Source organism: Megascapheus bottae, chromosome 4 (assembly GCF_031878675.1).
Source record: "Megascapheus bottae isolate mThoBot1 chromosome 4, mThoBot2.hap1, whole genome shotgun sequence".
Lineage (NCBI taxonomy): Eukaryota > Metazoa > Chordata > Mammalia > Rodentia > Geomyidae > Megascapheus > Megascapheus bottae.
In genome coordinates this window covers 75583646-75655734 of record NC_143512.1, presented here as the reverse complement: position 1 = coordinate 75655734, position 72089 = coordinate 75583646, and the positions used below count along the sequence as shown (strand labels likewise).

Sequence of the window (72089 nt, the reverse complement as noted above, 5' to 3'; positions counted from 1 at the left end):
ATACACTTTACTTTAAAGTGACTTATATAAATTCTCTTATTAATTTGAGTAATTTAATCTTAACTGAAGTGCAATCTTTTTTGGTTGTGTCAATATGTGCCTAAATCATCTTCATTGACTTCATTGTCAATGAAATATATAATTTTTATTACATTGTATCAAATAAATATTTTTAATTTATAATTATGCCCCATGTAAATTTGAATTATTATTATTTTTTGGCAGTACAGGGGTTTGACTTCTTTGTCTTGTTCTTGCCAAGCAGACTCTTGAGGCATCTTTCACATTGTCTAGTATTGCCTAATGTTTTCACAATAAATTCATTCAAATATTATTTAGTGTTACATAAATGAAAAGTCTGAAATCTGAAAAATATGAGAGACATTGTACTTCAGGACAATGAAATTGTGTAACTTGCTGAGAACTATTGATTAACTGAAGAGAGAAAATGACATGGTCTGGGTGATAAATCATCATTTCAAGAAAAGATGAAAGAAGAAATTGTTTTGGTAGTATTTAAGAAAACTTTAATTTCTTGCAGCTGGAGGGCATATAAAGTGGAAGTCTTGTCTTGGGATTTAATAATAAAGTAGAAGAATTTCATTTCTGGCATTTTTCTGACGCTGAATTTAAGAGCTTAGAGAACCAGAGGAGATATTTGTATAAATACACTGAGATGCCTGATCTCCTAGGTTTCATTGAGAATTAATCTCACTTCCTGACTTCAGGGTGGTTCTTCCATACTACTTAATAGAGATATTACTGGTCTAAAAAAGCTGTATTGATTTTATTAACTTTATATAAGAATCGTAATAGCCTGGTGCAGTAATCCTAACTACTTGGGAAGCTGAGATCTGAGGATTGCAGTTCAAAGCCAGCCCAGGCACTAAAGACCTTGAGACTCATATCTTTGATTAACCACTAGAAAATGGGAACTAGGGTTGAGGCTCCAGGGGTAGGATGATAACCTTGAGCTGAAGAGCTCGGGGACAGCGCCCAGGTCCAGAGTTCAAACCCCATGGCTCCCTGGCCCCCATACACACACACGTACAAAAGAATCATAATATAGAATTCGTAGACTAAGTTCATCATCTGAAGCAGACATGTATGCATAAAGAGACTTCCTACTGGCAATTAAAGAGCATAATTTTCTAGAAGAAGAATTACTGGTAGATGGAAAACATACTATTTGGCACTTGGATTATAATAGAATGTTTCCTTTTATTCCAATATCCAGTTTTTATGGTAAGTAGAAAAGTACAGCATTCTTTTTCAGGGTTTCTATCTCCTTTCAGCCAGAAGAACAAATCAGTTGCTCACACAATGGGAATCAAGCTGGCAGGCTTTCATTCAGAGTGACCATCATTCGTCCTTCTTTCTGAAACTGGAAAATAATTTCCTTTTCATAGAACCATAAGGTTCCATAAAATAAAATGGTAAAGTGAGGGCTCAAAACTAGTGGTGAGAATTTTCAACATCTTAAACACTTTGTAGATTATCACATAATAGGTGCATTCGTATTGATTCATTTATTTCATTGATGAAGTAAGTATTGGCAATGTTTTTATTCAACTGGTCAGATAGTAAATCTTGTCAGCTTTGTAGGTCATAACTGATGATGCCTTAACTTATAATATTGCAGAAGCAACAGAACACTAGTGCTGATGAATGGGTAGGCTATGCTTGACACAAGGGCTGTAGACATCTGGGAAGTATGAATTTATTTACCAAAAAACACACATAGAGATTATCACACAAATGGTACTATGGAATTCCCAAGAGTAAGTCTGTTTTCTAAATTGAGAATTGTATTATTTGCCAAAGCATGTTGCCAAAATGAGATATTTATGAAATATTAAGCACTCCATTGCAAAAAGCATTCATTGAAGACTATATACATGCATGTATATATGTATATTTTATTATATAATGTTGATACTGTAAATGCCATAATAAATGATACTCAGGGATAATTCCATAGTCATGTATCTTCTAGACAATGAATAAACTTAAGCCTAGGGGATTGTATTTCATAATATCAAATAAGTAAGTCAGGTAATAGATTCCAATACCAATGTGTTCAATATATCATGTCAGTGTTTTCATTTCTGCCAAGATGACCTGAGTTTGCAGTTATCATTTGTGAGGTTATTTGTACCGATGTGAAGAGAGTAAGTGTATAAGTTAGAATAAGTTTAGTTATTCAAATAGATCTGCTTGTTTGGTTATATAATTTTAAATAACTTTTTGCTTGAATTTTTTTTGAAGAATATGTAGTATACTAGTAAATATTTCAAACGAAGTATCAGTTGAAAAGTAGACCTTTGAAAAGTCAATGCTTGGGCAGACTGTCTTACAAGGAGAGATTAGAGTGGATCTGTATAGTTTTCAGTAACAGTTGAAGAGTGAGTAGTTCACTGAGTTGGGAAAAAAAGTTGCCAGAAATTTCTCAGTAATAAGACAAGAGTGGTCCCAAAACATGTTTTATCTGTAGTAGAATAAGTTGGGTAGAGTGCACATGTATAAAAATGCATTAACTAAAACATGATAGATTAAAGTGGGAATTCAAATAGTGTAATTACTTAGACAAGAAGCAAAAGTCAGCCAAATAAAGCACCAAGAAGTAGGTACTCAAAGGGAGTAAAGTGGGATTTAGGGAGAAGGTGTAGATATATGAAGATAAGGAAAATGCAGTCAAGAATCCAATGTATATGTGACAAAATTAAGAAGAGTGAGGAAAGGGGTGGGTTAGGAGGGATGAGAAAGAATTTTAAAAGGGGTGACCTCAGTAAGATGCATTTTATTCCTAAACTGCTTTGTTAAGTGGCAATTCCTTTGTACAACTACTTAAGAGAATAATAAAAAAGGGTAAAAAAAATCAAAGTCAGAATCCCATTCAGGATAAAATAATACTGTGGTTTTGACTCTACAAAAACTGTACTTAGGGTATTCAATTTTAAAATAAGCTTGTTTTTAAAAAACTTATCAATCATGAAAGGATTTTTAATTTCCTTTTTTAGGGTTTTAAAGTTTTCATCAAAAAGGTCCTTTACATTCTTAGTTAAGCTAATTCCTAGGTACTTAATTTTCTTTGAGGCTATTGTGAAAGGAATTGCTTTCCTGATTATTGCCTCGTTCCTCTCATTGTTGGTGTAAAGGAAGGCAGTTAAACCTAGGACTCTCCTAGCAGAGGACTGCAATAGTGCAAAACCAGATACATAAGGCCATATAGGATGAGAGTAAATGAAAGGACTTCCAGGATATGGAAACAAGAGCCATATAAAGTGTGACTGTTGTTCTTTGTGTACTATGTTATTTCTCATCTCTTTTGTTGTCCCTTGCTTATTCTCATAGTGTTACAGTATCTTATCTTGTTATCTGGTATATTGTATATACACTGATTTGTTTATTTGAAATTGGATAGGGAAAGGGGAAAACAAGATGAGGGGTTGGGGTGTGAGGAGGCAAATGGGGACAAAAACATGAGAAGGGGTATCAATGTTTGTGAAGTAATGTACCTTGTATCTGGTGAAAATAACTGTAACCCTTCTATTAATTACAATAAAAATAGTAAAAAAAAAAGAAAGGATTTTTAACTATATTTATGAATATGGTTATATGATGTTATATTCCTTATTCTGTTTATGTGATACATTGCACTTATTGATTTCCATGTTTAGTCATTCTCATATCTATGTGTGAGAAACTGGTTGTACTAGCCAACGTTAGCCATATATCCTTAGTAGTTAATGATAGGACATGAAAATGCAAATGCCAACCTATAGCAGAGTGCTTTAGAAACTTTAGAATATGTGGATATTGGAAAGTGAGAAAATATGTGACGGAAATGTGTATGAAATTACTTTGCCCCTGTAAATAAATTGCAAAAAAATGAAAATTACTTTTGTAAGTTCTCTTCTGTGATAACCGAACTTTTGTACCTGTCCATATTTATTACTTATAAAATATGCTAGCATTTAGGGTTATCATATGGATTTTACTCAAAAGAAAGATTTGTTTCTGTCATAGCAGCCTTTAGTCAGTAAAACAATGGAACATAAATTTCATCTTCTGATAAGTCAAAAAGAAAAGTTGAATAGTTATAATGAATTTGGATAGCTTGAGGAATACATTTTTATTTATTTATTTACTCTTTCTTCCTCCATTTTTGTGCCTCACTTACATTCCCAAAGGCATGTAATCAACAAACAAGACCAAAAGAAATAGTAAAATACCAGCAAAGAACAAATCTCTTGTTTCCATTTCCTTGAGTTCATTTTGTATGCAGTTTTTTGTTTAAGATGACTTGATTCTGATTTTCCCTGCTTCAGAAACTCAGGGAGGAAAAGTGTTTGGACAAGATACTTTGGACATTAGAGTGTAATCAAAAATGTTGGTGTGGGTATGGGTCTGATGAAGCAAAATGTTTCAAGAAGAAATCTGAGAGAAACTGGCCATTCAAGAACAAATGGAGAGGATTTATTTTGGTATTAGGTGTACTTTGCTGTCTGGGAAATGCTGAGTCACATGTTTCATTTTGTATTTGTGTTAAAAGAGATAATGAAGTTTAAGTAATAGAAATGAGTTAAGTTCTAAAATACTGAAAGCATGAAACCGAATTCCCCAAACATTGTTTTGGGGAATTATTACTTGCCAAGGACTACATCAAAGTCAAACATGAATTATTAGACACAGATGTGCATCAAGGAAGAGAAGCAGCTGCTCTTAAATTTTCTTGGCCCAGTCCAGGCTTTGGAAGTATAACATTTCCCTTTTCTGAGAATTATATAAAGAAATCCTGAAAGACAAATAGTCCATATGTGTAATTGTAGGATAAATGACTTTACAAATGTATTTTCTGTCCTTGATAGTGTTTGGGAAGTTCTTGGGACAAATGCTCATATTCGCATGTATTCTTGGTATTCTCATCAGGTCTCTCTCTGTGTTCTTCATAGATCTGACTCTAAATCTGACTCTGACACTTTCCAGTGTGTGGCCTCTGAGGACGACAGTGGTAATAAAAACAAAGTTTATTACAACAATTAAATAAGATGGACAGTCGTCATGAATATCACATAACAGAGGCAAATGGTCTTGAACCTGACATTAAAAAGCTCAGATAAGGTACTCAGAATATTCTTTATATATTAGTGGGATTCTCTTTTCATAGATCAGAGACTTATCCATAAGTATATGTTATTATGAAAGGAAATTTTTTAAAAAATACAACTACATAAAGTCAATTGATTTTAAATGCAGTAAAACGATACTATGAAAACAAGTTTTATGCAGTCATAACACTTTGAGAGAGGATAGGAGGTGGTACTTTAATTACAAGCATGGAAGATGTACCTGAGAAAATCTTTTGAAGCCCAGGAGGAGTGGCAGCAATAAGAGCACTGTGCCAAAAAACAAAACAAAACAAAACAAAACAAAAAACACAATTGTGCTTGAATGAACAGACTGGTTACAGCCTTGGTTGACTTTTTTCCTTGATATATTCTTCCAATCTAATAGAATCACTAAGTCAGTGCAAAAATAGCAAAAAACACAATAACAACAAAAATACCTTTGAATTTTATTTTATTTTTCAGTGGTACTGTGAATTGAACTCAGGGCCTCAGACTTTAGAGATAGAAATTCTACCTCTTGAGCCATATCTCTAGCTCAAATTCTTTTTATTAAATAATGTATTTTTTCTTATAAAGTGATTCTGAGAATTTTAAAACTGTGTATTCTGACTCATACTTCTCTCTTTCTCCCTCTCCTTCACATACACATGTGCACACACAAAATGCTCTCTCTCTCACACACACACACATATACACACAGAGAGAGAGAGAGAGAGAGAGAGAGAGAGAGAGAGAGAGAGAGAGAGAGAGAGAGAGAGAGAGAGAGAGAGAGAGAGAGAGAGACTTGTGGATTAGTTGTTTGGCTCCCAACTAGAACTGTTCTGTTGGAGGTTGTGAAAACCTTAGTTGGCGGGGTGGATGTGGCTGGAAGAAGTAGGAGACTAAGGGTGGTCATTGGAGTGCTCTCTCTCTCTCTCTCTCTCTCTCTCTCTCTCTCTCTCTCTCTCTCTCTCTCTCTCTCTCTCTCTCTCTCTCTCCCTCCCTCCCTCCCTCCCTCCCTCCCTCTCCCCCTCTCTCTCCCACCCCTTTCAATTTCCTGTCCACCATGAGGTAAACTGACTCATCTTTCCCATATTACCGTTGTCATGATATTCTGCCCAAGCAAAGAGGATTAAGCAATTGTAATTGGAGTACACTGAAGCATGAACCAAATATTCCTCTATAAGCAGTTTTTGCTAAGTATTTTGTGACAGTAATGATAAAAAAGACACACACAGTGTGCCTCTTCTCTGTGGGCATTATATTTAATATGGGCATATAAGGGACTTAAAAGTGGGTTAGAAACAACAATAACTACCATGACATCCATATTAGAGTAGTAAAATGCAAAGCATCTAAATCCCAGAAAGTTTGTACAGCAAGATGAAAATCCTTACATACTTGGTAAGAATGAAAAAGTTAGAATGACAATGGAAGATTGACAGTTTCTTACCAAGCTAGATATATCACCATTGTACAGTCTAAAAGTCATTCTGTTTCATTATACACCAGTGTTCATGGAGTTTGTTCACAATTACATATAAACAAGAAAATATTGGAAGAAATGCAAATGTTCCCCAGGAAAAGGAAGGTATTAATGAAATGCAGAAACATTCATACATACAAAAGCAATGATAAGGAGTGAGTCATAACCTAATAAAAAGACATGGGGACCACAAATGCATACTAATAAATGAATGGAGCTCTCTGTGAAAAACCTATTGTGTGTTCTCAATTGTGTATCATTTGGGGAAAAGAGAAACATGCAGAGACAATACAAAATTAATACGTTTTCTGTGTCTGTCTTATTAATATCTTCTAAATCCATCCAAAGTAGTTGCAAACCACTGAGAAATTTCCTACTACCCTTCTTTGATGTCTTAAGAGTAACTAATTGTGAATATATACCACATTATTTTTCTTCATTCGTCTATTGACAGACACTTTGGTTAATTCCCTAGCTTGCCTATGTGAATAAGGTTGCAGGATCTTATTCTTTTTGGAATATAAAAGTTAATTCTACTGCACCATTCTTCAAAGTGGCATTGAGGTATAAGCAGTAAGATTTTTGCACATTAGACAGTACAAGTGTGTGTTTAATTGTATCTTTATTGCCATAAAAAAGTAAAAATGTATCTATTATCTCTAAATGACTTCCTTTTGACCATTAACTTTTTAAAGAATTGAGAACTTTATTTTTCATCTGTAGCTTGATTATTTTTCATAGTTTATTTTTTCTTTTGGTATGTATGTGTTGATGGTGGGAGTAGAACTCGGGATCAAGCATACTAGAAAAGGTGTTTCCTATTGAGATCATTCCCAGCTGCTGTCTCCTTAGTCTTTCAGACTCTTGCTGATCGGAGGCTTCTTCCCTTTTTCTTTCCGTCTTAGTCTCAGGCCACTCTTCCTTCTACTCACTGTAACTCCTCTTCTTCCAGTTTCCACAATGATTGTGGAATTCTGAAGGCAGGGTCTTGCTCTATTTATGCTCCCTGAGGCAATTATCTTTAGTGTTCTTTAAAATGAGTAAGTTAAGCAAATTAGGAATCTGATCATTAGGCAATATATGGAAAAAGGAAATAATGTTACTAAAGCTATGCATTGTTTTTAGTGGAAGCATGAATCACTTTTCTCTAATTCACTATAAATATGTCTTACAATCACGAGATATTTAAGAATATAAGTTGTCTTTTCACACACACACATTCCCTTGCCATATACATTGTTTTCTATTCTCATCAATTTATGTGGAACTCAATATGATATTTCCAAGGTGTCAGTTATCCTATTCACTATTAAGAATGAATAAAATTTTAACTCTTAATATAATGACAGATATTGAAAGATTATTTTTATTTCAGTCTAAATGTCTAGAACAGAATGTGTTCTTTAAAATGGAAATGAATGATTCTATTTCATTTTCAGAAAGATAATTACAAGTGGTGCATTGACTTAGAATAAAGTCATTTGAGAGTCATTTGGTACATAAAACACTTTCTATGTTGATTAGTAGGAGGGAACTAGGAAAACTGTTGTGACAATAAAGTATTTCTGCACTCATTACAGGATAATTACGGGATTTTGAGGTATAATTCTTCAGTCAAATGAAATGAAACCTTCTACAGTAAATTTGAGGAAAAAGTTGTCTGTATGGAAAGAAGACTGAAGAATTGGTAGACTTAAATGTAAGTTTGATTTTGGTAAGGATAGATACTAAGAGAACACAAATATTGGAGGCAGGAATGTGACTTCAAAAAAACTTATAGTTGTTTTGTGGTTTTCTGTTTGTTTTTTGTGGGTCATGGGCGTGAACTCTGGGTCTGGGCATTGTCCCTAAGGCCTTCACTTAAGGCAACCACCCTAGCCCTTGAGCCACAGCCCCACTTCCCATTTTCTAGTGATTAATTGGAGATAAGAGTCGCAGTCTTTAGTACCTGGGCTGGACTTGAACCATGATCCTCAGATCTCAGCCTTCTGAGTAGCTAGGATTACAACTGTATCTCTTTCCTAGAGAAGAACACTTGGTCAAGCCTCATCTGCATTCCCTAGGTTGGGTAGTTCTGCCTGATGCCCTGTGAGGAGGAAGTGACTAATTCTATGAAGGAAAACAGGAATTTATGAATAAAAGAAATGTGAAGTAGATAGCAAGCCAGTAAAACCCAACATTTATTCTACCAAGTGATTAAAGAAGTTCAGGTGTATATTTGGAACCAAGAGACCACTGAAAGGAGGAATCAAACCTAAATTCATGTGATTTCTGCAGGGATTTTATTAGGGATGACTGACAAGCTCCTAATAATTTTCAGATAGGAGATTGATTTTGCACCTTATTTCTATCCTGTTTACATTTTGCGTGTAACATGACATCATGTTAGCTTGCTCCCTCATCATTCTCCAGTTTTTTAAAATTTATTTTTATTTTTTATTTTCTTGCCAGTCCTGGGCCTTGAACTCAGGGCCTGGGCACTGTCTCTGAGCTTTCTCAAGACTAGCACACTCCCACTTGGGCCACAGCATCTCGTCCAGCTTTTTTCTATGTATATGGTACTGAGGAATTGAATCCAAGTCTTTGTGCATGCTAGGCAAACCTTATACCAGTAGGCCAAACTTCCAGACCCACTCTATAGTTTTGAAATGCCTGTACTGCCACAAGAAGAATGCTCCTCAGAGCAGTAAAATATCAAGTGAAATTATTTCTTTTTTAAAGTATTTACTTTTTTATTGTAATTAATAGAAGGGTTTCATTATATTCACCAGATAGAAGGTGCATTACTTCACATACATTGATACCCTTTCTCATGTTTTAGTCCCCATTTGCCTCCCACTACCCTCTCCCCTCATCTTGTTTTCCTTCCTTCCCTATTCTATTTCAAATAACCAAATGAACGTATATACAACATATCAGATAACAAGGTAAGATACTGTAACAATATGAGATAACCAAGGGACAGCAAAAGAGATGAGAAATAACATAGTACATTAATAACAACAATCACACGATATAAAGCTGTTTCCATATCCTGGAGGTCCTTTCATTTAGCCTCATCCTATATGGCCTTATGTATATCTAGGTTTGCATTATTGTAAATCTCTGCTAAGAGAATCCAAGGTTTGTACTAATTATGACAGATGAAAGAAACCATTGAGCCTATGTTCCTTTGAGTCTGGCTTACTTCAAGTGAAATTATTTCTACATTTATGGTGTTTTCTTCCTCTGTCTAGAGTTTATTTATGTGAATGTCTAAGAAACGGTTTCCATGGTAACTGAAAGAATGCTGGGTCAAAGTGTATCACATTCTATACAACACCACCACCAACAACAAACCAACAAAAAAGCCACAAGCTTGACAAACATAGATTAAAACTGGTGAGCAAATTTATTATAGACTTAAAGCATTTCTAATTTGTCACCTTTTGTAGATTTTAGCATCTTGTTGCCTATTAGACTCTTGTATAAGTAGTTACAATTCAGGAGACATTTGTATTTATCATAGATAGCATTTTAAGAAGTTATTTTAGACAGACTGTTCTACTTTTCAAGTACATTTATCATTCATTGCAGTATATTTTGTAGTCATCTGAGCAACAACAGAGAGCAATCACATAATTATCATCAATATGACAATATCAGAAGAAACAAAGCAGAGTTGTTTTGCTCCACTGTGCCAGGATGCTCCCAGGAAAGGCTAAAGCAATTGTAGAGGTGAGAAAAATGACTTATTTTCATAAAATCAGGAAGTCAGCTAATTATGAACATTCATAATGAAATCGTAGAAAAATAATTTCTGGTTTAGTGTTCTGTCCTATTTCATCTTAAACATTTAAGCATCTTGTGTTTGAGTTACATTCAATTGTCACTTTTTCTTTCACTTGGATGTCTTTTTCACTGTCCACATTGACTTGTGTCACATATTCTTATGTTTGGAAATACTCGTTATTAATAAAATTCTAGATGAAACACTGTCAGTGTATTGAAGAAGCAACTTACGGTGCAAAGTGCTTCTGGAACTAATGAAAGACACGCAGAGGTCATTGGTGACAACTTGGCAGGGATGTAATTAGATTAATGCCTGTGGCACCCTACCCATCCCTGCAGTGATTGTATTATTGCTTCTATCAATTGCTTTAGCATTTTTGTGCTGCTCAGGAAGTGGATTTATTCTGTAGTAAGTAATGTAACTGTCATGTTTCATGATCTCCTGTATTTTATTCCTTGAACAATTTCTCTAAAATATTATAATCTGATTTACTCTGTTTCCCCTGCTAGGTAAAGGAGAACGAGAGCTTGTCTGGAATTTCTATTACATTGCTACCTCCCTCCCCTGTTCCATTCTTTGTTATGCCATGAATGGTTGTTGGCATGTCTATCAAAGTTACCGAATCACTTTGTCCTGTTCTCAGCCTTTGCCACTGTGTCAAATGAATAAGTCATGAGCACTGATTTTCTCTGTGGCAGTCATCATTCACATCATCTGCCACTGCCTTTGGAGATTAAAAGATGGAACAATCCTTCAAAGAAATACCTCTACCAACTCTAGGTCTTTCGTGCTCTTTAAAAAATAGGGTATGTCAACACTGTGCTTTGTATTGACAAAGACATGCTCACCTTGCAACACCTTCCCAGGCTTACTTACAATTCTCTCATGGAGTTGTGCTTGATTTCCTTCAGAAAGAACAGCTTTTGAGTTAGTACTTACAAATGGAGCACCTCTTTGCTTGCTCCTTTTGCTTCCCTATCCAAGTGATGGGGAAGATTTTTTATCTCCTGTGACCAAGGAAAGACATATTAGACACACATTTTCTCCAGTCTCTCAGATAACATATTAAATAACCAATGAAATAGGGTGAGTGGGTCCGGTCAGTGTCATTGTTGCCATATGGTGCGAGGTAGAGTCTAGCATCTTGTCTTCATAGTGAGGGAAGGTGAAGCCACCCACCTCCCAGCTAATGGGCGAGCTGATGGGCACGTGGCCAGGGCAGGCACTTGGTTGATAGGTTACTGACTATGTGAGTATAGTGTCTGGGACTAGGAGTTTTCTGCGACCCTGTCCCCTGACCTGCCCCTATTTAGGCCTGGACCAGCTTAGGACCATTGTGCCATGCCACGTGTCTCCATGTTCCTGTCTTGCCTTCTGTCTCCTGGCTCTACTTGGGTCACCATGGCATCCCAGTCCAGCTCTCTACTGGAGTTGAAGTGGATTGTGGATATTGTCGTGTCCTTTTTTTTTTTCCTCTTTGGACTGCAGAGCTTAGTTTCCTAGCAGTGTTCAGTATATTTGCTGGCTGCTGGTCTTTGAGAGAGGACTCCGCCATGTGGCTGCTGGCCTTTTAATAAAGACTCTAGGATTCAGCCTTTCAAAATGTGGCTTTTCTGTTTGTTCACCTTAGAACACTAATATTTAGAGTGCTGATATATTTTGTGGTGTATTCCAAGACATCTTGGAAATTCTGTATTTTCAGTTAAAAAGCAACCAGCTAGAGAGTGGCCTAGACTACTAGTGCATGGATCCAGTTAGATTGGCCTTATCTGAATTCTGCTAGTGGTCATATTAACAATATGATTCAAAATGGTTGAATTACTAAAGGATATCTGGTTAAAGATTTTTCAGAGTTTCTTCAGGAAGCATCAATTGGGGCCTTAAGTCATGCTTACATAGTTGCTGAAAATACCTTAAAAGAAGATAATCTCAACCAAGCAGTGTGTTCCCAGACAAGTCACAGAACTGATCATTCTGTAAGGCCCATTAAGTGAAGTCTAGTGACCTGCACTCCCTTTCTTATCTCTTCTAAGTAGGAGATTCAAACTGAGATCCTGAGTTCAGAAGCATTCAGTCTTTGACCGAAGCTGATAGAAGGCAAGTGTCTCAGAAATGACAGTGAGCCTGCTGGTTTGCGACCAGTTAAGTATGTGTACAAAATGGGGTTACTTTATGCAAGGTTTTATGGAACATGAAGCACCATTGTTTTATTATGAATACAAACAAAGAAACCTTTTGCATATTAGTTTGGAAACATCCGGTATCTGTAGAAAATATCACTCTGGAATTGCAGGGAAAATGAGCAAGTTCAAAAGGTGTGATGTATTATGAGCTAGGAAGGTGTCAGAAGAGTGAGGAACAAGTAAAGATGAAAGACGTATTTTCAGAAAGGTTTTGCTTATAGATAAGGTGGCATACCAAATGAGGACAATAAGATAACTCTAAGACGTCTGATTTGAGCAACTCCTTACATAGGCAAATTTTATAATCTAGGTGGACAAAACTGATTATTATCAGATATATTACAATTATTAGAATTTTGCTGGAAAGTGAAGGATTCTTTTGTACATATGTAACAATTATATATAAAATAGTTTGAGAGTTATGGCAAAAAATTGGTAGGCATATCCTTTTGGTTTTTTTGTAAAGGTTTTTATAGGAAGCAGATTGAAATCTGAGCATGAATGAGAGTGAGGAATTAGAAACTTGTTTTAGATTAGTTTAGAAATTCAATAGATGCTAGAAGAAATATGTAAGATTTTAGAAAAGTATTTTTAGAGCAGGACATGTTAGGGTACATTTGTCTTAGAATATGAATAACCCAGAAAAGGAGATTAGTGATATAGATAAGAAAAGAGATAAGGGAAGTATTAAAGTCCTTGAGCAATGGCACAAGATGAAACCTAGAGCGTGAGAAATATCTGAGTGAACTTGAGAAGGCATTTGTAGTGCCTTGGCTAGGAGGAATGGGGAAAATGAGATAAATTTGATGTGCATAGGAGGGCAGTGATGATAGATATGGTAATTAAAAAATATCCAAGAAGCAACACAGGACTCTTAAAATGCTTGAAAGATTTTTGAAAAAAATAGGATTAGAGTAAAACTGTACAGGTAATTGTATTTTCTTTAGAGATATTTGTATGATACTATGCAGAAAGAATATAATCTAGGATTTTTATTTACTTGTTTGTAAAGGAGGAAATGTATTTAATGGACTTTCCCTTTAGCAATTGTAGTAATTGAGTATGGACTATAACTTGGGCAAGAAGAGAAATGACTGGATAGTGTTTTGTTTTTGTTTTTTTTTTTTTGGCCCCCTTCTCTTTCTGGCCCCGCTCGCTCCGGCCCCGCTCGCTCCGGCCACCACTGGGTTGGGCTCCGCTTGCTTGCTTTTTGCTCTCTGTCGCTTGTTGCAGTCTCGTCTCTGCCACTTCCGGCTTGGTTGTGTATGTGGGATACCGAGGAATCGAACCCGGGTCTTTGTGCATGCTAGTCAAGCACTTTAACCGCTAGGCCAAACTCCCGGGCCCTGGATAGTGTTTTTAATACTGAAAGCAGTAGAATCAATGTAGTAACTGCTTTGTTAGAAAACATTGCTGATACGTAGATTTATGAGCAAGTGGGTCGAAAAGATAAAAATGATAGTACGGAACAAGAAATTTCAAAGACATTTTTGGTGATATACATCTCTAAAATATAAAACATAGAACAGAATTTACAAGTGAGTGTAACTGTGAGTCATTTAGCATTCACATATACAAGAATGAGAAGGATATAGGATGAAGAGTTTCCTACATGGATGCTAGAATCATAAACATACTTTGAGTTAGGATGTTTTGTGAAAAAGAGGTGGTAACGATATGGATACACTACAACTAAGGACTGAGGATAACAAATTTGAAAGCATACATCTCAAAGAAGCCAGGTGTTGATTTTTCCTAAGAAGAAGAGAAAGAAGAAAACCAATTTAGAGAAGACTAAGAGTCAGAATGGTCTCTTCATTTTGTGTGTTTGTGGTGCAAAAGGACATGGAAAACCCCAAAAAAGCAATAATTGCAGTCTTGTAGACCAAAAAAAAAATCAGTTTAGACTTACTATATGAAAGTGGAGAGCAATCTCAAAGCTGGAAATGCAAAGGTGATTGCGAATACAGATAGTATTTGTATGTAGTTTATTTCTCATTAGCACTTAAGGCTGACAACTGGAGGTAAAACTAAATGATTAGCAGCCCACGGGCAAGATAGCTCCTGCTTCACTACCCCAGTTCCTGCAGGAAATGGTGTGAGCAAATATTGACAAGAACAGCAAGGAGGCTGAATGCAAGCTCATCATGGAGAATGTGGTGCTGGGCTGTGACATCAGCAGAGTGGGTGGTGCAGGGCCATGATGTCATCGCTGAGTTAGTGCTCCACGATGATGTTACATGATCTCCTTCATTCTCAATGGCTTCCAGTCCCTGCACAATTTCACGTCATATATATAAAATAAAAAGAGTTTTATGAAAGTTCTTTACTCTTAGACCTTACAGATTTCTATTCCATTCTCTCCTCAATCCACAAGTCTAGCCTTTTGCCACTGCTCGGATAAAAGCTTTTTAAAATTCCTTTTTCTTTTTATTATTGTCTTTAAGTAGTTACACAAAGGAATTGCCATTTAATAACGAAGCTTATGCATACAGTATGTCTTGATCTTTGTCACCCCTTTCAATATTCTCACCAATCCCTCTCCTATCCACCTCTTCCTTCACTCTTCTTAGTTTTGTAGGATACCCATTGGATCCCTTTTCCTCTTCGTTCCTCTACTCTTTTTCTTTGACTACATCCATCCTTTTTTGTTTTGTTTAAGAAAATTTTTACTAATGTGTTAATATTTCAGCAAAGTTAATGTTATCGCAGCAGGTTTAAAAGGCAGACAGACACACTATTACTGGCTATAAAGTAACAAATGCATTTTATACAATTAAATATTATGTGGACAGATGGGATATATTAACTACCAGACTCAGAAACTAAATTTGTAAGACTAAATCCAGTATTAGCACCTACAATATCTCTGAAAGTTGGAACTTTTTAACTCTAATATATTCGTTCTCTAATATATTCCTTAATGGTCTCCCAAATACAGTGGTCTCAAATCTTGAAAAAAAATGGAGTACATAAACTCCAATACTAAGAGGGCACAGACAAAAGAACTAGAAATCTTGACTGAAGACTTGAGAGTCTCACATGGAAATCCCTTAGCTCACTTTACTTGAACCAAATCTAAAGTTTCTGTGCACTGAATACTGCAAATGAGGAGATTATGGATCAGAAAGTTTGTGAGCAGGATTAAAAATTAGCAGTGTACAGTATTATTCCTATCAAATTTTTTTCTCAAAAGTTATATTTATAACTAAACTAGAGTTATAAATTCAGGAACAGAGCAGGGACATTTGTGTGTTTGACAGTTTAGCATCCACTTCATCGTGCTTACTTCTTTGTGTAAATGAACACACCACATCTTCCTAACATCCAAAGGTAATGCAAATCAACCCAAGTCTCCAAGAAAAGAATAAACATTGCATTAAATACTGATTTAATTAGCAATAATTTCTATAATAAAACAAACAACCTTATACCTTTTCTTTTTTCATTGAGTTTCATCTTGAGAAATTGAACAGCAGAAATAAATCTTCAGATTTGAATTACGGCAGAAATGGTAGTTTGCTGAAATCCCGGAGATGCATTGGCAAAACCACAGACATAATACGCCCCTCACCTGGAGAAAAGCTTTGCATCAATCTGAATTTTGGCTAAGATACGACTTCTTTGAAGTTTAAAGCTACCAGGGAAACTGGCTCAAGGAATACAGAGAACTAATGACAATTTCTTACCTGGTAGCAGGTAAGAAATGAACCTTGCATCAGGCCCTCAAATTGCATACGTTATTAAATGACTATGAATTTAAAAAGTACAAAGCTCCATTGTATTTTCTCAGAAGCTAATCAAAAGCTTGCAGAGTCCTACACAATTTGGAGACACAAAGTGGAATGCTGAGTGACTAGAAGTCACTCCAGGTGAGGAATTTTAGAAAGTTAGTCCTTGGCATAAAAGGCACCATGGCTCTGGCAGCAGATACAAAGGAATGTCACTCTGGAGAGGATGTAGGGACTCTGTGATCGGCTCGTGGACAGATGAGGCTCCAGCTGGAGGTGGGATGTTTAATTCTATGGCTTATCTTCCACTGCTCAAACCTCTGTCTTCATAAATGGTAATTCCAATAACTCGAAGTCCCCTCTCAATGGGGTCTGTCAGCAGGAGGCCTCCGGGAGCATAGATCCTCTCATTCTGCTCTTGAATATCCTTGGAGAGTTTCTTCAGAACCTTCTCATAATGGGTTTCCATGCAAAAGAAGATGGTATATGCTGTTAAACAAGCCAAACAGACTTCAAGGTATGACTGGCCCCCAAGCTTCTCTGCTTCTGCATAAAGATTATTTAGAGTTGGAACTGTTTCTTCAAACTGATGCCTTTCAATCTGGTTCTCCAACTCGGCAGGGAACTTGGTCTGGAACTGACAGCATGTACCACTGGTGTAGTCTTGCTGAATGAACACCATTCTGGACACTGGTGCCTGCTGTGGCCTTCTGGGGAGGAGCAGACCCACTGCCCCTCCTCCTCTGCCCTCCAGCTACATCCACCCTTTTTAAATATCTACTTTCTGATGTTTTATCTCATTAAACTTTGATTTTTGTCTTCCTAAGGATTTACAATACACCATGTATGTATTTGTACATTCAGAAGCTAAACCTGCTTCTTGCATACAAAGAGAAGACACTTCCTTTGTCTCTCTGGGACTGACATTCGGATATTTTTTTTCAAGTCTTTCCATTTCTTTACAAATGGTACAGTTATCATTCTTTCTAATGGATGAGTAAAACTACATTGTGTATATTGACCCAATAATCTCAATTCCAATAATACTAATTTGCCTTTGCTTGATTTGACCTTTTATCTTTACCTCAACCTTTCATTAAAAATTATACTCCTCAGCTTTATTTAACTTCATAGCTCTTTGTTTTAAGAGCTAATTCAACAATCTTTTCAAACTCCTGTGACAGAACCTCTCTATATTGCAAGCTGAGTTTAGGAAAGAATCCTCTATTGTATATGCTCCTTACTCATGTTTTTAATATGCCATAAAATCTTATTTTGCATCCCTGATAAAACTTCAAGATTCCTGATTTATATTATATGTCTGATATAATGTCTGTCTTTTGTTTTACCAAACCTAAATCAGTTCTTCTGAAAGTATTCATCATCATAACTAACTACTCATGTTCTAATCAAGAAATATTTTTAGTTTGTAATTTGTTCTAGCAACCATGTGAAATTAGCCCTTTTGGGGTTTTACCTCCAGAATTACATTTCAGTTTCACAATTTAATCCTATCTATACTTCAAGAACATGAGTAAAATCACAGTGTCATTCACAATTTAAAAAAAAACTTTAATGACTGGAATAGTGAATCATAGGTGGGAGTCAATCTTTACATCTTTAAATTTCTCACTTCCTCCAGTAATCAATTCCACTGGTAATACCTGGAGTCCATCTGATTGGATCGGATCACATTCTTGCATAAGGGCTCCACTGTCTTTCTCTAGGAATGAAACCCCAAGTCCCTTTTAATATTCATTAGGTGCCTACCAATATTACTCACTTCTTTATTCTTAGACACCAATTTAACAAATTGTTGGATATTTTTCTAGGCAGGGATCCATAATTTATATTGTTAGGAAAATGTTTTCAAAGTGAATCATCAATATACTGGTTATGTACTCAATATTCTTTTTCTTTTTAAATTAAAGGTGCTAGTGGCTCATGCCTCTAATTCTTGCTAAACACAATGCTGGGACCTGAGAATCTCCGACAAAAGTTAGCCTAGGCGGAAAGTTGATAAGACTTATCTCCACATAAATGCCCACCCCCTCCCCACAAAAAAGTCAAAACTGGATCTGCAGCTCAAGTAGTAGAGAATCAATCTTGAGTGATAGCACCCAGATGCTATCTTCAGAGATAGCTCCCAGGGCCTGAGTTGAACTTAAAATTAAAACAACAAACCTGCTATTATTATTTACATATTTTAATTTTCAATATCAATCTATTTGGTATATAATGTATATTGTTTTATTAATGTTTTCCCATCAACTCTTAATTTATTGAATCTTTAGTAATACTATTGTTAACAGCATTTAAAAATGGACACAAAATTTACTATGTATAACTTTTTCCATTTAAAATGCAATAGAATGGCATTGTTTATTGTTCCCTAGGTGTCGCAAACAATGAGAATAATCATTTTCTTTTTGTTGACTTTATAAACATATATTTAAACAGATGACTTAATAAATGAACAAATCCAATAATTAAAATGTAGGAAAAAATAAGCAAAGTATAAATATACATAAATATATGTTTGTGGAAATGAATGTATAAAAGTCATGGCTATATATTTATAAAAATTTACATATGCATATATATCCTTCTACATATGTAAAAAATAGAATTTAAAAATTTGAGTCCAGTCAAAATAGGTACATTTTCAGAATTATTCAAGCATAGGATTCAAAGATATGGGTCTATTTGTCGGAGACATTCTCCCCTTCCCTGAATTCTTAGCGTAAGAATGTACCTGCATAGTTCCTTGCCCTAAGGTCATTAAGCAACTCATGCCTGCTTGTATTGATATGTAAACATCCTACCACCTGACCTACCCTGAGCAGTACCTCAATCCCCTCTTGCCTCTCCTGAAGAGGCATATAAACCCCTGTGTGAAAAATAAAATTTGCAGCTTGATCAGAATGCTTGTCTTCCTGCCTTCTTCGTGTCTCCTGTCCCTTTCATTCCTCCCTCTAGGTTCTTGGCCCTAGTTGACGTCTTGCCGGACGAGACATCTATTGTCTCAGAAATCCCTGGAATCATGTGGATATTTTTACTCCTTTGATTAACTTTCAATCAATTTTGAAAACCAACAAATTCACCCAACTGTATGGATGCCTGCTGTGTACCAGGTAGATACCAGGTAATGAGAACTCCAAGAAAAAGGACTCCCAGAAATGTTTGCATAGTTTATGTAATACTATACCTAGTCTAATGTCTAGAGTGTTTCACTCTCAACTCAACTAATGAGATGTTGCCTTTTATAGTCATACATACCAGTTTTACTTGCTCATTAATCTGAGGTTATGATTGGTTCTTCTTTCCCCAGTTCTAGTTAATGTCATCTCTAGTTCAGTATATGCTGTGAAACAATCTCACTGATGTGTTATAAAGCTTCTTATACATGAGTGATTGGGGAAGTTAAATTTGCTGTGCCAAAATCCATTCTCAGTACCATAAGAAACTGACTACTAACTTCATTGTATATTTTCCTTCAGATTTCTGAGTTATTTTTTTCAGCATGACAGAATTTCTAATGCTTTTGGATTCCTTTTTTTCTTCTTTCTACCTTGGGTCTAGAGGTTTGTTATGATAAGTTCTCCATTTGTTTGTGTCCAGATAGACTTTCTGATTCTTGCCAGATTTGTCTGTAATGGCCCAGAGCTTTTGGCTCACGATGGGCTCATTCCAAACATAGCACATCCAACTTACTGAGAATTTCTATTTGTGGAATGGTAGATTTAACACTCCCAAATACTATATTGATCCTGTTTGAATGTCAACATGTACTTCTTGCATGTGGTTTATGGAACCATTTTGAATATCAAGTTTAAGGTTGTTCTAGTATCTTCACTATTAATATATTTCCTAATGCAAAGAACTGAGCACTAGTTACCTTGTCGTGTGTGTGTGTGTGTGTGTGTGTGTGTGTGTGTGTGTGTGTGTGCGCGCGCGCGAGTGTGTTTAGGAATGAGGTTTGAATTAAGGAATCTCACATTCTTGCCTGGAATATTTTGCTCAAGGTTACTACTCTACCACTTGACCTATGACTTTCTGATTTTTTGCTGGTTAATTTGAGACAAGTCTTTCAATTTTGTTTGGCTGATCTGTTTTCAAACTGTGATCTTTAGATCTCAGGGTCTTCAGTAACAGAGAGAGGGGGTGTCGAGGTTTGAGAAGTAATGTACATATTACCTGACAAGTGTTAACTGTAACCCCTCTATACATTATCCCGACAATAAAATACAATATCTTTTCTTTTACCCCTGGAGACGGTCTCTGAACTAGGAACATTCAAAAAGTAGAGTAAGCATGAGTAACAATAAAGTTCTCAAAGGTGTGTTTACAGGGTTTGCTAATAGGAAAATAATCAAAATATTTTCTAACAGTGGAATGAAAGTACATCTAATATATTGATCTAGGTTACAGTATTAATAACTTTAATACATTTTATATTTTTAAAAAAGTAGAAATGCTTGAATGAAAAAAGAAGTTATGGGTTTTGTTATAATAAAAAAATTGTGATTTGCATTCCCACCAACAGTGTAGTAGTATTTCCTTTCGGAACATCCCTACCAGCATCTGTTACTGTTAGTTTTCTTGATAATGGCCATTCTAACTGTGGTGAGGTAGAATCTCAATGCTGTTTTTATTTACTTACTTTTTGATGGCCACAGATGCTGAACATTTCTTCATGTGTCTATTGGCTTCTTCTGAGAAATGTTTAAGTTTTTAATCCATTTGTAAATTGAAGTACTTTTTTCTTTGAGGACTTGCTTTGGAGGGTTTAACTTAAAGTTTTAAAAATATCTTAAATATGAGGCCCTTATCTAATTTATTGCTTATAAAGAGCTCTCATTCTGAGACGTTCTATTTATCTTTCTGGCTATGTCCTTTGCCATGCAGAAACTGTTCAATTTGAGGTAGTCCCCCTTATCCATTCCTTAATTGTTATGACTCTGGATCTTTATTTAGGAAGTTTCAACCTATGCCATGAAGGCCTAATGCTGCTCCTGTAATATTTTTATGGTGTCTAGCCTTACATTGCAGTTTTTGATCCATTTGGAATTAATTCTGGTGTAGGGTGATATACAAGGATACAGCTTCAGTTTCCCACTCTGGAAAGCAGTATGGAGGTTCCTCAAAGGAGTAAACATAGAGCTTCCCTATGTCCCAGAAATTCCACTCTTCCAATTGATCTCAAACCAGCCCCAGCCTGCACTATCACAACCACGGTTCATTGCAGCACTGTTTGCCATAGCCAAGGTAGGGAATCATCCCAGATGCCCCTTAGTGGATGATGGATCAAGAAAATGTGGCTTATTTATACAATAGAATTCTATGCTGCCATCAGAAAGAATGATATTGCCCCATTTGTAAGGAATGAAAATACTTGGAAAAAAATATTAAGCAAGGTATGTTAGACCCGAAGATTCCCCTCATTTGCAGTAATTAGATTGTGCCTATAAATCTAGTAAACAGCCCTGGAGATAAAAGACAAAAAATTATACTTGAATATGATAACTCAAACAGGAAATCTAAATATTCACACAGTTAGATCATAGGGGATAGTTTTAGGAAAGGATTGCACAGGCTAAAAGGTGATTTACATTTCATCATAGAAAATGATGTTTATCAAAATGGACTCCAAGAAACGGAAACAAGAGGGTTTTTTTTTTCGCTTTCTGCAATTTTTTTGTTTTGTTCTTTGTTTATCCCCTTTTGTTACTGTTTTTGTGTTCTCTTCATTTTGTTTTGCATATGCATTTATTTGTTTGGGGGAGGGTCAATGGAAGCAAAGAAACAGTGGGACAAAGATTAAACAAGTGTAACCATGATACCCACTAGATACTATATTGAAAATGAACTCTGCAACTTGGTGGGGGCATTCAGGAGGGAAAACCTGGGAGAAGATGAGGTAAGAGGTACTCCAAAAGAAATACACTCATTACTAGACCTATGTGACTGTAACTCCTCTGTACGCTACCTTTCCAATAAAAACACATTCTAATAAATAAATACTGAAAATAGTGAATTGGCTTTAGGAAATATGCAGGTCCTCATGGCTAGAAATCAAATTAGGTTATGAGTGAAGTTGGTTCTGTTTGGTTTTGTTCATCATTACTACTTGTTTGCCAGCACAATGTTTTAACATTAAATTTCTTTCACGTGCTACAGGAGTGTAACTGATCAAGAATAGAAGACAAAATAGAGAATAACAGAAACAGCAACATGGGGTTTCAAGGGGTCTTTTCTCTTAATCTTTCTTACTCCTCAGTGATTCTCTACTGCATTGGGGCACATATTTATTGAGTAATTCAGTAAGAATATGGATGTTCTGCACATAAAAATGTATATACTCTGTACAATTACTGAGTCATTGTGTCTTGTCACCATAAAGCACATCCTTCTTCACATTCTGTCAGATAATTATGGAGCTGGAATTCAGACTGCTGCATTTCTTCTGCTCTGCTCTCTTCCTGTTTCTGTTTGTCAGAGGGATGAAAATCTGGAAGACTGGAGAAAGATGAAAAACTTTTTTTCTTCCTGCCTACCTCAAGTGGCTGTTCTGACTGTTTGTAGTTCATGTTGCCTTTGAGGGGAGCAGCTGAAGACAAGCAGTAACTTTCCCAGCTCTTGTAGTATCTGCCCCATCCTTCCTTCTATCTGGGGACATCAGGTCAGCCTCTCTGGAGGGCCCTTAGTTCCTAAAGGAACTCTTTCTTTAAGTTTCTAAGATCTTAATATTGTTTCTTTTTTTACATTTTGTTTTCTTGTCAGGGTGATGCACAGAGGGGTTACAGTTACCCTCATCAGGTACTGAGTACATTACTTCTTGAACATCGTTCCCCCTTCTTTTGTTTTCCTCCCACTTCCTCTCTTTCATTTTTTTCCCCACTGTGTTTCATTTGCTGACCACCAGAGTTATGGTAGTTTTCAACAGCTGTGAGTTCTCTGGTGAGTTTTTTAGCATCTCATTTTATTCTTTCATCTTAATTAACAGTATTTTGTATTCCTCCTCTACTACTGAGTAGGTGGTGTGGATTTAGTGAATTGTAGCTGATAAATTCTCTCATGGAAACAAAAATTTGTCTTTAATTTTAAGGAGGTTAACCAATCCCATACTAGGAAGTAATAAGAACTGAGTCTCCAAACCCACATAAATTTCAAAATTTGGCAATTCTTAGAGAAATGACACATGCAGAAAATGATCAATAAAATATTAATATAAGTTGTGAAATGTAATTATGAAGAAGTGAAGCAATCACCATCCATTCTGTACTTATTTTGAAACTAAAATGCCTTGGAACTCGTGATTATTTGTAGGCAAATGGAAGAGATAAAGCAGAATTTCTGGGTTAGAGTGGGGGTGTAGTCTTGGCATATGGTCCGTAGGAATTGAGTACAGATTCTGGCCAGCTGAAGACAACAGGAAACAGATGAGTGAAAAATACAATATCATTGCACAAAGAAATTTTACGTAGATGCAAGTAATGTAGACCCAGACTAGATTATTTCTTTTTAAAAGAACTGAATTTCCCAACAGAATCTCACTCATGATATGCCACAGCAAGTCTTGTCACAGCAGTGCAGTGGCTTAAATTCAGAACCCAGAATGGGTCTCTTAGAGGACTCTGGAGAGATTCTTTCATATTTGTAACTACCAGTAGGGTAACAGTGCTATGTTATCAGCACATTGTTTTGACAATAAAGAAATTCCTATTGATGACAGCTCAGTCCCTCCCCCACTTTCCTCTGATTTGCCAATGGGATTAAAACGCAGATACAGGATCCCAAGAAGAAGGAACAAACAATGTGCTCACAAAAGATCGAATCTGTCCTTTATTCTGTATGCTCAATTTTGTATTGAAAACATTAGATAAGACTAAGATTTGATAAAGTTTAGCCCCATCAAATGTAAAGAGTGAAGTTGGTACTAGCACAAAGGGTGCTGCATTCCGGACATTCCATTTCTATTCCTTCTATTTATTGTAATCTTCCCTTGTATCAGGAAGTAAGGGCACCTTTGAATCTTAACTCTCTTCATTGCAACTTATATGTAATATCAACGCAGACGATTCAGAATTCCACGGGATAAGGAAGAACTAATTGATGAAATGAAACCTATGTGACATTTTAATACGCATCTACTATATAGTGTGAGTATTTCCTTGAGTTCTAATCTACTTAACTATCTGCTCAGTTCATTTGCTTATTTATTATCTGGGTGGTTGTTTCTTTGGAAGGTGAGTTTTCTAAGCTCCCTATGCTTTGTGATTATGAAACCTTCGTCAAATGTACACCTGGCCAAGTGATTTTTATACTGATTCTATGATCTGTTGTTTCAGTTTAGTAGTGATTTCTTTTCTGTAAAGAAGCCTTTCAGTTTGACAAAAATCCCATTAGATAATCCTTGCTAATTTGATGAGCCTATTGGGTAATCCACGGTAATTTGCTGAACTATTGGAATCCTCTTAAGGAAGTTACCTCCTATGTCAATATGTTCTAGTATTTTACCTATTCCTTTCTGTCATAGAGGCAGTGAACCTGATAATGGTACACTCTATGCACATATGGTCATTTCCAAATGATAGATACCCTTGTGTAACTGATGGATGTTACGACAGTTTCAGAGGGTAGGGCAAAATGAAAGAGCTAATCTGGAAAATTTCATTCACTAACTCAAGGTTATTGACAATGGATTGACTGGAAGAAGATTCAGACTTATGCATTACTCCTGTGAGATGTGCTTTTTTCTCCTTTTGTGTCTAGCAGGTGCAATCAAACAGAATGGAAAAACAATTTTTAGGGTGGAAATGTATTTAATTTATACATTACTGCACAGAAACACTAACTGTCTTCTTTGATGGAAAGGGAAAAGGTATTAAATAAGCCTCTGTATATGAGAGATTGACTGAATTCATTTTACTACTTTTTCTCACCAACAAGGAAACAAGGTGACAGTATGACTTCCCTTCTACTTTATACCGCTTGTGGTCATTTCATTCCATTCTCTTCATCCAGCAGCCAAGATCTATAGACAGAAGAAAGTCAGGGCAGCTGTTAGACACTTGAGACTAATAAAATTTAAATAGCTATAAACTTTTAAGATCAGCTTTTCTATCATGTGATTTAGATTCCAAGGTTCAATAGCTCTGCTTGGCTACTGGTACTGGTAAGATAACACAATTACAGACCAATCATCTGAAAATGTTCCATCCATCTGAAGAGACTTGGGGGCATCAACTCATTTTCTGTTCTATGACAGTACTTTTCTGGCAGGATTTCTCTAAGAACCTAGAGTAACAAATATAGTGCCTATCACAAATGCTTCTCTTTCAGTGTCCACAGCAGTACTGCTATAGGAGGAACAGGAGGCTCATTAAAATTCTCTGTGCCATACTCAAACCTTTGGGATGGCAGATAAGGTGTTTTCCAGGGCTTAGAAACAGAAGCTTTGGCTCTTTGACAGATATTTGCCTTACAAAGTAGTAGTGCCACCAAGTGTTGGGCAAAATTGGTTCTGATTTTTATGAAAATCGGAACTAGAAAATCAGCAGCATTAATCACAATGGCTACTATGCCTGTGTAAGTTACATAATAAAGTCATATATGTGTGTGCGCGTGTATACACACATGATTTATTTATTAGGGATTTCAGAACATAGCAAGAATGGATGTACTTACAAATACACCAAACATGACTTTAGTATCACTAAAAGAAAGGCACAACATGCCCACTTGATTAATTTTCCCCCTTTACTTTGCCTCTGCATTTTCTGATATTCTGCAATGTATGCACATCCCTGAGCTGAGTATAACAGTCTCCTCAGAAATAAGAAACTCTTTAGACAGTGAAATACCTATATCTACATTTTCCTCACTCTTCCTCTAATCCCCGCACCTTAAGTTCCCTCCCCCCCAATACCTGATCACAGTCTGAGTCTATGGAGATTTTCACCCAAATTATAACGTACATTTATAACAGGAAAAACCTCAAAGAGAAAAATGGTGGTTTTCATTTTCTCTGCGGTCTTTATCACAGACTGAAAGAGGGAAGGTCCATTGCTTCCTCCTCTTATTTATAACTGCAGCGAAAGCCTATTTTACTTGCCCTCTGTTTCCATGGTTACCAGCTTTCCCCTTTCAACAGGTCGACACAGGCTTTTGGTTTACATAAGGTAATTCATCTCAGCTTTGTACAAATAAGAGTAACAACAAAAAAGAGCTCTTCTCTTCCTTGTATAGAAAAAAAAGTCTTTTAGTCCTCTGGTATGTAAGTTTAAACTTATGTTCAAATCCTATATTTGCATTTATTTTATAGTGATTAAAGTCAGAAAAGTAAATAATAAACATTTGTAAAAAAAAGCAATTTCTACAGTTTATGACACTGTCTTCTGCATGATTGTGATGAGGGCTACTTGTATGATGATACACACGGGGGAACCAACCACATAACATGGCAGTAGACGCCAACAAGATGGAGTCTGCTGAACTTTTTCTTAGGCTAGCCTTGAACTGAGACACTCTTGCTCTGCATAGCTAGGATTAGGGTTGTGAGATGGTGACATGTTATGTGCTTTTTAAACTGAAATTAGTAATACTTTCAAGTAGAGCCCATAGTAATTTAGATAATGTTGGAAAACAAAATGGCTTATTTCAAATGTGGGCTCTATTAGCTTTTGGTTGTGAGGTCTGGAACCAATGTCTCAGTTATTATAAACTTCAGTTACAATAGATCAATATTCTTAGCATATAAAGCATAAGGTTTGAGGGAGAATGAAAGAAAAGCCATAAGTATAAGATCAAGAGCACAGTATTACTGTATTCATTGTGAAATTAATGTATTCATGTAGTTATACAAATTCTAGTACACTTAAAATTATTGATTCATTCTACACTCAGAAGTCAGGTATGGTTTTATTTTCTAGATAAGTTTTGATGTAAATAAACCATAATCAAAATATATTTGGGTCTAAATTTCTAAGCAATTGTTCCCAAAACATAAATTTCTCTATTATTTTATTAAATCAATACATAATTTCTAGCTGATCTTTCAGTTCTTTTTTTTTTTTTTTTGCCAGTCCTGGGCTTGAGCTCAGGGCCTGAGCACTGTCCTTGGACTTTCTCAAGGCTAGAGCTCTACCACTTGAGCCTCAGCACCACTTCCGGCTTTTTTCTATGTATGTGGTACCGAGGAATTGAACCTGGGTCTTCATGCATGCTAGGCAAACACTTTAACCACTAGGCCAAACTCCAGGCCCTCTTTCAGTTCTTTTATTGATTATATATAAGTATTCACATACAGAGAACATACGTATGTATACATATGTATATTTACCATCTTGAAATCATATTGTGTGAAAATAAAATAAGACGTTTCTTAATTGATAATGTACAGCCAAGATCTATCTACATTTGAAGATCTTTGGGAAATTAGGTCTAAAGTGTTGAGTGGAGGCTTGATTTTAATTGTGATTTAAAAAAACAACTAAATACATAACTAGATGACTGGCTAAAATAGTTTTCAATTTCAATGTGAATTGTAGGTAAAACCTGAAGTGTCATTTGTATATGTTATTCTAAATCACATTTGCTAAGAAATGCATTAATAAAGCTGTTAAACAGTTTATTATATACATGTATGAAAATGCTACAATGGGACATCATCTTCTGATTGATTTTAACTTCCTAATAAGACATTGTTTAATGAAAAATTAAGTATCTACACCATCCAATGATAACCCCCCCAAACTAGCAAACGATTTTTAAAATTGACATGCACTAAATTATACTTAGGACTTTCATCGTAACTTTTCCATTTCTGATTATAATGTAGTTTATGAATATAGTTAGCTTTGATCATCTTCACCCCTTGTTTTACTCTTTCATTTGTTCTTGTCTCCTTTCTATCTTTTCCCTTCCAGTCCTACATGTCTAGGTTTCTTCCTTGTCACATTCATAATTTTGTATGTTGAGTAATTTATCACATATTTCTGGCAAAAATTTTCTCTCACTGTTCAAGCTATTTGGTAAGTTGTTTCTTTTGCAAAGTAGAAGCTATTGAATTAGATGCAATCCTATTTATCAGTTGTTCTTATTTCAGGAGCTTTTGAAATCATTGTCAGAAAGCCTTTACATATGGATGTATTTCAAAATGCTTCCCTTATAATATTGTATAAGTGTTTCAGAATATTAGATTCTACAGTAAGGTCTTCGATGCCTCTTGAATGTATTTGTTACAGGGTGAAGAGTAGGAACTCAGTTTCTCTCTTCTGTGTGTGTGGATATCCATTTTCTACTGTGCTTCATCTTCCAATGTGTGTGTTTGACATCTTTGTCAAGAAACCAATAATAGTGCTTGTTTGTGCATTAGATATTAAACTCAAAAGGATTCTATCTCAACTCAGAAGGATCTTTCTCAGAATTAGTGTGTAGAATAAACAGCTTTGGTTCTTACCATATCTCTAAAACCAATGGACAGAGCCATAAAAGAGCTGCTATTTGGGAAACAGTAGGTATTCAGAATGTTTGTAAATTTATATTCTTTTGTTTCCCAAGATTGCTAGTACGAAGGAATAATGCTTAGTTTAACTTAAGTTCTATAGACCTTACATCAAGAGAATCTATTGACAATTGTTGCATACAACTGTGAAACTTGCGGGCCAAAGGCTTACAAATGGCAAACCCCACTAGTCACAATTTGTGACCAATTATTTACACTGTAAATTTAAAGTGGTTTTAAGTGCTGGTGCAAATTAATTCCATGATAATCAAGAAAATACATTCTCTAGAATTAAGTTATTTAATATTAAAATTTTTTCATTCAGATTGCTTTTGAGAAAAACGAAACACATAATCATCTTAATAGGAGATTTAAATAATACAATCTACCAGATAATTTTTTGAGCAAAATATCTCCCAATTAGCATAAAGCCTCCAACATGATGAATGGTAAGTCTACTGATGGAAGAAGACAGAAGGAAACACCTATTAAATTAGCAAACAAGTCCAGAGGGCCCAGTACCAGAAATATTATTTAATTCTGTTCGAACAACATTAGCCAATAAATTCTCAATGGGAATGATAACTGAATAGAAAGGCAAGAATGACAATGTCCTCAAAAATACAAACAAAGAACAACAGAAACTCCAAGTGTCCTCATTTCTAAGTTGAATAATTATCTGTATCTAAAATTCAAGAAAATCAATTGAGCAACTATTGCTTGTCCACATAAATTACCTTATAGTGGTTGACTATAAAGTAAACATTCTGATAAACAACTTCCTTTTAGGTTATTATGCTGTCAGATAATAAATTAGGACAATAAAAATGTATGTTACCTTGAAAAAACTAGAAGATATGAATAGGAAATCAACATATATACAATATTAATCATTTTTAGTAACAGATTTGAACCAAAGTCTCACAAACATGCTTTCTCCACTGCTCCCCTCTGAAAAGCTAGAAATACAGGTGTGAGGTACAAGCTTCTGGCTATAGCTTGAAATTATATTTGACTGAATAGTAATTCCTTCTCAAAAACCATATGTTGAGTCCATTCTTGATTTTTTTGTTGCATGCCTAAGAACCTATATTATAATTCATTTGAAAGACACATCTGTGTCTTGTTTTCATCTTAAGGAAAAGCAATTTATTACTTCCTCAACTTTTTGAAGAAACATTTTCAAGGTCCTTGGAATGTGGTTCTTGAGCTATTCTTGAATATAATTAAGACATGATTGCCTTTGTTCCTCATTTGTTTCTTTTGTTTATTTTATCACATTGTCTAAGATATGCAGCTTAACTTTCTGGAAAATTCAGTGTTTCATTAATGGTTCATGTATTTGCTTTGTAGGTTGAAAGTTTTAGATGAACTGAAGTCTAACTATCATATCCTGAGATTGGTAGTAAAAATAATTTCCTCTAATGTAACATTGTGCATGCAGTATTTCCTAGATACTTCCAACTATATATAAAGAGCGCTCATCGGCAGTGAGTAAAATATTCCACTCATCACCTGCAATTTTCATGAAGATTTTTAGCTAGAGGCAAGGCAATGTCTTGTAATAAAGAAGCCAGATTCTGCCTCAGCAGCCACTGTCACAAAGAAAATCTTAGCCTGGGCTACAGAGGACCTTCTAAGTGCATCATATTTACAAACCGTAAATATGAAGTAACCTAAAAGGAGAGAATGGTTAAAAATTAATTCGGGTAGGCGTAGGAGAAGCATTTTGAAATCCTGTTTTTGTTTTGATACCAGTGTAAATAAAGTAGCCTAGCACTGAGTCTTATGTATTTTAGGAACACAAACCCTTTAAATACCTATATTTAAATTATAAGGTTTAACTTGTTTGAAAATAAATATAAAGAAATATTTATCCTCTTGTTAAAAGAAAAAAGTAGTCAATTGTGAATACTAAATTTTAGATGTCACAAAGCAATCTTTTTTTAACTATTAAACTGTGTATTTATTTTGGTGAGCAGGCATTATATAAATTCTGAAAACCTGCTATTTGTTACAGTCTTATCTTTCTTACAATCTTATGCCTCTGCAGTTGCTTTAGCCTAATTTAAAATCTGTGTTCATTAGTTTTGCCAACATTATACAGTCAGTACCAAACCCCTGGGGTCTTACTTATTCTTCCTCCTGCCCCATTCCTATTAGGTTATTTTCTTCAAAAATGAATTCATTGGTGGCCAGGGTTTTATCCCCCCTTAATTATTGACCTTGAACTGTGGGATGCATTAGAGAAAGAGAGATAGGCTTGTGTGTCTCAGATGTTGCCCAACTGTCATTTTCTTTGGGATACATTAATGAGCACTACAGTTTAGACACCTGGGTTATAGTTCCTGTCTGCAGCCAGTGAGTTGAGCGACAGTGACTCTAGACCACATGAGACCTCGGTGCCTTCATCCTTCACGTTAAAGATTTGTACTAAATTATCGCTAAGATCCATACATTTTTAATGGTTTTAATGATCATCCTCATTCATTTTTCAGCTCCTCCTCTTTTGTCTGCTTTGTGGGTATGGACACCTCCGTTTCTATCGAAATAGTAAACAGGATAACCAATCAAAGTTAAATTTCTATTATTTTCTATTCAGGGAGCTGTAGTAAATAGCGATGAATATGGATAATGCAGAAATTAATAATGAAATAGCTTTTTTATTATCTGTGGATTCCATTTATCAGAACAAATATTTTTACTGGGGATGCCAGAGCTTGACTGTAAAATTAATCTATAATAGGAGATAAGTATTGGCTCTGTGTTATCATTAATTCCTTAACATAAAACCTAAGGTAGCTCTCTGAGAATTTAGAACCTTATTTGAATTTAATTAGAATATAGAGTTTTGTTTTTTTAAATGTAGACAGTGTCCAGCCTTACAGCATGTGTTATATCCTGTGATTGCTTTAGTGTATGCCATGTTGTGTAGTTCCCTCATGTCGGTTGCCAGCCGTCATTGTCAGAATAACAGGGATTCGCTAACAAATGGCTGTCCCCTTAATGAATAGAGGAATGTACCTTGAGCACACTGAGGACTAAAGAAATGTTTATTGGATAGATGGCTGGATGAATAGCTAATGAAAATCACTTCCATAAATAACTAATGCACTAATGGATTAATATACAATTAGTTATTTGTACATGATAATTGTCAGATATTAGAAGCCAAGCCACATTTATTTTAATTAATAGCATTACTGTGTTTTATATTTATTGTTCGTAATATCCATATAAAACTTGGAAATAAAATACTTGGATTGCTGTCAGTATCAATAAGGTAAGGCATTGGGGCCTTAAATCATTAGATGATCCTCGAGATAGCATTGGACTTTACATATGGTGCACAAGTAAACAAGTTCAAAGGAGAAGCTACAGTTAAATTTGTGCAAGCAGAGCTATAGTTAAATTTATGTAGCTGTGTGTAATTCAATTGTAGATATGTCTAGCTGAAATTTCTTAACAGGGTAAATGTTGAAGTATTTTCAACACACACACAATTCTTAACTAGGTAAGTTTGAGTGTGGAGATTATTCAGAGTAATTAGATGGGTCAAATCATAAAGTTGTAAACCTTAAATATTCATGATTATTTCTAATTACATCATAATAATGGTGTAAAACAATAGAACAGACTCAACACATGACTACATAAAAATGAGTAAAGTGATCTTAAGTGATCTAAGCCAGGGATAGGGTAATTCTTAATAGGGTACTGGCTAGTCTAGAAAGGAGTTGAAGGATTCATTGGTTTCCAAGATGAGGTGAAGAGCAGCGCTTAGTTCCAAGGCCTTGGTCAGCACTATTTGACACCAGGCCTTGCATTTCTTCTGTCCCAATGCTTATAGATCAGGGCAGAAGAGTTCAGAGCATCTGTGGTGCACCACATTCTGTTGGAGGTCGAAATACCATCTTTCAGGCAATGTAGGGTAGGAGGAAAGGAATAGGAAGAAAAGACAGGCTGTGGCTAAAGAAGGAAGATTTTTCCCATTAGAAACAAAAGCAGGATCTATTTTAACCCTGATTTTTTTCACAGCCTGCATTCACAGTGACATTTATTAAAATATATTATGTTAATATAAAAATGGCTTCAGTGATAAGTAGGCACAATTGTATGAAATTTTAAGGTGTTCATATTCTCTAAGATTTCAGTAAATCATTACATAAAGTAATAAAAGAGAAAATTACCTTAATTTTATTTTTTCAGTGAGAAATGCCCAAACTCATCTTTCGATTAGTCATGTAGCTATTACAATATTAAGAATTCCCAAGGTTGTAATTTATAATTTTAATTATGTTGATAAAGTTGTAGAAATGCATTAAATACATCACACTTAGAGGAGATTAAAAATATTTGTGTCCATCTATGTCTCCATAACAAATGAATAAAATGAAACATTATTTTGCCAAATAATTTCCTTGACATATTTGACTACATCATTCTGTGAACATCTAATGCATAATAAATGGAGATGAAAAGTTTATATATTTCATAGTAGTCCGAAAACCCAAATTGATTTATTAGTTATTTAGGCACCTGTCATCAGAATCCTCAGATCTTGATTTCACTCTGACCCTTCTGAACTTTCACAACTTGAAGGCTCAGAAGTTTCTATTCTCATCCAATTTTATTTGCTTTCATATGCATTCATTAGTACTGCATTGCCTGCCTCTAGATCACTGTGCTTTAGTTGCTCTTATTCAGCCTCACATGAACTTTAAACCTGCCTCACATCCAGTTCACAATCCTTCAGTTGCATATCTCCTGGTAGTGGCTGTAGTGCTGGCATTGTGCCTTACTGTCTGGCTCAACCTGGGAGCCCAGGCCTTGTGTCTCTTCCTGGCAGTGCTCCAGGGGAGAGGTGGCAGGGAGGAGCTCAGAGGTCACTACATGTCCAGAACTTAGATCAACCTCCATCCACCTGAAGCATTGACAGGCTGAGTAATTGGGGGGGGTGAGGAGGGAAAATTATTTCATGAAGGAAAGTCGGCATGATAGCCAAATCTCACACAACCACAGATGGGCTAGGCCCTCTGCTGCTGCGATTTGCTTACATTCTTTTAATAACATGAGCTGTGATTGATAACTCAGGTACATTTCTCTAAAGCTCTACATTAATAATATAACAGTAATCAGAACAAAGTAATTATCTATCTATCCTTACAAATAGGCTTATACATATAGTTATAGATATTGATAGGTATGATGTACATAGATATCTGCATAGATAGATTATACTTATACGTATGGTCTATGAATCTAGTCTGAATTTTACACTCTTAAACATTCTCAAAACAATGACCAAATATTTTTCAACTCACAAATACATTTATCCATCAGCCTTGGTTAGAAATGTTTCACTAGCTACTAGATCATGCTTTTGAATTGGACTGAGTGATGCCTTCTTCGTGAAGTGCTATATAAATATGAAGACCAGAATGGAGATTATCAGAGGTTTGGGAAAGAAGGAGGAAATCGAGGAACTGAAACTATTAGTTAGTGGGAACTATGGTACATTTCTGTAGGCACTCCTTCTATAGAGAGTTTTGGGGTTCTGTGGCACCCAGATTCATAACTGTCACATTACGTGGGCTTTAAAATAGCTGGATGGAAGAATGTTACATGTTCTCATCACAAAACATAGTGAACGTTTATGTGATGCTATGCCTCTCGCTTTACCTTGATCATTACCCCAAGTGCGTATGTACCAGACCATCACATTTGGCAAGTATTGAATAAGTATGCACCAATTATTTCTAGTCAGTCAAAAATAAAATACAATCACCTTTTCTTATGATACCAGAAATAATGCTGTGGACTATGCAAGCGCACGCACATTCCCCAGCAGCTTGGCTTCTGCCAGCTTGGCAGAGCAGGACAGCTTGGCCGGGGGCGGCCTTACATTTCAAGTCAAAGCTGTTCAAGTAGTGAGGAGGATAAATGGAAAAAACAGATTTGGAAAGTATAGGCTCAACGAAGAGCATTATTTCTCCACAAAGAGAATAAAATCAACCAATGCTTTTCGGCTTGGAAAGAACATTAAAAATGAGCTATTTCAATGGTTTCATCTTACAAATGAAAAAAAAAATGTTGACGAGCTTAATTGACCTTTTCAAGATCACATGGAAGATAGTCTAACTTGCTGGGTTCTAACATTTGAGTTTTCCCTTTTATAAATCAGTAGAGCTCCGACTGAGTTTAAATATAAAACCTAACTCTGTTGGGAAATGAGATTTATTTAAATGACACTGAAAAGATAAAGGTTTGACTAGTTAATAAGAAAAGCATATTTCAATGTCTGGATTTTTACTAGGAAGGGAATATTTTAATTTTAATGTCACCATCTTTCCTTATTTTAATTTTGTTTATCCTCGTATCCACAAAGCATAATGCCTGCTAATAATGGAACCATTTTAATATCATGTACATTTTGCCTTCATGGTCTATGGGAGCTTTTGGAGCAAAACTGAGAGGAATCTTCTAGTTGGGGAAAGTTTTGGGCTCCTTCTGAACATCACAGTTACTGTAATATGTACACCAGTACTATGGCAAATATTGCACTATAGTGCTCTATCTTATTAATCCTAGATGGTTTCTAGACAGCTTCTGATTGAGAATTCCTCTTGATACAGGAAACTACCTACCAGAACTAGGCGGCAATGGGATCTAATCCCAGCTCTCAGGTCCCCAAGGCCTCCCCAGCTTCAGAGTTAGCTCCAGGATCAGCTGAGATTTTAATTGCTACTGCACTGCAAATCATCTCCCTCTTAGCGATTCTTTCCGACTTCTCCACAGGCCCATCTCTGGAGAGGCCTCTTCCACGAAGTCTCTGAATTTCGTCTTCTTCTCGGTGTCTGATTCTAGATAAGCTCATCCCAGATAGCTGATGCTGGAAATGGTGGTAAGAAGCAGATCGGGCACCACTCAATCAGCAATATTAAATCCCTTCACTAATGGTTCATGGTTCCTGGATGTTAAAAGGTTGCACATGTTGAAGAGTTAAAGCTCTCTGTCTCTGTCTCTCTCTGTGTGTCTCTGTCTCTGTCTCTCTCTGTGTGTCTGGGTCTGTCTGTCTGTCTGTCTGTCTGTCTCTCTCTCTCTCTCTCTCTCTCTCTCTCTCTCTCTCTCTCTCTCTCTCTCTCTCTCTCTCTCTCTCTCTCTCTCTCTCTCTCCCTCCCTCCCTCCCTCCCTCCCTCCCTCCCTCCCTCCCTCCCTCCCTCTCTCTCCCTCCAGTAGAGAGCTGGTGGGAGGTGATGGTGAACTGGGAGAAATGCTGGTATAGTCATTCTCTACTCCTGGAGGGCTGTGAGGAAAAGCTAATCAATGGCACACTGTGTGGAAGGGACTGCTGTTGGTAGGCAGCTACTTACTGAGGCTCAGGAGCAGGTGTCTGAGACCGTCTCCACACCTTGTAATGTAGCCTGCCTCTGAAGGACGCATTTGGATAAGCAAACATGTGCAAGTGAATCCATGACCTAACATTTAGCAGAAAGGATGGACTCTTAATTGACTTTGTTCCTCTAACCCAGGGAGTAACACTTCATTTCTCCTGGTAGCCTTAACAGTTTTGGCCTTTATGGCCTTATTTAACATTAAATATTGCTGTGTGGCATAGTGGTGGTGGTGTTTATTTTTATTTTGCTACTGAGCACATTCACTTCTCATTCAGATTATATTGGCATATTTCATGTATTTTTTAAATTAAAAATTTCTAAAACAAATTTTAACACTATTTTCCTATTTTTTTCTTGCAATCAAATGTTGTGATCTATATATTATTTTTTTTTAATTTTGCATTTTGCCAGTCCTAGGGCTTGAACTCAGGGCCTGGATACTGACCTTGAGTTTTCTCAGATCTAGTGTTCTACCACTTGAGCCACAGCACCACTTCCAGCTTTTTCTGTGTATGTGGTACCAAGGGATTGAACCTAGTGCATGCTAGGCAAGCACTCTACTACTCATGGATATTCTGCATTTCCTTTACAAGCAAGCATTAGTTGTGGTCCTCAGTTGTGTGCAGGGCCCAGAACTTAAGGAATAACATTTAACAAGTAAAAAGGAGTGTGTTCATGGAAACACCATTGTTCTGAAACACATCCAAATTACTGTCAGGACTCCAGAGATGACTTCCAAGCACTGTGACAGAATTTCAGTTAAGGTTATTAAAAGAATACCTATGATGATTTATTGGTTAATTGGTTGCCATATATTACTGAGGAACTGTACATATCTACCAGGAGATTTCCTCCTCTTCAATACGATGCAATTCCTAGCTTTCTAGTCACTATAACTTGGTTTTTAATTAAACCAAAGTGCTTGCTAACTTGATTATTCTTCTTAATATTCTTCCTCAATAAAATATATGTCTGTCACCACCTTTTAATATATACTTCCATGAACAGCTGTTTAGTAAGTACTTTTGGAGATGTATATACTATTTTAAGTATAAAATTTGAATGAGCCTCATTTTACGCTTAGATGATTAATTAAAAATATCCTCCCAGTTTAGATGTTTGAATTTCCTACCTTGTAGATCATCTTTGGACTGAGCTCTGACAAGAGCAAATACTATATTTAATCATTGTAACTTCTTTCTTAGGGAAATTTATGCTACTTTAACAAATTTTCCTTTCCTTCAGGCCAAAATAGACTGTTACTAATTATAATATAAAATCTGTTTAATCCACATTAGAAATGTGGGTTATCAGAAAAATGCCAACTAAAATTCATCTAAGTTTTATTTTTCACCTATACTTGTAACAAATAAGTGTGCCAGTCTCTAAAATTTATTCGCTGAGGGAAAGGTACTAATTTTTCCATGTCATTTTAAAATGGTGAAAGGAAGTATATTGGTAAGCTATTTTAGCATATCAATTTTCTGGTAGCCAGATTTCTGTTGATGTGATGTATAGAATCAAACATTTCCATACTCATTCCTCTAGTGTTTTATTTTCATCAGAAGCTTCTCTGTCAAATTGTAATGAAAAGATAATTTCCAGGGTTCCCAAGACCTTGTTACATGTAGATGGCTTTCCTTCTCTTTCACTTAAATTTGTTGGGTTCTAAGAACAAATGCAAATTGTGCCCATTTAGTTGACTTACTCTGGTCAGATGAAAGCCTTAGATGAAATTCAAGTTCTTCATGTGCTGAGTTTTAGTTTATCTGAGGAAGATTCACACAGGTCTAGACGTTGGAGAGAGGGAATGGCCTACTGGCCATGCACAAACAAGCACTCTGTTTTTAAAATTATAAATTATTAGCATAATATTTGTACTAATTAATCAACCGTCTGTGATCTCAGTTTACATGACTGCCTTGTGCATTAAATCTGTCTATTAATCCAAGTTGTTCTGCTCACTCCTGTCCTTGTCTCTGAATCATTTCCAGTGCCCTATTTGACACCTGCTGGGCTGCTGATGGAGGAGCATCTTGTTTTTCAGGACTGCCATGTGTTTGTGTGGAGGAAGTAGAATAGGTCAACTTCCTTGACACAAAACCTACTGGGCTTAATGAGATTTAGTTAGGGTTTGAATTCCCACTCCTCCTGCAAGACTATGTTTTCCAGACTACTGGAAATCTTAATTTGGAGAATTTTTCTCCAATCTTGTTTAATTGTTATTGTGCAGTAGCAATTTGTGTGTTTGTGTGTGTGTGTGTGTGTGTGTGTTTCTTACTTGGTACACCAAAAGTATTTCTGTTATTGAAATATGAAATGCTTATTTAACAGTTTTCTATCCATCTGTTTAATCCATGTTACTGTTATGGATTTCAATGAATTTCTGATATTAATAATATTTGTAACTCTAAACTTTAGTATTAATATCATTATCTAATATTTATTACTTGCAGACTGATTTTTCAACATATAATTTGTGTAGGATATGCCAATCAAATTCATTAAAAATTTATAATTCTAACAATTATCCAGTATCAAGAAATATAACATCCATATCATAGCATTAACAAAGCAGACAATAGTACATATAAGTTTGTAATTAAGAAACAGAAATGGGCTTATAACTTTTCCTCACTAGCTTAATCTTCTACAAGTATGTGTGTATGTGTATGTGTCCATAAGAGGGATTTGACAGGTGGGTGATAAAAGTTGATTCATGGTGGTGATAAAGAAATAGAAGTCAGTACTCACTTGGGCTCAGGTGTCATCCTTTGCCTCGATGGCAAACTCAGACTCATAATTTCTCTGCATTCATAATCCATTAGAAAAAATATTATCATATTATCAAGTCCATCTGCCTATTGCTGGTTTTCATTAAGTGCATTTGTATGTGTGTTTATATATGTGTGGTTTGTGTGTGTTATGTGTCTTTGTAGAAACAGAATAATCTTATAAAATACCGATACTATAATCAGTAGAAAACTTGGGCTCTCCTAGCAGAGATTTACAATAGAGCAAAACCTAGATATATAAGGCCATAAAGTATGACGCTAAATGAAAGGACCTCCAGGATATAGAAACAAAAGCCATATAATGAGTGATTGTTGTCCTTAATGTACTATGTTATTTCTCATCTCTTTTGCTGTTCCTTGGTTATCTCATATGGTTACAGTGTTTTACCTTGTTATCTGATATACTTTATATATGCTTATTTGGTTATTTGAAATAGGATAGGGAAGGAGGGAAAGCAAGATGAGGGGTGGGGGTGAGGGGAGGGAAATGGGGACCAAGACATGAGAAAGGGTATCAATGAATGTGAAGTAATACACTTTCTATCTGGTGAATATAATGTAATCCTTCTATTAATTACAAAAAAACATATGAAAAAACACCCAAAAAAACAACAAAAACCCAAACAACTATATATTGAACATTCATTGATTTTTACTGATTTGACAAAAATCTGCATTATTAAAAGACAGGTAACAAAAATGTCGATAATATAACATTATTTTTATATTATAATGTATTAAAGGTAAATCCTGTGCCATAGTATGATAAATAAAATTTTCAGCTTGCTTTGGTTTGCTCATAAAGCTTAATTATTTCTTCTGTATAGTTCTTTGTTTGTAAATATGTAAAGCATATTTGTCATACTGTCATATTGATACAACCAAATGGTTCACAAATAAATAATTATAGTATTCAAGGTCCTCGGTTTTTCAGTATTAGGTTTAATTTAATCACTCTGAATTTAACTGCTTGGATTACAAAAAGTTGGTGGAGTATGATGTCATTGGACTACCAAAAAAATAACCTCATGCAAGATTAATACGAGTCTAACATTAAATTCTTCCTTGAAATGATTTCAACTTCATATTTAAGTCCATATGCACATTACTCATCTGAAGATCTTATTGCACTGTATGAAAGCAAAGACAGTGAAATAATTTTGATACATTTTAAAATATGAACAACTTCATGTGAACCTACTTGTCTTTCTCATTTTGCATCTATCACAATCTCTCTGATAGCTGAAGACTTGCTCAAATTCAAATGTAAAGTATTGCCTTGCATTCTCTGACCTTTTCATTTTGTATTTATATATATATTGCTCCCTGCATTAGTTTCATTCTCTGACTCCCTTTCTAGATCAGCTTATTTAAATAAGGGACTCAAACATTCTGCTAAGCTTATTTTTAACCTATTGAAATTCATACCTTTCAACTTGGAGGCACCTTTTCATATCGGTAGAACAAAAATTGGCTTTGAAAATAAACAAGCACAGGTTCCAATTCTGACTTCACTCATATCAGCTATACAACCTTCAATCAGTCATTCCTTTTGATTTATATATTTTCAAAACAGAAATTGATAAACAAAACAGAGTAAAATATGTTACTTCTAGTTATATCTTAGCTAAATATTTCTGCTAAAAAACCATCCTTTCTCACCGACCCAAAATTAATATAGGAATTTGGTTAACTCCCTTATGAGCTCTTTCTACATATTCACTGTTGGTTAGAGAAATGAACACCAAGCATCTATGGGACCAGTAGTTTGATCTTGGCTGGAATTGAATTCATATTTAATTATTTTTATCTCAACTTCAGATCACACTACAGTAAATCAATTCATGACCATATCCCCGTGAAGTAGCTGAATGTTCTCTCTAAATTGTCAACCAAGTTAGCTGCCTTTGGTAGTAATATTTCCGTGTGTGTGTGTGTGTGTGTGTGTGTGTGTGTGTGTGTGTGTGTTATCATAGCATCCCTCTGGCTGATGACATAGCATCTCTTTTTCACCACATTTTCCAGATCTAGTAAAAGCCAAAATGTTCAACCTGCATATGAGATGATAACTTTCTCATGGGGACAACTGAGCTTGGCCTGTTGATCTTCTCTTCAGCCTTGTCAATGATTGCTGGGATGTTCATTTCTGTCCCATCATCTCCTTTGGTCACAGTCAATGAGTCCTGTAAGTGAATCACCACTGGATTTCCCAATTGGTTGTTCATTGTTCTTAAAATGCATCCTTGGGACTGCAGTCACCTGGCAGATTTCCTTACCTCATGTAGAATAAACACTCCATTATTCCCATTTCTCTCGATAACTGAAATTTGTCTGCCATCTGTTATTATAACTCAAATAATCCAGTTTAGTGTGGCTCACCACTTTTCCCAGTAGTCTTTGATCTATCCTAACAACATATATACTTCTAATCTTGTGGTCCTTGTAAGACTTTCTATCCTGCATCCCAGCAGTGTTTCTGATGAGGTAAGTTGTCCATAGCTTCCTTTACTTCCCAGCGTCCTCAGGATGGAGTTTTACAGACACTCCCCAGTCCTCCGAAACCAGACATTGCATAGATTGTGAGTTGCTTCTTTGCTTAGTTTTTTCCTCTTCTGGTAGATCCCATGTTTTCAGAGCTTGGATAGGTTGCAGACACAGGACAGGGTGAGAGTAGATTCTAAGGAGTCTCTTGTTCGTTCCAGGCCCAAATCCTCTGATTTATCTTCAGAAAGGTGATGGCTCACTAACCCCTAAGGACATAAATTTATGTGCTGCTGTCCTGACACCAATGACTCTTATCTGACATATTCCTAACTATAGCCCAGTGATCCTGCCTAATTGGAGAATTGTTCCTAGGGTTTACACTTAATTGGACCTATGAAGTCGGATAGGAAAGGAATAAAATAAGATGAGGGATGAGGGTGGGTAGAGGGAAATGGGGACCAAGACATGAGAAAGGGTATCAATGTATGTGAAGCAATGCACCTTCTATCTGGTGAAAATAATGTAACCCTTCTATTAATTACAATAAAAATATATGGGAAAAAAGAATTAAGTTTGTCTTTATTCTTTTTCTACAAGATTTAGATGATGAAAGCCTTATATACTTAAAAGGGAGTTATTTTATCCTCCATTTATGAATTTATTTATTTACTAAATCTTAATGAACCACTCAAATAATGACATTTATTTCCACTTGTCATTCTTTGACAGGACTAAGGTTTGAATTTGGGGTCATTTTCTTCTGAAGCAGGTCCTTGGCTGCTGGAAGCCATGATCTCAGCTCTTTCTTCCTTGCTTCCTGTCTCTCTCTCTCTCTCTCTCTCTCTCTCTCTCTCTCTCTCTCTCTCTCTCTCTCTCTCTCTCTCTCTCTTTCTTTCATTTTAAGATAGTTTAGCAATTTTGCCCAGGGCTTGTCTCAGGTTTCAATCTTCGCGCTTATTCAGCCATGTAGCTAGAAATATAAATGCATAACATGCCTAACATATTTGTTGTGATGCATGTCTCGCCATTTTTGTCAGTACTGACACTTGAACTCAAAGCTCATTTTGCTTCCCAAAGCCTGATGCTATACCACCTAAGTCATGCTTGCAGTTATTCACTTTGGTGGTTAATTGAAGATTAAGTCTCAGAGACTTTTCTGCTTGGGCTGGCTTTGATCTGTGTTATACCAGGTGTCTATCTCATGAGCAGTTATGGGTATAAGTGTGAGCAGTAGGTGGGCAGCTAGATTTTTGTTCAACTGGCCTTGAGTTACAAATCTCCCATCTCTTCTCTCACTCTCAAGAGTTAGAATTACAGGCTGGTCCCAATTCATTATTATATAATAATTCTTTTTCCATAATATTTCTCATTACACTCAATATATTTGATTGTACTGCTAGTCAAATTCACTAATGAAAGTTTAACAACTGCAGTTCAGGCTCTGAGACATCCATGCTCCATATACCACTAGAAATAAAGCCTTCTGCAAGGAATGTGGATCCAGTTACAACATGTTTTCTAAAATCTGCTTTGCTGGATACTATACGCTGTAAACCAAGGCAAGTCCATTGAGACCTGGATAAAGATGTACCAAACAAGGTAGAATTTGTGAAATCTACACACATTTTTGGCCAGTCCTGGGCTTGAGCTCAGGGCCTGAGCACTGTCCTTGGACTTTCTCAAGGCTCTACCACTTGAGCCTCAGCACCACTTCCAGGTTTTTTCTATGTATGTGGTACCGAAGAATAGAACCTGGGTCTTCATGCATGCTATGAAAACACTCTACCACTAGGCCAAACTCTCAGCCCCCACATATATATTTTTTGAAGAAGGGGAGAAAGGTGGTATAGAGGAAGAGAAATTGTGCTTTAGTGGCATCATAATAAAACACAAGATCATTCTGTGAGTTATGAATCTTCCTTCCCCACTAGTCATCAAATGTGGCTTGTATGACGTTGGAAGTGTGCCTGAACTTGGCCATTCCTTGTTTCATTCAGGAAATCCAGGTAGGAAAGTGACATTGTAGAAAGTCTGTAAGAGCATTCCCAGGATCAGAGACACAAGTTCTTCTCTTGCAGAGAGTTTGAATCTATGTGGCACAGCCTATAGTCCAGAACACACTGCAGAAGGAACAATGTAAAAGGAGAATGGCACCAGGTTGTACCTGGATTGAACAAGCACCAGCATAGAATAATAGATGCTGATTGCAGTCCTGTTCGCATTGTTGGCTAGACAGAGAGACAATGGAGAATTATAAATATTTTTCTTCTTTTTCAAAGTTATAGCATCCCTGTCAATAACCATTTTGTTGATCTCACATAGAATCGATGCTTTAGAATGAATTTAAAATATTACATGCACCTTTGTATGGATAATATATGTCATACACAATATATTATACAGCAGGTAAGACATGTAATGTCTTACTATATATAATGTAGCATAAATACTACATTATACTACATTACATCTAGTATTTATAATACTTATTTTAGAAACAGTTTTACTCCTCATATTTGGTAAATCAGGTAACCAAAAAATTGACTATCAAATCTCATTATTGCTTTATGTCATTCTCTAGTGAAAACAAATAGTTAAAAGTGACTGTAAGAAGCCAGGCACTGGTGACTTATGGTTGTAATCCTAGCTACTCAGGAAGCAAAGATCTGAGGACTGTGGTTCAAAGCCAGCCTGAATATGGAAGTCCGAGACTTTTATTTCCAGTTAATTATCAGAAGCACCAGAAGTGGTGCTTTGGCTCAAGTTGCAGAACGTACTAGCCCGGAGCTGAGGAGCTCAGGGACAGTGCCCAAACCCAGAGTTCAAGCCCCAGGACCATCAACAACAAAATGTTAGAAATGATCAGCAAAATAAGAGAAATGATTATACATAGTTCCTTCCCACTCCTGTATATCTGCAGTTTTGTAGGTTAGAGGAAGCCTTTCTCATTCTCCATAGGTATTGATTTCCTATGAATCAAATAATATAAAACATCTTGGTAGAATAAAAAAGGTATTTTAGCTACTAAATGTCCTGTATTGTATTGTATTGCTTTGAATTATAGAGGATTGAGAGAAAAACTAGGGATTTAATGCTCCATCATACTCAAATTCTGACCTTGACAAAGAGCACGCAGGTGGGATCCAGTGAATACAATGGGTTTTGTGTTCCATCAAAATTCAGTGAAAAAATATGTCTTTGCTTTCTAGTCTAGCATGAAATTCTATAAAAGAGATACAAGAAGTCAAGCAGAACTGGAACCTAGTACTCCATAACAGTAAGCAATGCAAAGCACAATTTTTGTTTGGGGATCAAAGGCAGAAGGAGACACGCGTGACTGCTATTTGTGGATGAGTAATTGCTGAGGACATTGAAGGGTTATTGAAGATCACAATGTGAGCATGACCAGAAAATGCTAAGCAAGGATGTATCTACCGTGGCCCGGTATATGTCATCTATGCCAACTAGTTCTTGTCAAAAATATGAAAAGCTTTCTGCATCTTGTTGTCTTTATTCATGGCTTATATTACAGAAATATCAATTGTTAAGGTTTGCAATGGTGATGGGCCCAATATTCTATGACGAGAGGATGTATTGTGTATCTTTTCAATGCACTCTGCTATTTGTTTCATCCCAGTACATTGGCAGCTGTGGCAGAGACAAAGATGAGAAAGGGATGGAGTAGGGGAATAGTAACCATTTGAAACAGGAGCAGAGAAATCGCCTTCAATGGAATTTCCTGTTGAACTTTGTAACGGTTCATTGTTTCTGCTTGTGTATTTTTTATGCGAAACCAGAGCCAAATAAACCAATCCATGACCAGCTTTGTCTGCCAAATGTATTGAACATTTATACTCTTCACCTCACAGGCTTGTCATTTCAGTTTCTCCTTGCAGATGGTACATCCATTTCCCTGAGACACAGCTCCGGCAGAGTAACTTTCCACATTTCCCCTTAAGTCAAAGTTCACTCTCAAAATACACATCGCCACTGCTTCAGGCTCCCAGCCAGTTGCCCACCCATCAGCTTGCCATCACTGTGCATTTCAGGCCACCTTCACAAAGCCATGTGCTTAGTTATCAGCTACGGTTGTAATACTGAGTGTAATAGAGATAAAAGTATAGTGTTGAGGGATCAGCTTCTATTTTTTTGAGCAATAGCTCTGGGCCAAAAACCTTAAATATCTTTAAGACAGTAAATAGGAAATGAGAGATAACAGGCATTCATCTTCAATAGTTTGCCTTAAAATGTCATGTCAAAAAAGAGGATTTAGTGCAGTTAAATGTGTTTAGTTAGGATACATCTATGAAGAAATGAAACCATTTGATTTCAGTCACAAACAATGAGATATATATCCCCACTGGCGACTTTAAATGCTTATAAAAAGCATTCAGGTCTTGGTGGTATTTTATTTTATTTTTGTCAATTTTGGGGCTTGAACTCAGAGCCCGGGCATTGTGCTTGGGACTTTTCACTGAAATTTTAAAAGTCAAATTTTATATCTGCATTAAGGTATCAAAGTATTATTTTATGTCTAAATTTCATAATCAAATAATTATATTCTTAGCTTGGCAATGGCGTGCCATCCTGGAGTTAATTTCTTGAGAGTATCATGATAATAATAAATATTTTAAAGCTATTTCATTATAAGATGTCTTAAAATCAGAAACATAGGTTAGGGGAGATTCTGGAAGTGACACAAAACAAGAAAAAGCATATGTAACAGAGAATTTGAGAATGAGGCATGGCGGTTTGTGCTTGTAGTCTCTATAGTTGGGAAAATCAGGATAGAGGATTATGAGTTTCAGGCAGCCTGAGTTATATGAGAGACTTTCTCACAAATCCCAAAGGATAACAGATAGCAAACAGAAAAACATAAAAGGGAAAACCTAGGCAAAAGAATATAGTTCATGTCAGTTTAGAGCATCCTTAGTCAATCTAAAAACATATAGTAGATGACTTTCGGGTTATCCAGCCACTTGCATTTTCTCTAGATAAGATGACTTGTGAGGGCAATGAGTCCAGAAGCGTTTCAAACTTTTACCAGAAAATAGTTCAAGTAACATCTATGGACATCATCAAGTGAGGAAAGGCTTACAAACAAATACTGCTGGTGCGTGTCCTTAGCACTGGTTTAGTTCCACCAGTTGAAACAAAGAGTGCTGAATTTCAATGATCCTAGTGGAAAGCATTGGTCCCGTTGTTAAATGACCTTTCTATGTCCTAGACAATCTCTGAGGACTCGTCAATACATTCTTATTTACACGGGGAGGATATGATCACCCTGTTTTATACCATAGTAATAAAATCATTTTTAGGGTTGGTAATGTGGTTTAGAAGTAGAGTGCTTGCCTAGAAGACATGAAGCCCAAGGCTCAATTCCTCAGTACCACATAAACAGAAAAAGCCAGAAGAATAGAGTCATTTTTAATTTTGTTTAAGCTAATGTTCAGCGGCAATCACATTCTCCTTATTTTGTTTTATTCATCCACTATCTCAAACTACCATGTGTATTTCCCTATTTATACATTTCTATTAAATTTATTAAAGATAAATTTTAAATGTAGTAAAATAGATTTAAATAACGTTTGATATACAACTGTGCATGTAAACCAATAGGACTTGTCAACTGTTGGTGACAGACACGAAGATTCTAAGGGGACAACACCGAATATCTGAGTATGACAGTTTGAGGTAGAATATCTCTGTAGAGCTCAGGCTAGCCTGGAACTCATGGTTCTTCTGCCTCTTAAAGTGCTGAGATTGAAGGTATGAACCACCACATCAAACAATAATTCCTATCTTCATCTATCTTCATATGAACACATCTAGTAAAATGGCATCATCTTCATCATCTATGAATTTCCAATTTCAAAATCCATATATCTAACTCCATTCATTAGATTACTTTCTCACTGTATATAAATACTGAGAAAAGTTTATATTCTAACACAATGCTTTTCCTTCTTCTCTCTCACCCTCCTTCCTTTCCTCCCTCCCTCCCTTCCTCCCTCCCTCCCTCCCTGCCTCTCTCCCTTCTTTCCTTCTTTTCTCTCTTCCCTCTTCCTTTTCCCTCTCTTTCTTTCAGTTTTTTAATGTACCAACACTGGAGGTTGAACTCATGGAGCCTGTTCTCTCTCTTGGTGTCATCTTCTCTCAAGGATAGTCCTTAATCACTTGAGCCATGCATCCAGTTCCAAATTTTGTTGACCAATTGGACACACTGGTCTCAAGAGTTTGTCAGGACTGGTTCCAAACTGAGATCTGCGGTTTCAGCCCCCTGAGAAGCTTGAATTATAGACATGAGCTCTTAGGAATTGTTCAAACAATATTTTTCTTCCACTAATGTCAATTGTGTGTCAATTGTGTGTGTATTTGTGTGAGCTCAGTATCCTTGCTAAAACTTACTTTATAAGAAAAAGTCTGATATCTGTGGCATTAACATTTAGTTTTGTCATGCAGCTCATTTAAATGGCACTGCTTCTCAATATACAGAAAAAAACTGGCTCAAGATTCGGCCATGGAGGAGGTTGGATGATTCGACGTCATTGGAACACCATCAGGTAGACTACTGTGTACACTTATAAGGAATGACCAATGTTTCCCATTATTGTTTCCATGAGCCCCCCCCCCCGAAAAACAAATGTTTGTCCCAGGCAAACAATCATGGTTTTAATAAATTGAAGGTTACTATTACTGTTTGGCTAATTTAAGTTTCTAATATATATATATATATACACACACATATATCCCTTCAAAATATTGATCATGGAGAGAATGGAGTGAACAATTTTGTCTAATAAAGAGAAATAGGCTTAATGCTGCCCACATAGAATTTTTGCAAATGCGTATTTCTGAATCTCTAAGTGATTAAAATCTTCAGAAAGGGAACTAGATTTCACAAACAGAATTTAAAGTTGCAGCAATGACAAAAGTCCAGTAGCAGGTTTCGGTTTCCTTTTCCAAAAGATGGATGCTTTGTGGTAGGAATTGTGCAGAAGAAGGGCAGAGCTATTGTGAGGACTTCTAGGAGCAGCTACTGTGGCACCTTGCACAGCCATGCAAAATAATTAACTTAGCTGCAAGACTGCACGAGAGCAGCCGGATTTTGTGAATTCAGGAGAAGAGATCAATACATGCATAATTTAATGGACCTGCGATGAAACTTCATCTATGCCTCAAGTGAACATGTGTGCTTTTAGTTAGATGATGGATAGCCATTTCATGGCAGACATGTATGTTTCTTCAAGAAGCATAAATATGAGGAGAGTATTATGAGTGTGTGATACTGAAAGGTTCTCCTCAAAGTGACTCATTCAGGGAAAGCTAATGTGAATATATACTGTACCCTGTTCCTCTTTGGCCACAGCATGATATGAAAGTCTATGGAATTAGTTTTGTTTTCCGTTCAGTGATGGACTTCTACATTCTGGAAATAAGGATGGCTTTAGTATTGTCATTTGCCTCTTCTATTTCTTTAAAGAATGACATTGGGATATTGATGGGTATTGCGTTGAATTTGTACATAGCCCTTGGCAAGATTGTCATTTTCACGATGTTGATTCTTCCAGTCCAGGAGCATGGAAGGTTCTTCCATTTCCTCAGTTCTGCTTTAATTTCCTTTTTCAGGGTTTTAAAGTTTTCATCAAAAAGGTCCTTTACATTCTTAGTTAAGGTAATTCCTAGGTACTTTATTTTCTTTGAGGCTATTGCGAAAGGAGTTGCTTTCCTGATTGTTGCCTCCTTCCTCTCACTGTTGGCATAGATGAAGGCAGTTGATTTTTGAGGGTTAATTTTATAGCCTGCTACCCTTCCAAAGTTTTGAATCCGTTCAAGGAGCTTGGGAGTAGAGTCTATAGGGTTCTTTAAATACAGGATCATGTCATCTGCAAAGAGGGATAGTTTTACTTCCTCTTTCCCTACTTGGATCCCCTTTATGCTTGCTTCTTGCCTTATTGCACTGGCTAGGAATTGTAATGCCATGTTAAAGAGTAGTGGACAGAGTGGGCATCCTTGTCTCGTTCCTGATTTTAGAGGGAATGGCTTTAGCTTTTGCCATTAAGTGTAATACTAGCAGTGGGTTTGTCATACACAGCCCTTATTATATTGAGGAATGTTCCATGGATTCCTAGTTTCTCCAGAGCTTTTAACATAAAGGGGTGTTGGATGTTGTCAAATGCCTTTTCCACATCTATTGAGACAATCATGTGATTTTTGTCCTTGCTCCTGTTGATGTGTTGAATTATATTAATTGATTTGCATATGTTGAACCAGCTTTGCCTCCCTGTGATGAATCCTATCTGATCATTAAGATTCTTTGACTGTGTCTATCAACTATTTTCAAAAACAATTCTTTTAGGCTTTTTAATTCTCTCAGATTTGTGCATATATGCATGTGCATACATACTTGTATGGACCTATTATGAATTATGTATGAGTATTACATACTTATGTATATACATAAATATATGAATATATATTACATAAACTGTGAAAAATCACAAATAACTTGCCACTTTGCTAAAGTAGTTTAATAATTCTAGGAGTTTGGGAGTGGAGTTTGTTGGGTCACTCAGATAGAGGATCATGTCATCTGTGAATAGGGATAGTTTAATTTCTTCTTTCCCTATGTGGATTCCTTTTATGTCCTTTTCTTGCCTTATTGCTCTGGCTAACGGTTCCAGCACTATATTGGCGAAAACTGTGAAATTGCTACATGATAAAGTAGGAGAGACACTGGAACTCATAGGAACAGGCAAAAGATTCCTGAACAGAATCCCAGGGTCACAACAGATTGGAGAGAGACTCGATAAATGGGACTACCTAAAAATAAATGTTTCTATACAGATAAAAGCATAGTCGCAAAAGTAGAGAGACAGCCAACCAATTGGGAAAAGATATTTACCAATAATACATCTGACAAATGCTTAATATCCAATATCTACAGGGAACTCAAGAAAGTAATCCCCCCCAAACCCAACAAACCATTCACTAAATGGGCAAGAGAACTAAAGAGAAGAAGAGAGATTAAAATAGCAGAAAAGCATATGAGAAAATGTTCATCATCTATGGTCATAAAGGAAATGCAAATAAAAACAACCGTAAGATACCATCTTACCCCAACAAGAATGGCCAAGATTTTGAACTCAGACAATGACAGTTGCTGGCAGGGTTGTGGAGAAAAAGGAACCCTACTACACTGCTGGTGGGAATGTAGACTAGTTCAGCCACTCCGGAAAGCAGTGTGGAGGTTTCTTAAAGAACTAAAAATTGACCTTCCCTACGATCCTGCCAAACCAATTCTGGGCATCTACCCTGAACATCATAACCCAAGATATGATAAGGGTACCTGCCCAGCTATGTTCACCTCTGCACTATTTACAATAGCCAGGCGATGGAAACAATCCAGATGCCCTACTGCAGATGAATGGATACAGAAAATGTGATTATATATATATATATGTATATATATATATAGTGGAATTCTACATAGCCAACAAGCAAGATAAAATAATGGTATTCGCAGGGAAGTGGATGAATCTAGAGTGAATCATGTTGAGTGAGACAAGACCTAAGGAACAAAAGGTGCATGGTATCCTTAATATGTGGCTATTGGATCCAAAGAGTACAAGAGCGAGGACTCAATAACTGCATACCCAAAGCTATGGACATAGTAATGGAAATATAAACATAACTATATAGACACAAAAACCTATGACTCTATAGACATAATGTTTTATTTCATAAACTAATATGTTTCTATGGCATACAAACCTTTAGCCTAATTTTGATTAAGTTCTAAAAACTAAGTGCCAGTGATTGTATATAGATTCCCTTCTTGAACACTTGTATGTTAAACTTGTCATTTGAAATATGATGTAAAAATCAATGTTAATAAATTCTTTAATAAAAAATTAACTAAAAAGAAATAGGCAAATTTACAACTATAATAGGAGATTTTAGTATATCAAAAATCAAAAATATTTTTAATTGTGGCAAATAAAATCAAGAAATATTAAATTAGTACTATATCTGGAAATGGAACACTTTTACCACTGGAGGTTGGTAATTAATGCACCTGCTTTCTTGTCAGCAATGATTGAGTATTCTTGGATTCCTTCTTTATTCAATGTACTTCTCATAAAAAAACTAGAGCTTAAAATTCATGTTCTTTTAATATTGATCTTTCTGTGATTAGAAATTCTTCATGATGTGAGAAATTGTTAGCTTTAAAGCTTTAAAAGTTTTTGATAATTTGAATGGTCAATTTTCTTTGTCCAATTTATTTTCATAAGCTGAGTATTAAACCAATGGTAGTTATTGGAATTCACTCAACAGAAAAGAATCTTTACCAGCAGCATTGAAATGTATTTGGAAATCTTCCCAGATTGGTGTCTATCACATAAGACTCTTTTTTTATGTGTTCCTCATAGTACTATTGGTACAACTTCAAAACCAAGTTAGCATACATCCTTTGCTGTGTTGCAAAAGACAATCAATCTATGTGTAGCTTATTTGATCCCATCGTTATATGCTTGGAAATTCAGTGACATACTGCTGTCCATTTCTGTCATTTAACGATGAATCTTCTTGCAATTCACATGTTGAAGCCATGATGGTTTCTGAGTTAGTCTTCACTGAAGCTGATACTTTGTGTCAGATATCACTTATCTCCTGGAAACACAAGCATTAATTTAAAACTCTAAGTCAAAAGTCTGAATGGAATTCATTTTTGCAGCAGAAAAGACCAATTTACCATAAATAAGTTCTCTTGAGTTTGACTTATCTTTGCAATTTATAATATAGCTGGAGGTTTAGGGTTCTTCATATTTCTATCTTTGGTGGTATAATTAGGTTGTGTGCCTGGGTGACGATGGTTGCTTTGCATATTGTAAAAGTTTTTTTTTGTTTTTGTTTTTGTTTGTTTGTTTGTTTGTTTGTTTTTGCCAGTCCTGGGCTTGAGCTCAGGGCCTGAGCACTGTCCTTGGACTTTCTCAAGGCTAGAACTCTATCACTTGAGCCTCAGCACCACTTCCGGCTTTTTCCATATATGTGGTACCAAGGAATCGAACCGGGGTTTTCGTGCACGATACGCAAGCACTTTAACCACTAGGCCAAACTCCCAGCCCCCAAGTAAAAGTTTTTTTTTTTAACAGAAATTACAAGAATCATTTATTTTCACAGGATAAGTTTTGTTCCTCACAACGTGTAGTAAGCCAGACTACAAAGCCCCAAAAGTAAGTAAGCCCCCCCCAAAAATATAAGCTTCATAGTTTTTCTTATTTGAAATAAGTAGAATATGTCTATAAATCTACAAATTAATCCAATGGATAGTAAAAGACAAATAATTACACTTGGACGTGATTAATTCAACAGTTCTCTAAGTATTGCACAGAAGGGACCTAGGACCATGTTCTTAGCAGAGAATCACAATGGCTCAGTAGCTATGTGCAGATGACCATATAAAATGATGATTATAGAAATAAACGCCAAGAAATAGAAACAAGAGGGTTTTTAAAATAGTCCTATGTGCAGTTATTTCTTTTTTCTTTACAGTTTCCCCTTTGGTTTATTCCCTGTTGTCAGTGTTTTTTATTTCTGTACCTTTTGTCTTGCATGTAAGTTTATCTAATTCAGGGAGGGGAAAGAGAATCACAGAAATGGTGAGACAGAGGATGAACCAATACAACAATGATACTCACTAGATACTATATTGAAAATGGCCTTTACAACTTGAAAGAGGCAGTGGGTGGGGAGAAAATATGGAAGGGGGTAACAGTGTTCAAAAAAGATATGTACTCATCACCTGACTCATATAGCTGTAACCCCTCTGTACATTACCTTTACAATAAAATTTAAATTAAAAGAAATTCCAATAGTAACATACCTAGTTTGTAGTATTTTTTGTGATTGATCTGACTTGAATCTGAGACTGTTCTGCCTACCAACTATTTTATTTTGTATAATCACAGTAATAATTTGGCTCTCAGTTTTATATCTGTTAAAGAGCAAACTTAGCTTATGCTATATTCTCAGCCTTAGAATATATTAATTTAAATGGCTAAAGTTTTTAATTTTAAGTTAAATTTCTTTTTTTGAGTGTGATACTAATTAAATTTGATTTGGAAAAATATAATTGAAGATACAAAAGCACTCAGAGAAAAATTATTTCATCATTGCAACTTTGAAAATCAAATTAAGAATATAAACTTACATTATAAAAAATGGAAAAATACACAATGTAAAAACAAAGCTGATACAATGAAATGTTGCGAGATAGCAGAAAGTGAAAACTTATCCTCATAATGTAAAGATGAATATATAAAATATAAATTTTATTTGGGGCCAATATGGTACCTTTTTCATCTTTGCCACTTTTTGTTACTATTATCTTCAATAAATATTTGCTGTTGTGCATAAATTGATCAGCTTCTCATAAATATTAGAAAACATAATTTTTTTAAACACATACTGTAGTTATGGACAAGGCCGTTAAACTTTTTTTTTTTTTCGAGTCCTGGGTTTGAGCTCAGGGCCTGAGCACTGTTCTTGGACTTTCTCAAGGCTAGAGCTCTACCACTGGAGCCTCAGCACCATTTCTGGCTTTTTTCTATGCATGTGGTGCCGAGGAATCGAACCCGGGTCTTCATTCATGCTAGGCAAGCACTTTAACAACTAGGCAAAACTCCCCGCCCCAAGGCCCTTAAACTTCGAAACCTCTGACCTTATGAGCTGAAAAGGACTGAAGATTCCCTGACCAAGTCTGAGGAGACAGGGTCACCTCAGAAAATCTGAACAGTAACTCCCCAGCTCACTCATCTATGGCTTGTACATATTTAGTTTTCCAGACATCATGGAAGATGAAAAATACACATTTGTGAGTATTTCTAATATACCTAGGAGAAATGCACTAACAGGGTTAGGGTCCAGTAGTCCTACCTTTGCAACATGTAGCTGTAAATGACTTTAACGACTTTAATTTTGTGAGGGATCATTGCCAGAGAAAAAACAAAAACCAAGTTTTTCCATGTGAAAAGTTTCAGGAAAAGGTCCTAGGGAACTGACTTGGCTAACATATTTACTTGAAGACAAATCGCTTTGTAGAAGAATGAGTCACGCATGAAGACAAACAACTCCTTTTAAGTCTATAAATAAAATGACAAATAGGGGAATGAACAGTGCTCTAAAAGTTCAGAGAGCACATTTTCCAAAGGAATAAAGGGAGTCTGGGTAGAATAAATGAAACTAGCTAAAATATATAGACGGGAAATAAATGGTGAGAAGTCCTAACACATAGGAGAGGATTAAAAAAAATTGCTAATATGGGCCAGGAGTTTGGCCTAGTGGTAGATTGCTTGCCTAGCATGCATGAAGACTTGGGTTTCATTTCTTGGTACCACATACATAGGAAAAAGCCAAAAGTGGTGCTGAGGCTCAAGTGGTAAAGCTCTAGCCTTGAGAAGGTACAAGGAAAATGCTCAGGCCCTGAGCTCAAGACCAGGACTGGCGAAAAAATTGCTAATATATGAATTTCATAATTTTTCCTCCATAAAAAGATTAAAATACATTATTCAGAAGAATTGTGCATATCCTGTTGGCTTTGGTTTTCCTAAATATGTTTTTTTGATTCTCTTGGTATTAATTCCACTATGCATTAAGTTTTGATGTGTTTGTTGAACTGATTTCATCAGAAGTTAGTTTTCTCAATGGGTTTTCTTTTGCATTTCTACATGTACCCTAGAGCCTTGATTAGATATCTTGGACTGAATATTGAATATAGATAATGATTATTGAGTGTCCTTCGTTGTAATTTGAACTGAAGTGAGGAGAACTGCAGCACTCTTTTTCCAACCTCTTGAATGTCAGCATAGAAATATTTGTATTATAATAACATAACCATTACAGGAGATCTGAGGGTGATAGTGGCTCTCCAAAAGCATATTATAATCAGATTTAGTCAATTTTGCCAGACTTTACATTTTATGTTATCCTGGAAGGAAAAATCTTCCATCAAGAATACATACACTCATTGTATGGATAGCCTTCTTCCTCAGTGTATTCTACAATCCCCACTGCATCAGTGACTGGGTGGGGGGAGCTTATCCTGTAGTTGTGGAAAGTTTATTCTCCAAATGATATACAAAGTCAAGAGACATAAACATGACACATACAGTTAAAAAGATCCATCCTCAAGACATAAAAGTAAATGCATTTCACCAGTTTTTCAGATTCTTCCAAAAGAGTAATGACTGAAATTATAGAAAAGCAAGAGAAATACAAATTTCAGCTATCTATTCAGTGATAGAATGAGTGAATCAAAAGTCTGGATAACCATTTCATCACATTTAAATATCTTTACATCAAAATATTTCATTATCAGTATAACACTATTTTTTTTCTTTTTTTCTTTCTTTTTTCCTATTTATTTATTTATTTTCATATATTTTTAATTGTAATTAATAGAAGGGTAACATGATATTTGCCAGATAGATGGTGCACTAATTCCCATACATTGATACCCTTTTACATGTCTTGGACCCCATTTCCCTCCCTCCCACTCCTACCCTTCATCTTGTTTTCCCCCATTCCCTATCCTATTTCAAATAACCAAATACAAATATATCCGATATATCAGGTAACAAAGTGAGATACTGTAACAATATGAGATAACCAAGGGACAGCAAAAGAGATGATAGATAACATAGTACCTTAAGGACAATAATCACCCATTATATGGCTTTTGTTTCTAGAGGTCCTTTCATTTAGCATCATACTATATGGCCTTATGTATCTAGGTTTTGCTCTATTGCAAATCTCTGCTAGGAGAGCCCAAGGTTTCTACTGATTATGACAAATGAGGGAAACCATTGAGCCTATGTTCCTTTGAGTTAGGCTTACTTCACTTAATATTATTTTTTCTAAGTCTTTCCATTTCCTTGCAAATGGGGCAATGTCGTTCTTAATGACAGCAGCATAGAATTCCATTGTGTACAAATACCCTATCTTGTTGATCCACTCATCAACTGAGGGACATCTAGGTTGGTTCCATATCTTTGCTATGGTAAACAGTGCTGCAGTGAACATCGTTGTGCTAGTGGATTTAGTATGTCCTTGTTTCTAGACCATTGGGTAAATGCCTAGTAGTGGAATTGCTGGGTCATAGGGGAGTTCTATGTTTAGTGTTCTGAGGAACTGCCATACTGCTTTCCATAGTGGTTGAACAAGTTTGCATTCCCACCAGCAGTGTAGTAGTGATCCCTCATGGCCACATCCCCTCCAAAATCTGTTGTTACTAGTTTTCTTGATCCTGGCCATTCTAACTGGAGTGAGGTGGAATCTTAGCTTTGTTTTGATTTGCATTTCTTCTATGACCAGAGATGTTGAGCATTTCTTCATGTGTCTATAGGTCTTTTTTGTTTCTTCTTCAGAGAAGACTCTCTTTAAGTCTTTGGCCCATCTTTTAATGGGATGGTTACTTTGGAGATTAGTTTTGGAGTGATTCAATTTTTTGAGCTGTTGATATAATTTAGATATGAGGCCTTTGTTTGCTGTATGGTTGGTGAAGATCTTCTCCCACTCTGTAGGCTTCCTAATTAATTTACTAGCTATGTCCTTTGCCATACAAAAGCTCTGCAGTTTAATGCAGTCCCACTTATCCAGCCTTTCTCTGCTTTGTTGTGATTCTTGGTCCTTAGTAAGAAATTTTGACCTGTGCCAAGGAGGCCTAGTGTATCTCCTATTCCTTCTTGTAAAGTTTTCAGTGTGTCGGCTTTTGTTTGGCCTAGTGGTGGAGTGCTTGCCTAGCATGCATGAAGACCTGGGTTCGATTCCTTAGCACCACATACATAGAAAAAAGCCGGAAGTGGTGCTGAGGCTCAAGTGGTAGAACGCTAGCCTTGAGAAAGTTCAAGGACAGGGCTCAGGCCCTGAGCTCAAGCCCAGGACTGGCAAAATAATAAATAAATAAATAAAATAAAAAACAAAGCCTCTTTTTTTCAATATTCAGCTACCAAGCCAGGGATCTATCTCCCTTATACACGAGGTGATTTCTTTTATCCCCATGGTGACAACCGGAATTATATCTGCCTTCATGAAAATGTGTAGAAATTGTTCAGTCTTTTATGTTGAAGAATTTACTCCAGTAAGCCTGGTGTGTTGGCTCACACCTGTAATCCTAGCTAATCAGGAGGGTGAGATCTGAGGATTGCGGTTCAAAATCAGCCCGGGCACTAAAAGTCCGTGAGACTCTTATCTCCAATTAAGCTCTAGAAAACTGGAAGTGGTGCTGTGGTTCCAGGGGTAAGGAGGTAGCCTTGAGCTGAAGAGCCCCGCCCAGAGTCCAAGCCCCAAGAGTGACCAAAAAAAAAAAATTTGCTCCAGCAAAGCTTTTTTCCAATGTTTGAAATATAAATAATTTAGAAACAAATAATATGTAAGTTCTTTTGTAATTCCATTTTACAAAAGTATAATTTGTATTAATAAAGCAGTTATATACATTTCCTTTCTTTCAAAATTGCCTGCATAGTCTTTGTTTATTTTGAAATTGGGTTGTTTGTTTTTGTATAATTAAACTATATATACATATACACACAGAGATACACATTCATGTGCAAGATTATATTCCAGTTATTACTGAAATTAAAATATTGAACAAGACTTTATCACTTAAATTTTATTATGAGATTTTGGTCCACATATTTTGAACCTGCAGATAGATATTTTTCTTCTTCATAGTTTTATCTGGACATCTAAAAATTAGAACATTGAATCTTGAGTTTCTTAAATTTTTAGTGCAGGTTTCACATGTTCTTGCCTGTTGCCAAATTTCTCTGTATAGTCATAGGATAATCTTTTCTCTTTGTGTGTGTGTGTGTGTGTGTGTGTGTGTGTGTGTGTGTGTGTGTGTGTGCCCGCCCTGGCCCTGAGGCTTGAACTAGAGTAAAGGTCTGGATACTATCCCTTAGCTTTTGCTCAAGACCAGTATTATACCACTTGAGTCACAGCTCTACCTGTGACATTTTTTCATAAATATACCATTTCTTCAGTATCCTTGTCCTACATAATGTTATTCCAAAATAGTAATGAGAATTCTCACACAAACCAACAGAGAAAAATGAATAGACAGATTAAAGATGTGGGAATCCATTTTCTCCCCCTGTAACTACCAAACTTAAGAACCTAAACATCTAAAGTCATATGAAAAATTTGGTTAAGATCACTTACGCATATTGAAAAGTCATGTGCCACTCTGTGAATTTAATTACAGGATATTATTGTATATTTATGGAAACTTCTTGAGAGAACTTATATTCTCTTCAATGAATATATGCTCATAAACAAGTTTCTTTTACAAGAAGCAAAAAATAATGAAAATAAACTGATGTCTTATAGTAGAAAAATAACTCTGATGAGTATCAAATTTATGTCATAATGCATCATTATTGTATTTTTATGAACATCTTAATCTATGCAAAGCTTTTGAAGAGATCAAACTCTGAAGAGAAAACACATTCACATCATATTCTGTATGGTCTGAATTAGACTTGAAAATGTATCTTCAGGGGCAGGGAGTTTGGCTTAATGGTAGAGTGCTTGCCTAGCAAGCAGAAACACCTGGGTTTGATTCCTCGATACTATATACACAGAAAAAAGCTCAGATGGTAGAGCTCTAGCCTTGAGAAAGTCCAAGGACAATGCTCAGGCCCTGAGCTCAAACCCAGGACTGCCAAAAAAAAAAAAGAGAGAAAGAAAATGTATCTTCAGTACAAATTACTCTGGGCTGCTACCAAGGCACCAATGCATTGATACAGAAGTCAGAATAGTGCTGGCTTTCTGTATGTTCAAGACTCCATTGTATTTTGTGGACTTAGCCATTCTCAATACTCCAGTGCTCCTTGTTAGATAAACTTGACATTTATTTGCAAACTCCCTCTAAAAATCCAACCATCTCTAAACAAAGAAGATCTAGTTCCTCTTTAAAAAGTAATCTCACTTACCACAACATGTATCATTATAGAATACTGGTGGCATTTTTATCATGTCATTTGCTATTTATTTGGTATGACATCATGATGAGTAGATGATTTCAGCATCTACCTGGTGGCATCTATCACCACACTTGGCAGACATTCAATGTAAATTCTTATACTTTTTAGTATAAGAAACAGATGATCTAACTTTGCTCTCTGTGTATTAGAACCACCTCTCATTTATTGTTGGCCTAATTAAATCTTTGGATGTGAGTAATATTTATCAGTCCTAGTTAGTTTAACGAGGGAGAGTTGGGAGAGAGAAAACAATTTTTCTTCTCGGAGGAGAAAGGTAGTCAATAAATTAGTCAATTTGGGTCATGATAAATGCAGTACAAGCTAGCTGTTCATTTATGTCTTAGGAAGCAAATGATTTTAATGTCACCATTGAAATGAGTCTGATGGTGTCTATGAAGATGAATCTCTTTCTGCACTTTATACAATGTTGTGGGTTAAGTAGATTATCAGAAGTGTCCTAGCTAGGAGCTGGGAAGTTATAACATTGATTTAACAATTGATTTCTTGGAAAATAAAGCTCTCATTCCTAACATTAGAAAACTATCACATTTCATTCCTCCTAATCCCCTTACCTCTTCCTTTAACCACGATTTTTTTTTATTTTTTAATTTGGGAGAAAATCATCTGGACATAAGATGAAGACAAAATCTTATTGTCTATTATATTAATAAATTTATTCTTTGAAGACGATTAATATGTGAGTAAATAAAAATGAGCTTATATAGAAAATAAAGAACTGGAAAAGTTATGACTCACCATTTTATAATATGTTGGTGATCCTATGAATTAGACATGATTCTACAGATATTTTAAAGAAAACAATGGATTTGGTAATAACTAGTATAACATATAAGAGTGGACCCAGAATTAAATGCCTGTTAAATCACAATTGTAACTCTTAAATGCTGAGGGCAACTGGGTAGGTACATTTACTTTATAGGTATGACATTCAGGGTAGATGGTTTTAAAAACCCATTAATGGCAGTAGTAAAATCGCCCTTGGGATACCTTGTATCAGGAATTTATAACTTCTTTTTTTCCCACTAGAATGTAGACTTTTTTTCAAGTGTCATACTTATTTCTGAGTCAACTTTTATTGTAGTGATGTTTCTAATATTGCCATTTTTGGCTGTGAGCACTTCTAAACCTTATAGCTTCTTCTTCACTGTATTCTAAAAGTAGTATAAAAACATTTTTTTTAAATCAATGTTTTGAGCCAGGCATGGTGGCTCATGGCTGTAATCCTAGCTACTTAGGAGGCTGAGATCTGAGGACTGTGGTTCAAAGTCAGCCAGGACACTAAAAAGTCCATGAGACTCTTATTTCCAGTTAATCACCAAAAAAAAAAAAATGGAACTGGAGCTGTGACTCAAGAGGTTGGATGGTAGCCTTGAGCTGCAGAGCTCAGGGACAATGTCCAGGCCCAGATTTCAAGCCCCATGACTGGTAAAAATATAATCAGTGTTTTGTTTTAATGATCATAACGTACAGCTACACTTTTGCTGAAGAATGCCATGTAGCTTGCTGAGCAATAACTGTGCCAAGTAATTTGTTTATTTTATATCACTTACACTCACAGAAGAAAATGAACAATTTTGGTTTCTAACTTAAACTCCATTGTATGATTAATATCTAACTTCTTGTACCAGATTCCTGACTTTCTGTTCACTCAATCCTCCTTCCTCATCCAATTATTTCTATTAATTATCACGTGGAGATACAGGAAATTGTGTGTTTGAAGACATATCTCTGTTATGAATAATAACATTACAATCTGATGTAACACTGGATAGTGGGTATGCAGACAGGTAGAGTTGATAATAGAACACAAGTGGCCTGGTACATTGTTCTATAGTTTCTACAAGTGTGTCTGTGTGTGTGTATGTACTTGGAAAAAGGGATGATAATGGGAAAGCTAAATCATATTAAATGAAATTTGGAAGGAGGCTGTGGAAGATAATAAAAAAAAGTCCCTTCTTTCTTCATCTCATCATCTCAATTCTCTTCTTTCTCTAGTCTTTTGTTCTTCCATGTTCCAAACAACACTATTTCTTGTTCTCATCAGAAGTGATTAAGTTTATTGGAAAATATTGTCATTATTCAAACCATATTCTTCTTTTGTTTAATCAGTTGTCCTTATGTTTTCCAAGCAAATTGACAGAGACATTTGGTTGTATCCTTTGTAACTTTTATAACCAGTATTTATTGGTTTTTTTTTTTTTGCAAGCCCTGGGCTCAGGGCCTGAGCACTGTCCTTGGATTTTCTCAAGGCCAGAGCTCTACCACTTGAGCCTCAGCACCACTTCCGGCTTTTTTCTATGTATGTGGTACTGAGGAATCGAACCCGGGTCATAATGCATGCTAGGCAAGCACTTTAACCACTAGGCCACACTCCCAGCCTTGTTTTTAAATGGCATTCTTCTCAGGCCATTTGCTTGACAAGGAAATTTGTGCTAATTTGTAAGGACTTTGAGCTTTTGGCACCAGTTCCTGAAGATCTCAAGAATGTAAACAACAGAGCATTTGAAACTATTCTTTTTTGCATGTATATGCAAAGTCCCAATTCTCTTCTGGACCTCTCTAGAGATAGACACGTTTTGTCTACAATTGTAAAGTAGCCACACACCATTCATTCATCAAACTGCTTCTCAACATTAGTTCATTCATTACTCAAAGATATTATTAGATATTTTATCATAGGTTATGCAAATAACCATTTTAACATTGAAATTTGTTGTATAGGGGACATAATTCTAAGAACCTATACAGAGCATAGCATCTAAAACTCCTGAAGACTGGGGAAAAGACAAGAAAATGATAGTGATTTTAATAGCTATCTCCTAGGATAAAGGGGTGCTACAGCTGAAAATTAGGATTATTCCCAGGAAATTCCACTCTTGGGGTAAGTCCTGATGCTAGAAAAAAAGAATTATTTCCAGAGAAATTTACATACATTTATTTCTTGGATTTTGTTTTTTATGTAAATTTTAAAACTAGTAGCAGCAAGACAAATAGATTGAGAATTTCTCACTGCCCAGTTTTGAACAAAAATATAAGCAAATTTCCCTTTTGATTGTTCATATAGTATGTCATTTTCTCTTGGTCCATAGTACTTAGACAAAAGTCAAGCATGATGGATGAGGACTCCAGTAGCTGGAAGAACTTTAGCCATACTCATCCTAAAAAATATTAACATAAACTGACAGCATTCGAACCTAGAGCTGCCTGTAGAAGTACAAGTGGCAGAGGAAGCTGGAACTGTCAAATGGTCACTTATTTTGTTTGGACTGGATTGATAACACTGTAACTTGACAATGGATGGTCCTTTAAAAACTCCAGTAATATTATTTATAGAGTAAATATTACCACCTACATCTCCTCAGTGTTCCATGGTCTATCCAGCCTGTCCCTCCACCATGGAGGCCCTCATGACTGGCAGGCTCAGTTTCACCTACAACAGGGCTCAGGGAATGTGCTAAGTAACAGGCCCATGCTTCTAAGCAGTTAGTAGGGAGAATGAGAGATCTCTTCCCACAGGATAAAAGTTTACAATTGAAAGCATTAAAAAAAAAAACTTCCATCCAGTAGAATGAAATCATTTTTATCCACTTATAGTAGTGATGAAAAATTTACACTCTATTAATAACATGAAGAAAAGATTGTATGTGAAACATTCCTCAGTCTAAAAATTGAAGGAGGAAGGAAGAGGGAGATCTGCAAATGTAACTGGAGATGGTCTCGACCTAGAATCCTTTCATTTTTGTAGAATAGACATGCTTCTTTATTCCTAGGGAAATCTGGAAGTTTCTTTCAAATGTCCAACTCTGCATTTCCCCTATCTCTCCAACAGAAAATATTTCTAACATGGATATGCAAACTTATTTTAACATCCCTTCATCATTCTATTTGTTCATCCTTGGGCTTAGAGGAGCTAAAATATGAATATTTCATACCAATTGATTTGGCAGATTTTATATATTGAACAGCTTCCTTGGCTGATCACTTGACATGTATAATTTTGGGCATTATAGCAATTATAGGATCTTTTCCCGCTTTTAATCTCATTACCATATACATTTCCTATGTGTCGCCAAATAAAAAAGAAAGAAATAGAAAATGGAAAATGGAAATGGAAGAGGCGCACTAACATATTCCAAGTAGGGAGACTTTAATTCAGTTTTCACAGCTTCAACTATATTGGCAGAAACTGAGTGACTACACTGTTCAGGGTGCACTGTTCAGAATAAATGCTTGGAATTTAAAATGCAGTTTGATAGGAGCTCACGCAGATAGAGAACGTAACCTATTTTCCCCTCTAATTGGGGAAGATATGATGGTCTCCCTAATATAAACGTGCTCAGTGAGAATCCCCCAGAGAATACAACTGCCATGCCATCGGAATGTATTTGTGAACTAGAGGCATGCTGTTCTTGAAAGCCATTGAGATGCAGCGACGAATTACACACAACTGCTAGCACATTCCGTAAGGCCAAAGGGGCAAAATGAAATTATTACCGAAGATAATTACTTTGTGAGGAGAGTCTACAAGCAAGACTGTTTGTGATGTGTCAGTGATGAGCCAAGAATTTTTTTCCATATATTTTTATTGTAATTAACAGAAGGGTTATATTATATTCACCAGATAGAGGGTGCATTACTTCACATACATTGATACCCTTTCTCATGTCTTGGTCCACATTTCCTTCCCCCACCCAGCCCCTCATCTTGTTTTCCCCACTTCCCTATCCGATTTCAAATAATCAAATATGCATATATCCAATATATCAGATAACAAGGTGAAATACTGAAACAATATGAGATAACCAAGGGACAGCAAAAGGACGAGATACCATAGTACATTAAGGACAGCAATCACTCGTTTTTTAAAAAAAGATGCTGCGTTTTGCTCTCAACGTAAAACCAAGAAGACCCCTTCTCGCCTTGCGCAGTGGATGTAAAAATGAAGCTTGTAAAGGTCACCAGTCAGTTACAACCTGAGAAATTCCTCTGTCAGCAGGGAGTGAAGTACGACAATTGTGCTAATCTTGGGGCTCAGTGTAGCATCGTTTGGGCATCCTGACCTTATAATGTTTCCTCAGGAAGTTCCTCTTATTCTGAGGACCAAGAAGCCCGTAAATGAGAAGATAGTACTATTAGCAATATCTTACAAATTGTAAGTGCTAAAAAATGATATCCTAGTTGCCAATATGGCAGAAAAGGAAGAGACCACACAGGCAATGCTGAAAATCAGGCTTAGTTGTAGACGCAATTTATCCTCTCAGAGAATTCTAGTACAAAATGTGCGCAAGATCAAAAGAAGTTAGTAGAGAGAGAATATGAAAAATACACTTTATAAATCTTGGTTAATAAGAATATTTAGATTCCTGCCAAAAGGACTTCTAGTAAATGAGTGGTTTCTGTTCACTTGTGGAAGAAGGCAATGTTCATAGCTTAGAGAAGTCCAACGTCTCAACATATAAATAGGAAAAATAATACTTTTTTGTGTGCCCAGCCTGGGGCTTGAACTCAGGCCTAGAATGCTGTCTTTGAGCCTTTTTTTTTTTCTCAAGGCTAGTGCTCCACCGAAAACAAAACAATCTGAAATAAATACATAGGCGAAGATAAAAAATTAACTCATCCCTTCTGTATTGTAAAATTCTATAATTTACCACTAATTGCAAAATGAAAGTTTTGTCCCATGCATGAGAATTTGTATGCGTGTAATGTTAGAAGACAAAGTCTCATTTCTAAAGTTTATTTTGAAGGACAGGCGATAACATGATACAATGTTTGTACTTACACTTTCTTTGGAGCCTTGTAATTTTGACTGATAATTGAATGCTCTTATAACTTTGCTTTTACCAGTAAAGGACTGGTTTTAAATATGCGTTTAATTCATTTTTGACTTATGTTACAATCTCCCAGTGTAATTACCTCCATGTAATAGAATTTGCCAGGTAAAGTGAAGATAATTGTTGTAACTCCAAATCATTAAGAAAATATGTTTTTTCATATTGTTAATTTGATTATTTTCTCATTAGAGGAAACTGAGCATGAATTTCAGAGATGGGCTTTGGAATTCAGGTTCTGGAAAGCTAATAAGTCTGTCTTTCTTAACTGCCAAAGTGTAAGTATAGTCAGTGAGAGCTATTAGAAAACTGTATGGGTAGCAATCATGGAAAGTAAATGAAGAAGATATCTTCAATAGGAAGAAAAAACAGAATGATAAAATATGATACATATATGGACATAGACAAGGCAAACATCAGTACTAGACACAGCAGGAATATGAGTGGAGCTTTTCATAGGCTAGAGAGAGAAGTTTTCATAGGACAGAAGAGATCAGAACAGCACTGACTGGTGACTGGTTTCAAAGCATCCATGTCCTCCCCAAGGCAAGTTTGTAACTTAACTTAGTGTCATAGCAGATAAGGAAACCCAGCCCATTGCCTAAATGTAAACAGTTACTAATCATCCAAGTCTTTTCTTTTCATTTCTCTTCTAGTATTGAAATGATTTAGTGCTTTTTACTGATACCTGGATTTTTACTGATGCTCTACCACGTGAACAATGCCTCCACTTCTAGCTTTTGGCTTTTTCATTGGAGATAACAGTAAAAATTAGTTTAAAAAACATATCAATTGAAGAACAGATATACAGAATATACAAATGATTTCCTGGATGCCAATAACAATGAAACAAAAGTAAATAGTGTAAGCAAACTTGCAAAGAACTCACACATAAAAACCTATGACATAAAGGTACAGAAGTTACAATGGATACAGAATATTAATTCTAGAAAAAAAGATAAAAATGAGAAAAAGCAGCAAAGAAAATTTCTAATTTGTACTTCCAGATGGGAAGTGTTTACATGTCATCTGAGAGGACTGACCTCTCCCAGACAGATGTTCAGTGTCTAGAGAATTTGGGTGGAATTTTCTAGATTTGCCAGAGGAAAGCCTTTTGTTGGTTATGCTGGGACTCAGAGTGGAACTGGAGCAGATGCTGTTGCATTTTCCTCCCCAATTCCTGTTCTCTCACACTCTGGATGTTCTTGAGGGCCTGTCCACGCCAGTGGCCATGGCTTTCCCTGCTCTGTAGCACCCACTGCGCTGTGGTCCCCAAGCACACTGTCCATCAACATCACTTACTCTATCTCCCTGCCACTGACTGCTCCTTCCTTTGCCCACTCTCACTGTGGCCCTGTAGGAGTCCCTCTACCTCTGTTAGGGTTATCCAGATGTTCTTTTTTTTTCTGGAAAATGAGAAAAAATCCAGCTGTGGCACATGAACATTTAAATTTAATAATGCTTAATTATGATGCAGGAACATTTGTTCTAAAGAACTGAAGTCAAAGAATCCTGAGTCATTACATTTACTTCTCAACAATTCAACAGTTCTAAGGCACATGTTTTGGGGGAAAGATATAGCTTTGGAAAAAATTGTCTTAATGATTGCTTTTAATCCCTAAATTTAGCCAGTAGAAATTACATCAGCCTGGTGATAGTTTTGTCTGCGAACAATTAGAAGTACATAATTTAAAAGGATAACAGCTAAATGGAAATGAAACGAAGAAGGATGGAGGGATATGATATCAAACTTCAAATTATATTACAAAGCTGTAGTAATAAAAACAGCTTGGGACTGACACAGGAGTAGACCTGAGGATCAATGGAATAGAATAGGAAACTTAGAAATGAATCCATGGACCTATAACCACTTAATATTTGCTAAGGGAGCCAAAACACAGGCTGGAAGAAAGACAGCCTTTCAACAAATGATGCTGGCAGAATTGGCTATACACGGGCAAAAAACTGAATCTAGATCCTTATCTTTCTCCTCTCCATCAGAATGATTTCCAAATGGATCAAAGACCTCAATATAGGACCAGATGCCCTGAAAGTATTACAGGAAGGGATAAACACTAAGGCTCATTGCCACAGGTTAAAGATCTAGTAACACAACAAATGGGATTACATCAAACTGAATAGTTTCTGAATGGCAAAGAACATAGCTAGCAAGATAAATAGAAAGCCTGCAGAATGGGAGAAGATCTTTACCAACTATGCATCAGAAAAGAGCCTCATACAGAACTCAAAAAGTTAAACATCCTAAAAGAAATCCTTAAAGATACAACAGCCTAGAGTAAATGGGCTAAAGATTTGAAGGGAGACTTCTCTTAAGAAGAAATTAGAATGGTCAATAGACACATGAAGAGATATTCAACATGTCTGGCCATAAAAGAAATCAAAACAGCATTGAGATTTCACCTCACTATAGTTAGAATAGCCATTATCAAAGAAACCTAAAACAGATACTGACAGAGATGTGTCCAAAAGTGAACACCGTTACATTGTTGGTGGGAGTGTAAACTTGTTTAACACTCTGAAAAGCGGTATGGAGGTTCCTCAAAGAACTAAATATAGAGCTTCCCTATGACACATCAATTCTACTCCTAATTGACCACAAATGAGGTCATAATAAAGCTATCAGTACAACCATGTTCATTACAGCATTATTTACCATAGCTAAGATATGGAACCAACCCAGATGCCCTTTAGTTGATGAATGAATAGAATAGAAGTTATGGTAAATATACACAATGAGGTTCTATGCTTTATTCAGAAAGAATGACATTGCCCCAGTCATAAGGAAATGGTAAGACTTGGAAACAATTTTACTAAGCAAAGTAAACCTGGACCAAAGAAAGATAGGTTTTATGGTTTCTCCCATTTGTAATAATTAGAATGGGCAGTAAAAGATAAATAATTACATGTAGACATGATAGTATAGCCTAATTAATCATATAGTGAGCAAAAGGAGGATATTCTTGAGAGGCTTAGAAGAAGTCAATAACTATGTATATATGTTCATATAAAATGATGCTTATCAAAGTGAACTCTAAGGAATGGAAGCAGGATGTATTTTACTGTACTATTTGCGGTTCTTTTTTGAACATTCCTTTTCTCTTTGGTTTATTCCTTTTTGATTTCCTTTCCCTTTGCCTTGTATATAAACTTATCTGTTTTGCAGAGGGGAAGAAGAGTCCCAGAAAGTATGGAACAATGGATAAACTACTTGAGCAGTGAAACTCACTAGACATTGTGTTGGAAAAGAACTCTACAACTTGAAGGAGAAGAGAATTCAGGAGAGGGAATACTGGGAGAGAATGAGGGAGGGGAGACACTGTTCAAAAGAAAATGTACTCATTAACTGAATTATGTAACTGTAGCCCTTCTGTACACCTGTATCACCTTTACAATAAGATTAAAAATAGGAAATGAAGGTCCTTTCATTTAGTGTCATATGATATGACCTTGTGTGTCTATATTTTGTTCTATTGTAACTCTCTGCTAGGAGAGTCCAAGGTGACAAATGAGGGAAACTATTGAGCCTATGTACCTTTGTGTCTGGCTTACTTCACTTAATATGATTTTTTCTAAGTCTTTCCATTTCCTTACAAATGGGGCAATGTCGTTCTTCCTGACAGTAGCAGAGAATTCCATTGTGCATAAATACCACATCTTGTTGATCCACTCATCAACTGAGGGACATCTGGGTTGGTTCCATATCTTTGCTATGGTAAATAGTGCTGCAATGAACAGGATATAGAGACAAATGCCATATAATGAATGATTGTTGTCCTTAATGTACTATGTTATCTCTCATTGCTTTAGCTGTCACTTGGTTATTCCATATTGTTACAGTATTTCACCTTGTTATCTCATATATTGTATATATGGATATTTTGTTATTTGAAATTGGATAGGGAAGGGGGAAAAACAAGATGAGGGGCAGGGGTGGAGGGAGGGAAATGGGGACCAAGACATGAGAAAGGGTATCAATGTATGTGAAGTAATGCACCTTCTATCTGATTGAATATAATGTAACCCTTCTATTAATTACAATAAAAATATATGGAAAAAATAGGAAATGGAACTATGAAAAATTTCTGTACTATACAGTCACAGTAGACTATACAAACAAAAAGCATCAAGCCTCATACTTTCACCATTTGATCTAAAATTTTTGCTTAGGTCTTTTTGGTCAAAAGGAGAAATCATTTGAACTCCCAAGATCTTTTATGTATCTAAATGTATAACTATTTGAGAATTTAGTTTGATTTTACTAAGATATTTCACAACAAGGCAATTAATCTTTAAGTATGTTACTAAAGCAGTTGATTAGACCTAGGATAATATTAAAAATCACTTTGTTGGCCACTAAACTTGAGAACTCCCAACATCTGTGCAATTGTCCAACTAATTGTTCAATTTGCATTCTCATGTCATCTCCAAAAAAATCATAAAGTTTATTATTGAATATGTTGATGAATTTAAAAGCATCATATTAAGAGTAAAATGAGCAAGGTACAACAAAAGTCAGACATATTTATACAAAGAGTCCAGTCAGGGCAATGTATAATATACCTTTTACCTTTTCCAAAACCTGTTTTCTTGTTTCTATAAACGTGAGCTGGACTAGTGACATGTCTTAAGATAAGTAGGAAAAAATATTGCTGGCCCAGCTTCAGACTAACATTCCTAATGCACTTTGTATCTGTTTTTATAATTTACCTTAATTCATCTTTCTCTAGCAACAAGCTCTCAAGACCAAGTTTCTATAGAAATGATATCATTTCTAAAGATTATATCCTTAAGTCATATTTGTGCCTTGTGAAGGGCATTTACCTGAGAAATATATTTGTGCCATATTGCATGGTTTCCAGTATTCACAGATTTGTTTTCCATCCTATTTCCTCCTTGTAAATAGTACCTATCTTACGATAAATTTTCATCCCTTTTACTTCCAGATGACTTCTCCTTTTCTTTTATTTTTTTTTCTCCTGTCTCTTAAGAAGCAGAGCTAATAGGGAACTTAGACATCTTTTAAGCTTTCTTATTTTGAAAAATTTGCAGAGCAGGAAAGTTAAATAATTGTCCAAGTAACTCAACTTGTAAACAAAAATTCTAGGTCTAACGTAATTTTCCCACATGCCACTCAATCTGTTATATCAAATAAATAGAAAACTAGCGGTGAAGGGCAGAGAAAGAAGATTTATTGCATTATATGGACATATTGCAGGCAAAGACAAAGTATGTATTTCAGTCCATCTCCAGGCTACACACAAAGCTTTAGATTATATAGGTAAGAAACTGAAGCCCAAGGTAAGATAAGATCTACACCTAGTTAAGTCCAAACATAGTGTGATTCAGTAGATCTTTATCTCAGTTCTGATACTGAAAAGCCCTATCAAAGCCATCACTGATGGGAGCCATCTGGTTCTTTCCTTCTGTGCATGCATGTGAAGATGGGGTCTGTCCTTCCAGTCTCATCCTTGCCTTTTCTTGAGATCAAATAATTTTAGATCTCCTGACAGCAATGCTGTGAAATTTGTCTTTCCAGGATTTTAAAGAGACAGGAGACAGACTCAGAGGAAAGGAGACAGATAGAAAGGGGAGGCAGGAATGTCAAGCTTTTCTCCAATAAGCTCAACTAAAGAACCAGTGATTCATGGATTGATTGATAGATTATATTTTAGCAAAATCCATCTCTGTTTTCCTACTCTAAGCTCATGAATAGGAATTGGCTTAGAGCTCGTCTTGTGACTTGAGGGCTACCTTTTAACTACCAAATGGTTCTTTATGGATTATTTATCAAAGGAATCTACTAACATTGCATTAAATATAAGGATATAGTGAACTCAGAAATGTTCATCATTCGGAAAGCCAAAATGCGAACAGCAAATATCCATAGAAATGTAGAGACAAAATAGCCTCAAAAATAACTTGGAAATAATTTAACCAAAGAAGTAAAATACATCTATGATGCAAATATTAAAAACCTGGAAAAGAAAATTAAAACTAAAGTAAGGCAGTGGAAAAACTTCCCATGTGCCTGGATTGAAAGAATTAACATTGTGAAAATAGAAATCCTACCAAAGGCTATCTACAAATTCAATGCAATACCTGTCAATATCCCAATATCATTCTTTAATGAAATAGATGAAGAAATCCAAAAATTCATATGGAATAATGCAAGACCCCGTATAGCAAAAACAATCCTTAGCAAAAAAGAAAACAGCAATGGAAGTATATCAATGCCAAACTTCAGACTCTATTACAGGGCTATAGTAACCAAAACAGCTTGGTACTGGCACAAGGACAGGCTTGACATCCAATGAAATCAACGACCCAGAAATCAACCCACAGACTTAGAGCTACCTAATCTTGTTGAGGGAGCCAAAAAAATAGAATGGAAGAAAGACAGCCTCTTCAATAAATAGTGCTGACAGACTTGGTTAAGCAACTGTAGAAAACCAAACCTGTATCACTATATATCACCGTGCACCAGAATTAATTCCAAATGGATCAAAGACCTTGAGGTAAACGCAGATACCCTGAAAACTTTACAGCATGGAATAGGATATACAATAGGGGTTCTTGGCACAGGATGAAACTTTCTTAGTAAAGGTTCAGAAATGCAAAGTAAAGAAAGTTTGGATAAATGGGACTGCATTAAACTCCATCACTTCTGTTTGGCAAAGGACATAGCTAGCAAGTTAAATAGAAAGC

General features: G+C 35.9%; 1 long non-coding RNA gene and 1 pseudogene across 1 annotated transcript; one reads left to right on the top strand and one right to left on the bottom strand.

The window, feature by feature from the left end:
• Positions 1–16568: 16568 nt before the first annotated feature.
• LOC150064647 (golgin subfamily A member 7 pseudogene) lies at positions 16569–22873 on the bottom strand (annotated as a pseudogene).
• A 12722-nt stretch (positions 22874–35595) lies between these two features.
• LOC150064646 (uncharacterized) lies at positions 35596–68699 on the top strand. Its single transcript, XR_016535179.1, has 3 exons — positions 35596–35695; positions 47930–48030; positions 68548–68699. It is a non-coding gene; the product is annotated as an uncharacterized LOC150064646 (long non-coding RNA).
• Positions 68700–72089: the final 3390 nt, after the last annotated feature.